The sequence below is a fragment of the Cupressus sempervirens genome, chromosome 1, assembly GCF_028749045.1.
Source record: "Cupressus sempervirens isolate cs-2001-9-10 chromosome 1, ASM2874904v1, whole genome shotgun sequence".
Classification (NCBI taxonomy): Eukaryota; Viridiplantae; Streptophyta; class Pinopsida; order Cupressales; family Cupressaceae; genus Cupressus; species Cupressus sempervirens.
In genome coordinates this window covers 486,426-558,514 of record NC_143118.1, presented here as the reverse complement: position 1 = coordinate 558,514, position 72,089 = coordinate 486,426, and the positions used below count along the sequence as shown (strand labels likewise).

The window sequence follows — 72,089 nt, the reverse complement described above, 5'->3', positions numbered from 1 at the left end:
TCACAACTATGCCTGACCAGCAAGATGTTTCATTTTACATCCTTTCATACAGATTCCTACATAGATTTAAGTTTGTTAAAAGTTGTGGGTTCCTACATCTTTAAGTTAATTATGTCTTTATTATTTATTTATTTTATTTTCTATTCTCATTAATAACTTTATTTTCCAATATTCAGATAGTCAAACCTTTGTGTTCTAAGCATTTCTCTATTTGTAACTGTAGTGTTGAGAAATTTGATCACCTTTGCCCTTGGATATTCAACTATGTTGCTAAGGTGAGATTCACCTAATTGTGACATTTGCAAATCACAATCACCTTTGGAAGTTAGTATAATGTTTCATGTATTGGAGATTTATCTTTAAACAAGAAGTGATATTTGAGTAGGTTATTGTACTTATGGTTGCAAAAGAATAAATAATATTTTTTTCTTGTTTCTATTTATGGAAACTTCTGCAATGTTGATTATTGGCATTGTTACTTTTCAGCGTATGTATTCTTCACTACCAAAAAAAATCAAGATCGATTTATTGATTTACTTTTATTGTTGATCATGTTTAAGGTTTAGAGGATTTGTAATTATAATATTTATTTGGAAACACATTACTAGTGACAGATCAAAGTTATCCTTCCTCCTTCAAGTCATTGGACCATTTAGTAGCTCAACATCCTAGTGCATTAGCATTTTTAATCATGGACTTTCTCCTTGTGTTTAGTGTTGCAATGTTGACTAGAATACATGCATCACAATTAAATAGTTATTAACAAAAGAAATAAATTAAATAAATCAAATTTGAAAAATTTAAATTGAGGTGATTTGATCATATTAACCTGCTAAAATTGAGCAACTATATCTCCTATACTAGAAAAATTAATCGACAATTTGAAGTCTCTTGAAAATTTTCCTTCTATAAATATTGAAAATTGATAAACAAAATATTTTATCTATTGTTTACCATTAGGTTGGAGTTAATTCCAAGGTCAACTGATTGAGATTAACATTTTAGTGTTCATCTATGAGAGGTGTTGGAATTCTTTAAAATAACAGGGGAGGGGGGGTTGAATCAGTTATCCAAGGTCAAGATGTACAATTAAAACTTTTCATAGCATAGTGAACCCATAAAACATTTTCATCATGCGTGCATCCATTAGATTATGCAATCACTTAAACTTGTACGTTACTATCAAATCAATTTGTAGAAATGTAAACATAAAACATAACAGATTCAATAACACATTTGACACAAATGACCATTAGGTCAACCTTAATCCAAAGGATTTACCCTAGACTGATACAATTATTAGAAGGTAAAACTAAGGCTTGATTTGATAACAACTTACAACTTCATTTGTAGATTATAGATCTCTATTTTATTTCTCAAATTTTCTTGGCTTTCACACTCTTAACCTCTGATAGTTTTTTCACCCTTCAAGAATCCATACCCTTCAATTTGTAGAAATGTAAACATAAAACATAACAGATTCAATAATTTCAATAATACATTTGACACAAATGACCATTAGGTCAACCTTAATCCAAAGGATTTACCCTAGACTGATACAATTATTATAAGGTAACACTAAGGCTTGATTTGATAACAACTTACAACTTCATTTGTAGATTATAGATCTCTATTTTATTTCTCCATTTTGCTTGGCTTTCACACTCTTCAACTCTGATAGTTTTTTCACCCTTCAAGAATCCATACCCTTAAGACTTATTTATTTGATTTCCAATGTAGCCTCTTCACTTAGGTCACCGAATGAAGAAAATACCCTATAATCCTTGTCTTCCTTAGGTTCTCACACACGACAACATTTGCTTTTGACCAGCCATCTCTACAAATAGAGAATTAAGATATTTCATCGTTCATCCTCCATTGTCCATTTTAGGTTAGGTTGGATTAGGTAGGATTCAATGAATCTAGCCCTCATTTCATTACATTCCCTTTTGGAAACTTCTCTTTTCAATAATTTTTGAATTTTCCTCAAAATAATTCGTCTTGAATTCTACACCACCAGCTCATCAAGCACACAATCCAAGAAATCAAACTTGTTAGCTTAGATTCATCAAATTCACGACCTTTCTCATAATATTGACACTCAACATTAACTAGCTTTTGATGCTCTTCAAAAACTGCATTTCTTAGCATCCATTATCAAAACACATGGCATGAACTAAAGTTTACTAGTTCTCAACATAAACTAAACTTTACTTGGCTTGCACTAACTTTTCTTAGTACTTACTATATAGATTCTCAAGCTTGGCAGAAAAACTTTGTTTAACTTGTTCTTCTAAACTCAATCAGTGTAACCAACCTTAAGTAGATTATCAATGCACTATAATATCATTGTCTTAACTGATCCTTGTACTCCTTTTCATATCATAACTCAACCTTTCTTCTAGGTGCTATTGTTACCTCATTTGATCAAATCCTCTTCATCAATCAAATAAATCATAGTACTCAAATCATATAAGCAATTGTCTTACCATCAAGTAGCAGGTTTGATGTCAATGACAAAACAATGATTGAAACACATTTATCATACTTGTATCAATCTATTTTCAACAAGAGGATCCCATTATGAAAAAGGGGCAATTGTTATCAACTAAAGGACAACTTGTATCATGACACATGGAAAATTTAAGCCATGAAAGTTCCATCTAGAAGATAGTCATAGGACTACAACATTAAGACAAAAATTATAGCTTTCTTGAGAAAAAGAAAACAAAAGAGTATGAGTGTATACAAAAGGCACATGAATACTATAGAGTTGAAAGTAAATAATAGTAGACATGGATATATATAGCATGCAAAGCTGACATGAATATATACAACAAAGATGACATGAATATATATAGCAGGTACATGAATATTATAGAACTGAAAGTAGAATAATAGTAGACATGAATATATATAGCATGCAAATGAATACTAGATAATTGAGACATGAAACACAAAACTGGGACAAACTTGAGTTGGAAATTACGAAGTGCAATTTGGTATGCAATTATTATTGTATTTTTTTATTTATTTTAACATAAACCTGATATTAAGATAATTGATGATGAGCATGTGCGATGCACACGTAAGCTCAACTTGCATATTCGTAGTCTCTCGCATTGCTAACCTTCTTGCTGCTGGACACTCTTTCATTTTTTACCAGCTCTATATCTCTGATATCACTTTGAATAAGTGTTGGTCTGGTATGTGAGATACCTTTTTCATTAGGTTTTTCTCTTTTTTTGACAGGCTTAGTGCCCTTAGAGCGAAGAGAAAATTGTTCTTTCTCCCCTCTAAGATTTATCTTGGTGAAGATCTCACAAAGGCATAGGTTATAGAGTTGAAAAATGTACGGAGTATTGTGGCAAATGCTAGGCGGGCTACAAAGTGGGCTGTTATTAGGAATGTTAGAGCAGTTGTTCATGATTCTCCTCCTACTAGATGTGTACTGAGGACGACCTCCAAAACCACATGATGATTTCGATAGTAGTCTGACAAGAGGAAATCCCCTTCTCTTCTTGTCAACTGCTAGAATGGTAATGGATCTTTATGGTCATTACTTGGTCTCTTTCATAATGTGGCGGGGTCCGCCAATACTTTGGCCATTACTGAGACTCATGAGAGTCCCATGTTCCCTCTTCCAGGATATCTTGGATACCAGTGGTTGTCAGCTTGCAGAGAAGAGGTTCATACTTCTAGTGGGGTTTATGGGTTTAGAGGTGTTGCTTGTTTGATTAGAGATGACATCTTCAGGTTCACATCAGTGGTTCACTTTGATGCCTTTGCTAGATTCATGTGGGTCTATATTGGTTGTTGGAATCATCGGCAGAGGGACATCTTTCTTACAGTTTGTTATTTTTCACTGACCTCTTCTCCATATGCCATTCATGATGTCAGTGATGGTGATCCTTTTGTTGACTTTTAGGAGAGCATCTCTCAGTTTGCTGCCCTAGGTGATATCATTACTCTTAGGGATTTCAATGCTCAGACCAAGAATCTTTAGACTCCTATAAATGACCGTGAATCTAACTCGATCTGCACTTCTAAGATTCACCTGAACAATATGAGACTTCAGCATACTTCAGATGATGACTCTGGACCACTCTCTTGTTATGGTCGCCACCTCCTCCAGTTCTATGAGTCCTTTAGTTTTTTTATTCTGAATGGTCTATCAATCTTTCCTGGGTCTGATCTCTTTACCTGTTGGCCTCATGGTGGTGGTGCGAGTGTTGTAGACTATGCCATCACCTCTTCTTCTTTCATTCCCTCCATTCATAGCTTCACCATTTCTCTCCTCCCCTTTACTAACCATGATCTTATTAGCATTGTTATCCATGCTTCATCCCATTTGTCACCTTCTCTTCAACCCTCCCCCATCTCGGTAGACTCTGCATGCACCCCTACCCACTTCTGCTATCTTAAGGGTGATGGTGAGTGTAAGAATTTGGCTTAGGCCAGAATTTACCCAAGAACTAAAGAACTCAACACAAGCACACAGTAGACCAAAATTGATAGAGTATAATTAGAATGACGATATTCATTCAATAATTGGTTGAGAGTACACTAGGAGTGCCTGAATATAAAGGCCTTAGGAGAGCTTCTAGAAAGCATAGAAGTCAGCATCATGATATGTCATACAACCAGGCACATGTCCATAGATTAAGTGTGATGATGTGAGGATAAGCCTACAATGGTGTAGCACACAGATCAGTGGTGTAGACAACATGTGTTAAATGTGCTAAATCAATTGGATAATTGTGTTGTCATCATGACAACTCAGTGAATGATGCATACTCTTGTGTTGTAGACACCATGTGCATAATTAGAGTTGCATAACTCAATGAGAGTACACAAACTCCTAAGTGTCTCACCTAAAATATTAATAAAATAATGCAAAATAATTAAATAATGCATTAACCTAAGTAAACTTAAGTAAGTGTAATAAGTAAATACTTATTTACACCAACACCCCCACTTAACTGCAACTTAGGGAAATTCCCTTAAGCTTACAAAATATAGGATGAAATACAATATGAGTCTCGACTACTAGGCCATGTTAGGTACCCATGTACATAATGATATGATATCTCCCATAAAGCAGGGAAAGAGGGAAAACCTCATGGGAAAAACCCTCCCCCAAAAAGAGAGATAAATAAGGATGCATGGATGGATGGAGTAATCAAGACCCCCCCATTACGACATACATCCAGTATATACATAAGAGAATGATGAGAAGAGGAAGAGAGATGGGATAGGCTCCCCCCCCCCCCAAAGAAGAATGCCAAATAGTGACTGCTCCAATAAAGAAGCTGATCCAAGATTGCAGAATGGTGTTCCTCCCCTTAGGAAGAAACAATGGCAAAGGTACAAATGAGATGCTTCCGTTGTGTGTGGAAAGAATCCCATGGATAAGTGATGTCTCTGAAACCTGCTTATCTAGATGTAGAACCTGTCCTAAAGAACTATTTGTCTCTGCAACTAATGAAGAACCCTGTTGCAACTGCTGATCATAAGTATCCACAATCACTTCAACCTGTAAGGATCGATCATGTAGAGAATGAGCAAGAGAGTTTGATGGAACCCTTGTGGCAACTAAAGAAGGTAATTCTGCATCAAGAAGAAGAGGCAGATCATGAATACTGTCCCCCAAATTTCTCACTGAACCTGTATCTGGAAGACTAGATGTACCCTGCTATTCTGAACCTATCACTATGGCGATGTATGCATGTGGACTAAACTAATGAAGTGACCTCTCACTGCAACTGTCGATAGAACCCCACATGTCTGAATCTATTGAAGGACTGTCGCTGAAATCACTATCAATTTCCACACTATATGATGTACGAAGATGAGTAGAGGACAAGCTGGGAGAAATTTCCTCAAAATGTACATCCTTCTCGACAAAAATCTCATGTGTCTTAGGATCTAGAAGTCTCTATGCCTTCACACCATCTTCATAACCAATGAAGGTACAAGGTTGAGGTGACTGTGCCTTGCATCCCCTAGAAGATCTCTTTGCCCATGTAGGACAATCAAAGACTGAAGTGTGTCAAAATAGGTTTTTTGCCACACTATGCCTCAAAAGGAGTTTTTCCATCTAAGGCTAGATGAGGAGAATGATTAAGAATGTGAGTGGCACAGGAGATTGCTTCGACTTCTAATGATAGATCGAGAGACTTGGCACGAATCATGCAACTTGCCATAGACTTAAGAGTTCAGATCCGCAAAGCTGCAACATCTATCTTATGTGGACTGAAAGTTGAAGGAGTCTGAAGATCAATGCCCTCATGTCTGCAAAAGTCCTTAAGTCTTCTGTTCACATCCATGTTTCCATTGTCCATGCAGATTACTTTGATGGCTTTCCTGGATTTTTGTTCTACATGAGTCTTGAAGGCTAGAAATGTGTCCAACACTTCATTCTTGTTATGAAGAAAGTAGACCCAAGTGAACCTTAAAAAGTCATCAACAAAAGTGAGTATGTAGCAACCCTAGCTGAATGCAAAAGGACCTGCTGATACCATGTGGACCATCTGTAGAACACTCATTGCTCTTGAAGACTTCCCTGTTTGTAACTTCCCCTCTGGATGCATATCCACAAAATCTATTGAGCATTCACCCTTAGAAAATTTGATTTGAGGTAGACCTTTCACCATGTGGTATGTGCAAAGTTGTTGAAGATAGCGGTAGTCAAGATGACCATACTGCTCATGCTATAATTGCATGTTTGAATTGGATTGAGATAACAAGGCCTTTGAAGGAGACTTGGTTACAAAATGAGAGAAAGAGTACAACCTCTTGTTATGATTCACTTTCCCCACTGCAATCAAGGAATCATCTTTAAGACTGTGCACTTTAACTAAGTCAGGAAGGAACTCAACTCTATTTCCATCTCCTAGGTGAGTGATTTGGTAGATTGAAAGGAGATTTGAACTTAGGTTTGGAACATAGAGAACCTCTTGAAACTCTCCATTTTCCATCTCCATATTTCCTTTTCCTTCAACTTCCATTTTGCTATCATTTCCCATGAAGATGTGCGGTAGCTTTGAGTGATTCGATGAAGAAAAATCCTCTTTTGAAGAACCCATGTGATATGAGGCACCTGAGTCAAATATCCATTCCTTTGAAGAGTTTGCATTTGCCATGAATGCTTGCCCTTTGCCTTTTGAATCTGAAGAAGACCCTTTCTCCTTGTAAGCATTAGGCAATGGAACATTATGTTTTTTCATGATGTGAGTCAACTCATCAATCTTTTTGAGATAACACTCATGCTATTCATGACCCGATTTTTTGCAATAAGCACACTTTTTCTTCTCCTTATTGTTGTTGTCCCCCTTCTTATTGGAATTTGAGGACTTGCCTTGTTGATTGGATTGTGGTGTTGTCTTTTCTGCATCCTCAGATTTATCTTTCTTCCATTTCTTGTTACCCTTTCCTTTATTTGAAGATTGTGCAGCTGAATTTTGAGAACCCTCATTGGTCACCAATGCTTTGGACAGAGGTGATTTGAGAATCCCCATTGATTTCAACTTCTTTTCTTCATCATCCAATAGTTTAGCATATTCATCAAAAGTGACTTTCTTGTAGGCAGACCCTAAGGTATTCTTTGAGGTGTTAAAAGAAGATACAAATGTGGAATACTCTGATGGCATCTTGTTATGAATAAGATAGATTAGTCTGTCATCTTTGATAGAACTCCCACAATCAGTAAGCTTTGTCCTTAATTCATTCACCTTGATGATTAAATCCTAGATGGAGTCATATGACTTAGGATCTAAGGATACAAGCTCATCTTCAATTTTGAACACATCCACTTCAGAAACTTTACCATAAAGGCTTTCAAGGGTATCCCAAGCTTCCTTGGATGTAGTATATTTCTTAATTTGATACATGATCTTATCATCTACCCACAAACATATATCACCTAGGGCTTTCCTATCCATTGCTACCCAATTTGAAATATCACTTGCAAACACATTATCACCTATTAGTTTAGGAAGAGTACCATCTACATATTGTGAAACTCCATTATGCATTAAGTGATACAACATTTTGATTGACCATGAAGCATAGTTATGATGAGTTAATTTAGCAAACTTAAAGTTGCCCATAATGTAGAAAATGAAATAAAATTGCAGAAAAGAGAGAACACAACACCAAGAACACCCCCCCTTTTCACTAAATCAAGAAACCCCCCCCAAAATAGATGCTTTGGGAACTTTATTAGTAGTGCAATTACAATGGGCCACTTGCCAATTTTTGCCTTTGTGGACTTTTGATTTTTCTTGTTAAAACCTCTTAATAGAGTACAAATTTGAAACTTTACAATGTGCTACAATTCTGAAGCATTACAAAGCAAAGAAAGCTCCTATTGCTGAAAGTGACAATTTTGTCCACACAATAGTATAATTTGATGCCAAATGTAGAAAGTAGACAAAAAAATATGCACTTTCAAAAAAAATAAAACCTTTTTTTCACTCCATATGTGCTCGTATGGAGCCTTTGAAGTTGCAAAATGCAAGATTATGCAAGTACAGTCACCAAAAAATGCAAATTCTAAACAATTCATGCACCAAAACCAAAAAATAGTCACGCCACTAAAAAATTTAAAAATTTTTACCCAATTTCAAAAAAAATTGCACCTGATTCGGAGTCCAGATGTGCAAGTTATGGCCTCCCAAAGTCGGATTGCAAAAACAAAAATCAATCTGGAGAGGGGTTGCATCAGCGAATGATTAGGTTAAATTTGACGGTCAAAAAGTCATCAAAATAGTTATAATTCAACCTAAAATGATGATCAGACGGGCATCAATTTTAGGATCCCAAATTGATGACATCAATGTCCCTTTTGCATCTGATGACGCCATCAAGACATTAGGATGATGTCATCATGTACAGACTGTACAAAATATCTATGTGGATGATGACTTAGCGTACAAATTTGCTGACTGGCTTCTTCGTAGGACTGCTGACTGTATTGTTGAGTTGGCACTGATCAAGATGCCATGTTTGTTGAGCTAGCATCTGACTAGGCTACGAACTGTGCTCCAAGTCTAACGTGGTAGCTGGCCACGTGTCGTGCTGCAGTTTGCCCACGTGGAATCCTGACTGGGTGTTGATTCACTAGAGCTTCACTAGATCTGATGTGGCGCGAGTGACTATGATGGATCGCTGCATCAGATCCTGACTGGTCTGAGAGCCACGTGGCAAAAGAATGGGGCAAGTTTGGGCGATTTAAATATTGCCATGTGTTCGATGTTAATATCTGTAGCGACACTGAATATCTAATCACATCGTTAGGTTTTGGATGTCGACGTCAGGATATCACATGGGCTACCAGATTGTATTCAGGGGTCGGGTCCAAACACGGCCAAAATTTAGGCATTTAGTCCCACATGCATGGGTTCGCCAAAAATAATGCTCTTTTTAAATGGAAGCCCACAGTCATAAAGCTAAAAGAGCTCTCTGGAGATTGGTGAGGCCGGTCTGTGGATAGAGAATTTAAGAGAAAAATTTGTGGTATGGCCCTCAGACTTGTTGAATAGCCCTATGAATTAATTAATAATTCCACCAAATAATAGAGCCGAGCCCGAGTGTCACTGCCTAGTTCAGCCAAAAATAATTTTTTCGTGCCTGGCTAATAAATCCAAAAATATTTTTGAAAATGCCAAATAATGCAGAGAATAAATAATTCAGATCTAAAAAAATTAATTAATTAGATTTGAAAATAATCATACCCAAAATGCAAATCGGGGCTTCTGGTTTTCGATTTGCAAAATTTTTTTGCCTCACGATCAACTTTCACCTAATATAGGCAAATTTATAGTCAATCTTCATTGAATCGACGCTTTCGACGCAACGGTGAGGTCAGATCTACCTCTAGATGCTCCCAATTTCTATGAATCCTTCGCATTCGTGTTGAGGTGCTAAAGCATGAACGGTCTCAAATGGCTATGTGATAAGAACCCCCCTCAGCTCTGATACCATGTAAGAATTTGGCTTAGGCCAGAATTCACCCAAGAACTAAAGAACTCAACACAAGCACACAGTAGACCAAAATAGATAGAGTATAATTAGAATGACGATATTCATTCAATAACTGGTTGAGAGTACACTAGGAGTGCCTGAATATAAAGGCCTCAGGAGAGCTTCTAGAAAGCATAGAAGTCAGCATCATGATATGTCATACAACCAGGCACATATCCACCAAATATGGGTTATCCTCCATTAAGCACGGGATTAAGTGCGATGATGTGAGGATAAGCCTACAATGGTGTAGCACACAAATCAGTGGTGTAGACAACATGTGCTAAATGAGGAGTGCGGATAATTGTGTTGTCATCATGACAACTCAGTGAATGATGCATACTCCTGTGTTGTAGACACCATGTGCATAATTAGAGTTGCGTAACTCGATGAGAGTACACAAACTCCTAAGTGTCTCACCTAAAATAATAATAAAATAATGCAAAATAATTAAATAATGCATTAACCTAAGTAAACTTAAGTAAGTGTAATTAGTAAATACTTATTTACACCAACAGTGAGCTCTTTTCCTTCCATTTTAGGAGACTTCTGACACCAACTAGTTTCAATGATTTGCATGCGGCCTCTACCATGTTTTGCTTCCGCCATTTGGATGTCTGCTCTTCTTTCTATTCCTCGCCACTCTCCTCCCTCTCTTAGGTCTAAGCGTTAGAATACTTGTCCTATGAATCAATAGTTTGATGTCAATTGTAAAGCTTTCCATCGCTCTATTCGCTCTGCTTTTGAGACTCACTCTCCTGTCTTCGACCATTCAAGTCTTTCTTAGCTTCATTTTATTTGCCATAAGAAACATTCTTTTACTTCTTAGTGCAAATCCCTTTGCTCCACATTTATTCAGAATCTTCAAATCTTCTGGTGTACCCTTTTTCCTAGATGTCCCCTCCCCCTTTCTCTCCACCCTTGACTTCTCTTTGACCACCCATACCATTTTGCTTTATGATATTCCAAGGCAGCCACCTCTTCATTCCACTCCACCTCCTTACTACCATCTGCTCACCTCCTCCAGTATTTATGAGGCCATTAGATCCATGAGATGCAGTAGAGCTATGGACGAGGATGGTTTCCAGGTAGAGCTTTTCAAACTTGGTGCTTCGGTCTTTAGATCCTACCTTCCTACACTCTTTAATAGAGTGATCTATACTGGGTTTCCTGAGTCTTGGTCGCATCATGTGATCTATCCTATCCATAAGTCTAGAACTACTTCAGACCTAGGGAACTATAGGACTATCATGATCGGGCATACTTTTGCCAAACTTTATGCCACTTCTTTGAACACCATGCTATCTGGAGAGCTTGACAGGAGAGGTTGTAAGGCTAAAGGGCAGGCTGGCATTCCAGCAAACCATTAGACTATGGATCATATCTTCACATTGTGAGCTATTATTGAGGAGGCTAGGCATCGCTCTGAGAAAGTCTATTGTTGTTTTGTGGATTTTAGCAAGGCTTTTGATTATGTTCCTAGGATGTCCTTATTTAAGAGACTTAGCGAGATTGGGATCTCAGACATGTTCTTGATTAGTATTATGATATTGTACAAGAAAGTGACTGGTAGACTCAGGACCCCATAGAGCTTTTCTATTCCAATTCACTCTTTCTCCTACTCTATTTGGCTTGTCTGTTGATGAGCTTGAGGATTTCGTTGTGAACTTCTTGCAACTTGGTGAAGAGTCCTATTTGCATCGGGTTTTGATCTCCATTCTCCTTTTTGCAGATGATGTTGTTCTCTTGGCCTCTTCTCCAGATAGTTTACAGAGACTTCTTGATGGTTTGGCTTCTTTTTGTGATCAGCGTCAGCTAGTGATTACTATTATGAGACTATACGAGAAGGTGACTGGTAGACTAAGGACCTCGGAGGGCTTTTCTATTCTAATTTTAGAGTACCACTAGGGTGAAACAAGGTTGCCCTCTTTCTCCTACTCTATTCAGCTTTTCTATTGATGAGCTCGAGGATTTCCTTGTGAACTCCTCACAACTTGGTGACAGGTGCTATTTGCATCAGGTCTTGATCTCTTTTCTCCTTTTTGCAAATGATGTTCTCTTGGCCTCTTCTCCAGACAGTTTACAGAGACTTCTTGATGGTTTGGCTTCTTTTTGTGATCAACATCAGCTAGTGGTTAATTTGGCTAAGACTCGGGTTATGATCTTTAACTGCTTAATGATCTCTAATCTTCATTTCTTTTTTCAAAGGCATGAGATTGAGATCACATCTTCTTACATGTATCTTAGGGTAAAATTTTTGGGAACCCATTTTAGTTTGAGACTGGCTATTCAGTCCAAAGTTAGTAAGGGCATGGGTTCTCTAGCCTTGCTTGAGAGATAATGCTTCAGACATCATTTTCAAGACACTTCATCCAAGTTGTCCCTCTTGGACTTCTTGGTTAGACCGATCGTTCTCTATGGATCGGTAGTTTGGGGACCTTCTCTTCTTGCTCCTGATTGGGCCTCTATTGAGTGTGTTCAGACATTTCTTTTACGATGGATTATCAAATTCCACTTGCTCACCCCCCACAACATTGACTTGGTCAAGTTTGGAGCTCAACCTTTCAAACTTGTGGCTATTTTTGACTTGATCTGGTTTCTCCATCAACTTCAAGGTTTTATGGACTCGAATATTGACCACCATAGATACTCTCATCTGGCATATTGTTCTTCGGTTCAGATTATGAGATCTGATACTTGTACTAGATCGTGTTGTTGGTACATCTGGGCCACTTCTCTGTTGGGTTCAATCAGGATTGAGATTGATCATCTTCCTCCATACCTATTCTTGTTGGATGCTCCTGCTCACCTCCTCCCCTCATGTCAGGTGTTGAACAAGTATGTTAGACAAGATATCTATAGATAGTACATTATCACTACTTGGAGTAATCCTCCTGGTGGATTATGTCCTAAGATGACCTTTTATGTAGAGCATTTTCTTGAGATCTAGAATGGTATTATTGTGTGTCTTGCTTATCTTTATTGGCATTGGTGTCATGCCCTATGATTCTCTTTGGGCTCCTTCAGAGTTGACTCTCACCGTCTTTGGTCCTTGACTGACCACCATATGGATAGGGATGATAGGATCTATAGACTGTGTGCTTTAGCAGAGGTTGAACTAAGACCCACTTCATATTTCATCGTCCTATCTACTATGAGATCAGAGGGAGATTTTACTGTTTATTTAGAGATTGTTCTTCTTTTTCAACATTCTTTAGCTATATTGACCAGCGTTGTTTGGCACTTTATCTACATGAGGCCTCCTAGCTTTGTGAGCATTCCCTTCACTTAGTCACACCTCAGGGGCATACTTTTGATCAGCTCATCACCACCTTTTTTCTCCCCCTTGTCTCTACCATGGGGTGTGAAAAGGTCATCTAGTATTACTCCCTCCAGATCAGTCAAACATTGTACCAATCTTTCCAGGTAGTGGCAATCCTCTGGCAGCTCTCGACTATAATCTAAGACTCTAAATCATCCATATATCCTTCTGTGATTGATTTCTTTGTACCAAGGAAGGATCCTTAGTCCTTACCTTGGTTTTCTTTGATTTGTTTCTTATTTTATTTCTTCTCAGTCACCATTCGGTGCTCCTGCTTTGGCCGGCTCTTTTGTTTGTATGCTTAGTCCCACAAACCCTTGTGGATTTTTGTTGGACATTAGTATTATTATCTTATCTTATACAATTAAATTTCCAATCCCTCAAGAAATATAGGATAAGTAATTAATTACCTAATTTCCATCAAGCAATCATGTTTGGATCAATATGAAATTCTTTAAAGGGTCTTATCTTCTCCACAATTTTGTAAGTTAGAAGTACCCCTAACCTTAAATGTGATTTCCTTTTGAGCCCTTTTTAATCATGTCAATGACTTCTCATCCTCGGGAATGCTGCTCTCCTCTATAGTGCTACCCTTGTTTGAATCAGAGTGCTAATCCTCCCTCTCTGACTGTGACTCCTCTGCTAAGAAATACTCCATTTGATTTTCCTTAGACACTTATGAGATAAGTCCCAAGGCTCTTTGCAATGAAAACATAGCTTCTTCCTCCTCAACTCATTCAAGGTGTCATCCTCCAACTTATTATCCCTTTTTGGCTGAGCATCCCGATGAAAATGTTTTTTGTCCTTCTTTTCCTTCTTCGTATGTGAATCCCTAGGCTGAAATTTGCTCCTAAAAGAAGAAGGTGCTAAGTCATGAGCCTTCTTAGTAGCCTCCTATAATGTAGTTGGGTCATGCTCTAACCCAACCCCTCAAGGGACCTGAGAGTCCATCCATAAACAACACTACTAACCTCCTCTCTAAAATATCTATGACCAACACAGCTAACCTCTGAAATTCACTGATATACGTCTCAACTGATCCCCACTGCTTGAGTTGTGCCAACTCCTTAAATTGTAACTCGGGATCCTTGGTATCAAATCTCTCTATGAGCCTCTCACTAAACTCCTCGTAAGATGTGATCTAATTACGCTCCAAGGTTACCATACCATGGTACCACCACTCACGTACTAGGCCATCCAAATGAATAGCCGCATACTTTATAGCCTCCTCCTCAGGCATAGGATTCAGCTTCAAGTATGTATCTACCTTCTGCACCCAAGCATGTGCAGTCATCTTCCCTGAAGCATCATAATAAGGTAAAGAAAGTTTTCCAACTTTCTTTCTCAACTCAAAGTTTTTATTCCTCCCTCCTAATCTAGGCATGTGTCTCATCCTCAAATCCATAAAATCTCTAAGGGAAATGTCTTCCTGAAACTCCGGTCCACTAGCCTCCCAATCCCTTCTAAATTGATCCTGTAACTCAATAATTTGCAGTTCATTTATTGGTTGAATCAGATCTCTGGGTGGGAAGGTGGGTAGAAGAGGTTTCAAGCTTGTTGTTCAAGTTGGGCGTGCAATGCATCTAAAGTTATCAACCTCGTTCCCATTATTGCCATGTCCATTATTACCATTAATGTTATTCTCAAGATTTTTGTTGTTGCCTCGGCCTTCATTATTATCATTACCCCTTGTTATCGTTTCCCCCATTGTTATTGTTTTCGTTGTTGGCATCACCTAGATTAATATTGATGCCCATCTGTCTAGCCATAAGTTGCAATATCATGTCCATTCGCCTATTCCACTCCTGTTGCATATGTTGCCCCTCCTCTAACGTACGCAGTAACTATCTAAACATTACCTCTTCCTGATCTAGACCAGCATTCCTACCTCTGCCTAGTCTTGTATTCCTGTCATCTCGATCACCTATATTGTTGTCTTGTTCAAAGAATATCTCCTTTGTGTCTATATGACTATATTCTATGTCCACCTACATAGATGAACTAGATTGTTCACTCTGCAAGTCTGAAGTCCTATTTTGTCTTGCTCTGGTATTGCAGAAATTATAAAGCCCCTGTCATATGCTCAAACATAAATGCTTAGCCTGTTTTTTAATTTCTAATTTTAGTGTTTTGACATTTTGTCGAACACTTTTCCATCTATCTGGCTATTCCAAGTTCCCTATAAGACCTCCACAGGATGGCAGGACAACTAGGCTCTAATACCACTATAATAACCACCCCCTTTTTTGTTTTTTTGAGGAGACTTGTAGATTACTAAGTATTATCAATTATAATGTTATTTTCAACATGGAATTTTGACAAACACTAAGTAAGCATACAGCGATAAATATTGTTACATCCCAAATTTTTCCCTAAGTTTTAAATTGATCATAGTTGTTGGCTTAATGAATTATTTCTTTTCCTAATTATGTGAAACAAGTTAGTTAATTATAGACGTATCAATTTATTTCTTTCCTCGCCATGTGAAGTGAGTTAGTTAATTATATACGTTGTACCAGTTGATAACAAATTACTTCTTTCATGATCATGTGAAATGATTTAGTTATTATAGATGTTGATGAATATAATCAAGTAACCTATAACTGTCATTAGATGACTCACAAGTGTTTGATTGGAATTAACGATCAATATATTTTTTGAATTAATGTCTTGGCGAGAATGTTTTGCTTGAGTGATTGCAGGTAGAAGACTGAATAAAAGGGGAAGCATTGCTAAATGAGATCATCGGAAGGGGATAGTCAATTGGTTTAGTCATCAAGATCGACAGGTATGACCTAAGAATGCCTTGGAAAGGATACGAAGATTTGACCACAGGTTACATTATGCGACCGCATGAGCTATTAGGAAAACAATATAATGAAAACTTAAAATAATCTAAATTAAAAATATAATTCATACCTTTAAAAGTTTATTATTGAAATTTCTTATTTAATTATTATTATAAATCCTTAAATACGAACACATATATAAAAATGAAGAGACACCGATAAATTATAATTTTAGAATCTAATGATGTGATTTCACCAATATATACACGTGAACGTATATAAGAGCATATAATAATAATAAAATAAAAAATTTAAAACTCTTCAACTCCTCATTCCTTTTCCTTCTTTATTTCTTTCTTTTATATTTTGAATTTGTGAAGCATTTGAATGGCCTTTTTGATAACTGAAGGTAGCCAAGAAGTCAAGGTTGGCCATTTAAAAGAACATCATGAATCGTGTTAGACACAACTCTTTTCCTTATTGCATTACCTCTACCATTACATCCACTTGTTACTCCATCTTAGCAAGCCGAGTGATTCTCAGAACAATATCGGTTCAGAACTTACCATTCTGATTTAATTCCTTCTTACCTTCTTCACCCATCAACGAGTACAGAGCAAAAGATACCATGGGTGATCATTATTTCCGACCATGGGAGGAAGAAAATATCTTGCTATAGGTCACATGAGTCTTGCTAAGTTCAATCCAATGCTTGTTTGATCTGTCTTTTCTTCTTTTCTCATTGTTACACCAAAGTTCTGTGCTCTATTTTGTTCGTCAACCTTTATTGATGTTAATACTACTATTGGATTTTAAAATGGTTCTTAATGGAATGTGCATTATATAAAAAAATAGCTTCCTTAGTCAGAACTTCATAGGGTCCAATATTGTGTCCCTTGTTTTACTACCAAATAATCATGAGATTGTCTCAGTTAAGGATATGGAAGATGGAAATTATAATGAAATCCATGAGTCAATAATCATGTTTGTATTATCACTATTTTTTTTCACACTTTATGCAAAGGTGTAAATAATGTCATGATGCTCAAACACCAAGGAATTCACCGGCAAAGACACCATTAATGATGAAGAGGTGTAAATAAAATAGAATGGATATAATCTCTCAAGCACCTAGGATTCACCAACAAAGAAGCCATGAATGGTGAAGAGGTGAAGATAACCTACAAGAATCAAGAATGAAGTCAGCTAACTATGTAATTAAAAATACATAATAGCTCATGCATGTCTAGATAACGAAATATGTTGTCAAGTCGAGTGGTGGAGATCGGGTTTATGAACCTAAATTGAAATCCTTGGCCAAGGTAGTTAAAGGCATATGTGTTAATCATGAGATCTTTTTTTTTTGTCCATAAGCTTCAGTTATTTATGAATAACTGATGGGACACTCAAACCACCGGGTAGCTCAGATGGTTGGACTTAAGAACATCCCAAGCCCTATCCCGAGGTAGGGAGGGTCATTCTATTTAGGATGTGTGAGAATAAGTATGGTCCGAGGTTGGGAGGTTAAGCCTATGTCAATGCTTCTCCTCTCACCAATGCCGAGGCTTAAACAACATGACAAAGGGATTTCTTCATCATTTCTATATGTCACTTTTGCACTTTTACCTCTTTAGATTCATGGAAGAATAAATAGAAAGTTTAGATTTCTAAAAGCATAAATTGAATGAATATATCAGTTGATATAGAAGATAGTTGTTACTTACTTTCAGTTGAACATGTTATCAGTTAGTAATGGTTAAGATGTTGCAAAGTATCTATTTATTTATTTCAGTTGAATATAAATTACAAATAGAATAGAAAATTGTTACTTCATTCTACTTAAATTAGTTAATAGAAGTCATTGTCATGTGAAATGGAATCAATTATTCGTTAATTAAGTGTTTTAAATTAGTTAGGAAAATTCGTTTGTTACAAATATGCAAAGTCTAGAACCTCCTTATTTGCTAATAAAATATTAATTTTGCAATAGAAATGTTTACATACAATTGCCTTATTGGCTGCAGCAAATACTCAAACTAATATTTAACAATTACAATGCCTAAAATGAACAATATGATGGAAGGAACCTGGAAGTAGTGATTTGCAGATGAAATGACAGCCTCCCAACGTTTTAACTGGCAAGAGAGGGCAAGAAAACTCAATACAACAATGTTCATGCATTGTAGTAGCACTATTCATGACACTGCAGCAATTTCACTATTCACATGCACTGTAGCAAAATATTGTTCATGCGCACTGCAGCAAAACACTATTCACGCGTGCTATAGAAAAATCACTATTCATGGCCACTATAGCAAAAACACCATTCATGTGCACTGTAGCAAAAACACTATTCATGCGCACTATAGTAAAATCACTATTCACAGGCATTGTAGCAAAAACACTATTCACACACACTGTAGCAAAATCACTTTTCATGGCTACATAACTTGAACTTCAGAGCTCTTAAATCATGTGTAAAATCACCAATAAATCCCACTATGTTTCCTGAATGAAAACGCCCAATAATCCTCCTAACTATGTCTTTCAGTAGCGAAGAGAATGCTAGCAAAGAGGGGTTTCGTCCTCCAAGCTCAACAATTAGGTTTCCTAGAAATCCAATAGCATAATAATAATATCATCCAAGCATGCCCCAACTCATTACAACCAAGAGAATATAAAACCCTCCAAGAAGTTGACTTTATTTGCATAAGCAATGTGGGATAAATGGGAAATACTTTTTTAAAACAACTTTATAATAAAGTGACTTAATTAATAAGTGTCTTATTGAATTATGACTTTATAATAAAGTAAATTAACTTTGGCAATAAAATCATATAAGAGTCGAACTCAGAATACCATGTATGACAGCTCGTCGGAAAAAGCTCAACCAAATCCACCAAGCCGAACACTGTAAATTTCCATATCACTTGACACCCACCGACTTACTAAAATAGTAACTCCTAAAAATACTACCAAATGAGCTCCCTAATCACTTCAATAGCCTACAAAAGCTCCTGTCATAGGCTAATCTATTGACCTTGATGGTCACATTAAGTACATGACATTACAGTCTGCCCCCCTTGAAATTGTTTGTCCTCAAGCAATCTCAACTGAGTCACATTAAGTAGGGGACATTACAAATAATATATATCAGTCTTTGAAGCTTGATAATGTTGAATAGCTCGTAACTCATTCTGGCATTGTGCATGAAAAATTAAGACATCATATATACAATGTTAGCTGAATTGTTTGCCAAATGTTTGACAAAATGTCAAACTATTAAATAATAAAGAAAATTGATGCTATATGAAGTTATAACCAGGCCGGGTTATTACACCACCTGCCTAGATCTTGCAAAGCCTGAAGAGTAGAAGGATTTGTCCTTGTTAGTTGGTCCAAGCCTTCCTAGATTTGAGCATTAGAGTTGGCTTGCTCCTTAGAAATTGTGTTGAAGAGTGTTGGTAATAAACCTGCCATTTTGGAAACCAACACATTGGAGGGTGATCTATCTTTAGTGGAAATGTGGAATGGAACAAATGTCATCGGTAAATATTGTGTAGCCAACGGGTTGATGTCGTTGGTAAATATTGTGTAGCCGATGGGTAGATTAGCATGAATTAATTGTTATGTAGCCGACGGGCCCCTTCGGGAACCTTCGGGAAGGCCCTTCGGAAGGTATATGTACACCTCCTGGGTGAATTTTGTAATCAGCATTGAATCATTGGAAGCACTATGTAATCTCTTCGGCATATATGCGAATAATAAAAGGAGTATTGTTGTGTGCATGTTCTTGTCTATTGTCTATATGCATTAATGAACCGTTTACCCCATACAGTAAACATTTGGTGTCGTTGCCCAATGGACCTGGAATGAGGGCAAAGGAATGAAGACTAATGTCATATCATCTTAACAAGGATAGAAATAAGATAAAGGGAAAAGATGGAATACACACCGCACAAGAAAATTTAATTTTGGCACAACAAGCTGAGCACAAACAAAGGTTTCAATAGATTGCCGACAGACACCGAAGCACTGAAGAATTGTTGGAAGAGACTCAATAGTGGTTGGATTTGGTGGAAGAAGCAAGGGAGGAATTTTTGAACCTATATACGTTGAGTGAAGAGAATCCAGATGGAAGAGAATTAACTCGCATGACTCAGAGTGCTGAGAAAGCACGAGCGTCGAGTGAACTCTTTGTCTGCGATACACTTCTGGAATGGACAACTTCATTTAACGACGATCCTTCTTCACCAAAGAACGCAATTGTTGATAAGACAACTGCCCAAAATAGCACTGGTGTCTGAGTATAGAGCACCGGTGTTAGAGTGCAAACCACTAGGATACGGAGCACCAGTGTCGGAGTGCAAATCGTCAGAATACAAAGCACCTGTGTTGGAGTGCAGAACAACGTCGATGTTGCAGTGCCAAACGCTACTGGTGGAGCAATACTAAACAATGCCCATACACAAAATCAAGTAACAATGGCAGGACCAAAGAAGAAGTTGCCAAAGTTTGATGGTGATGGAACGGCCAATCCAATCAGACATTGTAAGACATGCAAAACAATTTGGATGGTGAATGGCGTAACTGACACAAATGAATGGGTGCGACAATTTTCAACAACCCTAAGGGTGTAGCAGTTGATTAGTTTGCCGACATAGATGCCCAAAAATTAACTATATGGGCAGACGTTAAAAAGGAGTTTATCACAGAGTTTTAATTTTTTAGTGACGACAATGAAATTGTAGCAGAAATCTAAACCACAAAGCAAGAGAAAAATGAAATCGTCTATGTATATGCCAGAAAGCTCGAAGAATTAATAAATAAAATGAAAAGTAAGCTGACAGATGGGTTGAAAAAGCGATGGTTCATTGAGGGACTACACCTAGAATTAAGGAAGAAAATGAAGATTGTGTGGCCATCATCATACACCGAAGCATACAATCAAGCAATGGAATTAGAGAGTGAATAGAAAATGGAAAAGAAGAAAAGTAGCTCATATGACTTAGATGACGTGTCTGTGGAAGAAGATAACAGTGATGATGAAAAGGGCAGCAAAAGGGTCCAAGCTCTCCAGAAGGATATGATAAGAATGATGAAGGAATTTAAAAATATGCAAAAAGAGACAAAGGGAAATGAGCTATGGTGCATCGAATGTAAGAGAGAAGGTCACACGAAGGGATCATGTCCGAAGAACCAGTTCTGTGAGATCTGCCAAATTATGGGACATTCCACAAAAGAATGCCCATTCAATATGAAAACAAGAGGGCATCAACAAGTGCTCCTGACACAAGAGGCTTTCGCATCAGGAGGGATTGGGAACACCAACAATGACGGTGCCACTTCGGGTGGGTACAAAACTAATAGCAGAGGGAAAAGCAACAATACCAACAATAATAATGGGGGCCGCAACCGAATTCAGTACGATGTGAACAGCTGCTCAATGGTTTAGTGTCGAGCATGCAATTTGTGGGGCCACTTTGCATGGAACTGTACATCAACAAACACACCAAAGTTGTTATGCAGATGCTGTAGTCCTAGAGATCATGAAGATGCCAAGTGCCCAAAATTAGGAGTGAATTTGATCAGCATTGGTGCGGATGAAGAAGAAGTCTTAGCAATCACTCGTAAACAAGCAAAATTGTACCCTGACCTGATGGAAGAAAAGAAGAGATTCAAAGAAGCACGACGAAAATTGAGAAAGCAATGTAGGCAGAGAAATCACAATTGAAGAACGCTACTGGTATCTCAATGAGGAATTGCGTTGAGCAAAACATAATAAGGCAGGTGATGCAAATGGAAGTCCCGATCAAATTAAGTGACTTTCTCATAATGCCCCAATTACGGACAACCATTCTGAATGACACTATTTCCAAAATCGATGAAGGAAACAAGAAGGATACTTTTGACACAATGGGAAGGCATCTGACAGTATTCGAGATGGGCATTCTAGGAATGGTTCTGACAGACGCAATTGTAGACAGAGGGTCAGGCATGAATGTGTTACCAAAAGATGTATGGAAAAAATTAGGACAACCTATGCTATGGCCACCAACATTCTAGTTATTGACGAAGAACCAAGACAGCATTAAACCTCTTGGCGTCCTGATGGCACAACCAGTAACTATCGGAACACAGCCATTTCTACTCGATTTTGTCGTCATTTCGCTAAAGAGGAGAGGATATGACGCTATTCTTGGATTGAGTTGGGTGGTATAAGCAAAAGTAAAACATGACTGGAAACGAAATACCCTATCAATGGAGTGCAGAGACAAAAGATTCATAATTGACCTGCACACACAAACGGTAGGCGAGGAGGCAACGTCTTCAGATTCCAAAGGCGAAAGTGGAGGGGATGACAAGGAGAATAAGAGAATGGAACCTAATGAAGAGGGAGTATTGAGACTAGAAGGAGGGTCGAATGAGGATGACCTAGATTCGGTGAACAGACTATTTCACTGGCAAATGGAGGATTACGAACCCTTCCCGAGCTACAACATGTTGGGTGTTGAAGAAGAAAAAGGAAGAAATGAGTTCCCAGAGGAATATAGTGAACTAAAGGAAGGAGAAGCACAGGTGGATGAAACACCAGCCCATACGTTCATTGAAGATAAGCCGATAAAATATGAAGAGGCCACAGTATAAACCATGAACCTCAGAGATGATATTGAACCAAAAAACATACTGGTGGGAGAAGAGAGAGCTTTGACCCATGCCAAAAAAAGAAGAATACACTATACAGCTGAAAATTTATAGGAAGAGACCTGGAGGTGCACCATACGGAAAGCACAAGGCAAGAGAAAAATACTATTCAAACTAGAGGCTCCGTATGGACAAGGAGCTACCACTGTACGACATTCTAGAAACAGGCAAGGAAGTACTATACGGCCTAGACAAAGCGACCATACGGATTCAGGAAAGGATTGTACGAACCAGCTAGGATATCGTATGATACCGTATGGACAACAAGCCACCATTGTACGACCATGTAAATGCCTATCGTACGGACATGAGAAGTATCGTATGACAGTACGACAAACAAATGAAGGGGAAGCCATGTCTAAGCATTACACCATACGACAGCTATATGAGTACGACTTAAGGAAAGCAAAAAGGAGGGTATGCCATACAACCATTCAGTGCAGGGTATGTCATATGGACTTGGAGCATAGGAGAATAAATTAGGACACATTGTACGGCCATGGTTGGGAAAGTTGCAGAAAAGGTAAGAGCATCGTACGGCCGTACGACCAGATTGCTTGGAGGTTGGGTGACTGTACAGCCAAAGAGAAAGATTGTACGGCTTACTCATATGGACATCGGTAGTAGGAGAACCATACCGTACAACAATAACAATCGGAGTGGGGAGGTCATACGGTAGTAGAAAGACAATATGGCTATGGTAGAAGCAATCCATTGTGTAGTTGTACATTGGCAGTGAGGTTGTAACATAATAGAGAGAGACCACCGTACAGATATAGAAGAAGGGTGATAGGAGGTTTTCTAAAAATAAAAATAAAAAATGACGACAAATAAAAAATATTCAAAATAAATAACGCATGATGCCAAAGGGAAGGGAAAGACATTAATAGGTAGTAAAACTTAAGCAGTTGACAGAAAAAGTGTGGAATCGGATGAAAATCACAAAAATGGTGTGTTCCATGGAGCTTTGTGTGGCTTTGAGAGTGCTAATTTGGTTCACGGGGCGGGGAGGGAGCGTGCCTGGGACTCTACCCTAGGACCCCGCGGGGGCACTGCCCTTCGACCCCATTGGGGGTGATGCCCCCTAGACCCCCAATCGGTGCAGTTATCAGTCGTGGGAAGTGTGACTAGTTGATGAGACCTGGAGTTGCTGCAGGCATGGAGTGTCTGTGTACCAGAGATGGAAAGATCAACGGAGCAAACCTTTCAAGAGGGGTGATATGCTTTGAGGCACTTGGAGTAGGTGTTGGACATGAAGTTGTCTTGGTGGATGCATAGAGAGCTCGGGAGGAGCTGATCATCTAGTTGAAGGCAGTACAACAACACTTGGCTCAGTGTACCCAGAGTTGGAAGCAAAGAAAGCAGCACAGGTGGCTATCAAGGTCAGCTTGACTAAGGAGACAGTATTGTGTTAGTAGAGGCTATAGATGCAACGTGGGTTGGAGACCAGTTTGGTGCAAGCACGGGACAAATGTGAGACTTAGATGATAGAAACAGATCTATCTTCTTGTAGTTAGTCAGTTGATGTATTTCAATTGTTAATTTGTCTAGGATATTTTGTAATTATCGTCCTGAGATGACTTTTTTCTTTTGGGGGGGATGATGTCGGTAAATACTGTGTAGTTGACGAGTTGATGTCGTCAGTAAATATTTTGTAGCCGATGGGTAGATTAGCATGAATTAATTGCTATGTAGCTGACATGTAGCCAACAGGCCCCTTCGGGAACCTTTGGGAAGGCCCTTCGAAAGGTATATGTACACCTCTGGGATGGATTTTGTAATCAACATTGAATCATTGGAAGCACTATGTAATCTCTTCAGCATATATGCAAATAATAAAAGGAGTACTACTGTGTTGCATGTTCTTGTCTATTGTTTGTATGCATTAATGAACCGTTTACCCCATACAGTAAACAACAAACACCATTCTACTTTAGAGGTTAATCCACCTTTAGTGAGCATGTGACACTTTCACTTTTCCACCTTCAGTGTGTGATAGAGTATCACTTTTTGTCTCATGTCATAAGATCAAGACACCTGTCATAGTCTTATATACTTCTATGTTCTCACCTTGGCCTATTTAACCAAAGGTGTCTCCTACATGCCTATCCTCCATTTGATCCACTCTATTGCATTCTTGGTGAAAATACAATTTAATCTTGTCATGTTGATTCTCTCTAATTATTGTATTTACCATTAGGCCTCTGTTAACAACAATTTCACCAATACAAATAAATAATGTTGTGTTTGATAAATGGAAATGTAATGGATTTTAGTTCTCAAGCTGTTGTTAGTTTCCACTAGTTGCCACTCTTAACCAACCGTTGAGTGCTATATATTTCTGACTTCTATCGAGAATCGTGACTCTATTGATGTAGTCATTACATGTTGATAATAAAGTTACATCTTTCTATCATATTAATTTGTTGTTCCTTAATTACTGTATTGAATATGTTTACTGTTATATTTATGTTTAATCTGTAAGATAAAGCATTCACAGTAGGAAGTGAACAACCTCTAGATCTAGGGTGGCTACCTTCATAACCAAATCTTACAAGACTCCACATTCAATGTAACTAATAGCTGCATGGAAACTCATTGTACTCGATATCTTTCTAAGCTATACTCAAGTAAACATCCTTATCACTTATAAGGATAAGGTAGAAGATAATTCTAAATATTTATCTACACTTTCTTTAGACTGATTTGGCTGAATAAAAGACTTTCAATTTAATGCTCAAAAGTGAAATACAAAATAGAACTCAAACTAATTGAACTCTTCCCAACACATTCACACTGAGCTTGCACAAAAGTTCCTATCCAAGCTAAAAAGTCGACACTTCCTACAGAATAGAAGTCAAAAAAAGCTTTATATAATTTTAAACATCATCGATCATGAACTTTATGGTTCTTAAATCTTAATCTTTCAAAGGATCATTGGCACCTTCCCAAAGGTGAAATAAAGAAATAACATGTAATGTGCCCAATGTAGCAGGTTTCTTAAGTATGGTTTTGTCAGCTCATCATTGCAACCCTCATAAGCTGATGTTTGGATTTGAGGGTTTTTGTCGAGAAATTACTATTTTTGGACTTATTATTTTTAGTGAGTCACTTTTGGCTAGTTGCTATTCTTGGTTGAGTAATTCATGCTGGGTAATCGTCTGGCATTTGCGTATTTGATCTCACTACGAATTTTTGATGGAGTCATATTTATTTCGAATATAATAGAATTTAATGAATATTTAATGCACACTTAATTATTATTGTGCTTTATAATATAAAGTGTCTAAACTTTATATTATAAAAGTTGCTTATAAGTGAAAGATGTGTTGGTGAAGCTAATTGAATCAAATTGCATTCTAAATATGGCTTTTTGGGAGAATGTGAGACATCTTGAATATATATATTTTTTATTCAGGTTTATCTGGCTAAGGGTCTTGAGAATTTCTGAGTATTGTTTTGAGAGTTTGCTGCAAATCATTGCTGAGGTATAACGATCTGCTTATCTCCTACTGTTCATACTATGCCTTGGAGATTGGTTTAAAATTACTGCCTGGATTGTGAAGAGAATCGAATTTCTCCATCCATACTGGTGACTGCAATCTGGAAATTCAATTTGTGGTATCAGAGGACTGCCAATTGACATCTAGTGGCAGCGTGTCATATGGTAATAGCTCCTGGGCGAGTTCTGAGCCAAATTCACCTACCGAAGAGTTGGATGGCATCAATTACAAGACCTGCAATTTACTACCAATCGTGAGGGAACCCGACCTTCAGCCACGTGGGCAATTTGCAGATCTGCGGTTAATGTTTATGAACCTGCCGGAGCTATCAGGTGTATGCGATTTGTTTGGACGGGTCGGCTTTGCATTTAAACCACCTGCGTTTTTCTCTTGAGGGTCGCTTTGCACATTTGGCATCATTGCGGGCTCCTTACTGGATTACATTCAGCATAATTGAGGATATCAGTTTCAGCATTTGGGCTCAGGACGTGATCAAACAAAGAAATACTGCAATACACTTTCAAAATCAGGTTCATCTGAATTTGTTCCTTCCTTGGTTTGCGCAAGCAATAAATAAAATCATTTGATGTTTCGATTACCTTTGGTGTGAATTTCAGATTGATGTTGTTATTTCTTTTACAGCAATTTCTTTATTCAAAATCTTAAAATAATCAAAAGGGTCTTATAAAACCTTATAAATCAAAGAAATCAGTCTACACTTCAGTATCACAGCCATAGACTAGTTCAGGTCTTTACATAACAGCATGCATAGAGGAAAATATGCATGTACTGCAAAAAGCTAAGAATAGATCAAAGGCAATTCACTGAATAGAATGCAATACAAAATGTAAAAACAAAACTGCAGGCATGATTTTACTTTAAATTGCTCCTTATTAATCGAAAGGCTTCTTGAATGCACTTGTTCAGCATGAAAGATAAAACTGTTAGATATCTCTTTTAAGTATTTGTGGACTTAGTCCTTTTTAAGATAGTTTTAACCTTTGCCAAAAGAATAGCATTCAATTTAAGATAAATGCAGCTCTCTTTGTATGTCTTTTGTTTAGACAAATGCATATCAGAGTTTCTATGCCTTTAAATGCAGCTCTCTTTGCATGTAGTTTTGTTTAGCCCAATGAATGTCAGAGTTTTTGTGCTTTTGATTTATGGTGATTACCATGAAAAAAAATTTACAATCTGGCCATCACTCTTGTTAGCAAGAGTTTTCCATAGACCACCCTTCTGCTGTCTTTCTGCCTCCTCAACTCGAAGTTCTCGTCTTAATTGTTCTCTCCTTGTTTTCCACTCCCTTAGCCTTGTCTGGAATAAGATAACAAAAAATAAATAAGAATTAATAATATAAAAAAACTATAAACAAATTGACAATTATGTTCCACAAACGGGATAGATCCTACATACACAATAATTCTCCATATCTTTCTCATATTGGTGCAGCTGCCCAAGAAGATCCTGTAATCCTGCAGCTACTATTTCCTGCTGAGGATCATACTTTAGTGCTCCTTCCCTCACCTTAGACTTGTAAATCTCAAGTGGACCTGGCATTAAATAATTAAAGACTTAAAAGAGCTTGCATGACACACCTACCTCCCTTAAAAAACTGTCGAGATAAAAATAACAATGTTTCTGGAAAATAAAACATCATTTTAGCGGAATTAGCTTGCACTACTTGTTAAGGAACCAAAGCATGAAACTCAACATGTTTTTCATCTAAGCATAAACCAGTTTTTTGAATCTCCAACCAGCACCCAATTTAATTTGACTTGAAGAATTGTAGGTTGAAAATGTAGATAAAACACCACAATATCTACTTAGCATGAATAATTACTTGAACTTTTCCTTGAAACAAAGTTCACATACTCCTGCAATTAACATTGACGAAACTCTTTTTTCTATTTTCAACTACATTGTTCCTATCAAGCCCATTGAGAGGAGAGCTATAGAGTATCAATGTGCAATGAAATCTAATCATACAGATATGCCACTGCAGTAAATGACTTGTAAATAGAGGAGTTGGTACTGTAGAGAGAGAAGATGTTAAGAAAGGAACAGAGTGGCAAAGTTCAAGACCTGCTTCCATATGGGTGAAGACTTTGGTCCATTTAAGTCTAAATAAAATCTCGAGCCTTGTACACACAGATTATTTACAACACACACCCATAACACAAACAATTAAAATAAAAGTAATAATGAGAAACAAAAACTGACCTGGGGGCTTCAATAAATGTGTTTTCAATATCTTTTCCTCTTTGCCGGTAATAGATACACTTTAAAGTTTTTCCATGTACTAGGAGGATATGTTAGGCTTATAGCTAAGGAAACAAAGAACGTTCGAGTTAGGTCTATATTAAATATTAAAATTTCAACAGCATTCAATTATCCTCTTATTTTCTAGCCTTGGCCACTTTTGATTAGCACTTTAATATTAACTAAATCCTTAATATTATCACAGGCCTATAAAGCAGCTCGAGAAATATGAGATTCAATTTACTGGTATAGCACTCATTGTGACTAAAAGGTTTTGACTTAATTTACTGTAATTAGTACAAAATGTGTAAGTGTATTGAATACATTTTTCAATTTTCATTCAAATATGTTAAAAATATAAACTATATTTTATCAGACTATGCTACATTTATCATGTGTAGACATGTCTGGGAAAAAGACACATTTCTCCATACATGCACGTATTTAAGGATCTATGGGTCCATCTATTTGGAAAATAGAATATATAATTTTATGCTCTGCAATTTTCTACATGGTATCAAACCTAAAAGATGGTAAAATTGAAATCTAAAAAAAAGATATTCTACCCTATGATTTATCTGCTCCATTTATTGCATTAGTTTGTGATCACAACATTGGAAGGGGCCAATAATTTTGATCTTAGGAAGAAACAGAGCTTCATGAAGTCTCAGACTGCTTTTTGTATAAGTCACAACTAAAAGAAGGTAACCTCACACTCAACTGAAATAGAGGCCGCAAGACCTAGCGATCTGTAAGAGCCCTGCTGGCTCACTGTAGAATTATGCTGAAGAGTTTTGAATGCGTTTTGCAACTTTTTTGGTTTTTGGGGATATATGTTTTAACTATTTTTTGTACTTTCGGAATATATAAATGCTGAAACAATTGACACAAATTAAATTACCATGACTACCAAGGCATTAATGAACAATTGCAATTATAGAAGCTTGCAATTACAATGAGCAATTTTATTGAGCAAAGCAAATTTCTAAAGAACCTGGTATGCTATGCAGTATGTTTGGATGTCGCTGCCAAGGCAAGAAACATGAAATGCCACCTTCTGCTTGCAGAATATAAGTTAAACTCCCAGCATGTCTTTAAACTTGAAACGGTACCTTGAATTTATGATCGCAGCCTATGTATTGCTGCTGCTAGAATGCCCTGACTGCCTTTAACCTGTAATGTCCCTGTTACCTCCAGAAATTACACCCTATCTCAAGCACCAAAGCACTAGAGATTTCTGGAGAACATGGGATCAGTCAAAGGTTTGGGTGACCTATAAGAAGACTGAACCTCCAGGTTCTAGGCCGGTTCCTATAAGTTTTAAATAGTGAATCACTTTAAAAATGGAAAGATCAACAAAACTTGTGAAGAAAAGTGGTAAAAATGACTGATAATTTAGAAATGCATAGACAAAAATGGTGATACACCAAAAGGATTTTGAAGTGAAAATAGTATTTTCTCAAACACAAGTTGAACATTTAGCAATTTATGGACTGATACAATCTCTGACACATTGATCTGCACTTACGTATTTCAAAAGAAGGCCCAATATTTGAAGGTATTAAAAGGAACTTAATCACATTTAACACATGCAAAAACTAGTACAACTTCTGACCTGTATAGAACAATAAGAGTCATGGAACGATGCTTAATGAGACAAATCTTAAAGGTTTCAGAAAATACACTATAAGGGATATCTATCATCAATCTGCATACAAAGACATGACACCAAAGATAGATCCCAAATGCTCAATATATTTCTCCAAGGTTCTAAAAATACATCTCCAATCTGAAACAATGCTGAAAACACAATGATAGCAACCAAAGGTCTCTCCTCAATACTGGATGTCTTTTCAAGTACAAGTGATAGAATATATCAAAATCCCCCTTCACTACCCAATAAATGATGCCTAAAAATGAAGAACCACCTTGGGTCAAGCAGAAACAAACTTCCCCTAGAAAAGGTCTTCAAAAAGCTCCAAAACATGTGTCATTAGTGTCAAAATGACTCTTCATATTATACCCATGATGTCAAGTCAATAAATTCCATAAGACTCCCCTAACTTAACTCAAAAATCTCCTAAAGACTCCTAACTGTCTTTAATAACAACCGAAATTCTAGGGGAGAGTTACGACACATGGCATAAATAATGAACTATCACTCTTTTTACAAGACTTGATCAACACAAAAACCCTATTCTTGATCCAACATGATTACACCTCACCTCCTATTTGACTATGACTCCTTCAATTCCTTTATACCTTTTACCTTTTCAAAATTTTAAGCAACAATGCATTAATTATTTTAGTGTTAATCAATTGATTTATAATGCATCAATTGATTAATACTAATTAAATTGAATGGACACATTGCTTATAGTATAAATAAGAACTAAAAGGGATTAAATAATATACATTTCTTATTAAATCCCTAAAAGTCCTAACCAACCCAAAGAATGCAATATATTAACAAGAGACATGAAGCATCATAGTTCCTGCCATATGTGTGGTAGTTGTATTGTTGTGGAGCAGGGAAGGGAGGGTTGGCAAGAACTAATAATCAATTAACTTTGAAAAAGCAAGAAATGTACTTAAAGCTTTGTGTCCAAGCCAAACAGTAGTACAAAAATCGATAGAAAAATTATGTTAGGAAATTATAACGCGGGCAAAAAGAAAACTACCAACACATGCATCATGTTTAAAAATATCTCAATCTATTTTACGCATAGAATGTAAAAAGAAATAGTTAAAGACAAAATGCTTTGAGCCACTCTATTTAATATATCAAGTTCAACATTCTATCATCATTTCAGTAAATCAATATTATCATTTACCATGTTACTCCATTATGATAAAGACAATACTAACATTTGCATCCCACCATTGGCAAATTAAATACTTACTGCATATCATACACTTTAGATCTAGAGGGAGCAATCCAAACAACGAGGTCACACAAATAGTGCATGTGACATCTTTTTGTCAATTAAGCCCTTAACATTGATGCTCTAGCAATTTAAGTATCAATCTTTTCAGAGACAGAGAGAGACGATTAAGCTCTCTCAGCTTGTATGCCTGTAGCTAGCTTCTAAATATTAAATAATAAACACAAAAAAGGAACAAAAAGAAGCCCATGAACCTTCAACATTTGTAAAAACATTTATACCATAAATCCACCATGTGCTTGGCTTTGTATAAGCAACTACCCTCAGTTCTAGATCATTCAAGAAGCCTGTCCTCAAAAAGGAAAAGCTAGTTAAATATAATTGAGTTGCACGCCTCATTAAATAGTCTTAAAAAAAGACCTGTAAATAAGTAAAATGCCCTAGATTGAAATAAGAAAAAGCCATATTTTCAACAAAATCCATTTGGAAAGTCTATTATAAAATATGCAAATTTTGGATCCTTTGCAACTAGAATGAAAATAAAATAAGTAAACCCTTTCTCTCTTCATTCTTTACTCAATTCAAAAGACCATTGACATTCAATAATTTGGGACAATTTCTCACCAGAAACCCAAGTAGACACAAATATCTACAACTCAATATTAACATTTTCACAGAAAAATGCATTTTCATAGAGAACCAAAAATGAAACTAAGGCAAAATGCATACGAATGAAAAATTAAAAGCAAAGTAAAAAATTTAAAGTTAAAGCAACAATATATGTTTTCTCAGAACTTCATTTCAGAATCAAGTCCAAACTTATAACAGTCAAAAACAATTCTTATAAAGGCGACCATATAACCCCAGACACGTTGTTGAAAACATAACATCGAATGCAAAATGCAAATCCAAATTGCATAGTTGTAAAAGCATCATCGACAACTGTTCTTCCAAATTTTATCCGAGAGTCAAAATCTACACTACCTAGAACTTTGTGATTTGAAAAAAAATACATCCAAATCCAAATCAAACGTTTAAGTTGGATCAAAAGCGATATTGCTTGTCGAACCTGTGGCCTATTAAAATAAATTCCAAAAGTACCAAAATTAAAACCCTAGCAAATCAACATGGGCAGAAGAAATGCAACTCACCCATATCCAGCGAGAGGGTCTGCTTCGAGATTCCTAGCAAAATACTTGGGGCTATCAACCTTCATTTTTACTTCGGCAACCTTCTCCCCAAGGTTGATGGCATAAACCTGGTGCCCCTTACAGCCCTCCATCAATCTCAGTCTTCGCATCGCCTCTAATATAAAATTCCTCGTCATCTTTCCCAAAAATCCAAGGACCCTACCAACATCCTACAGAAAAATAAAGCCCTCTCAATTTGCTCAAATTTTACATTCTATTTTAATTTCCTTCCGATCTGACGATCCAAATCTCCCTAAAAATTCGCAAAGCTCATTACACTAATACGAATCACTGTCATTGCAAAAAACACAGTTCAAAAATGTTTTTAAAACCCTTGTAAGAGACATCTGCCAGTCTCATCCAAACACTCAGAAAACAACACATTACATAGAATTTTTAAAAACAAACACACAATCCTCTCTGTGAACAAAAGTCACCATTACGCAAACAACGAAAAAGAGTAAACAAAAAATTCCATTGAAGATCATGCGTAAACTGGTATGCTTCCTTGCACATGCGAAATCATGAGATTTCAGAGTGTAGTAACTAACTAAAACACATATAGGAGCAATAGCTTGGAATTGTTAAACTACCTACAAATTTTGAAGGCATGGTCGTAATGAAGACATGGCGGTGGATATGGCAGTGAACCAACAATAATTTTTATGGCGGCAATATGGCAGTGAACTAACAATAAATTCTACAGCGGTGAAGGGAAAGGACAATACCAATGCCATATTTAATGCAAAACTACACGATGCAGTAGATTTTTTTGTATTTCTTTCTAATTTTTGTTCCGGAATTCGATTTTTCTCCTTGCCTTTATTGGTAGGAGCCAATAGAAGTTAAGATAAAAAGCTTTTTTCAAAATTAAAAAATATAACAAAATCATAAACTATGAAAAAAAACTATAGATATATGTAAATTGTTCAATTCTATTGGTTAAAATTAATTAGTTTTTGAACCTGCACGAATGTGTAAGTATTCCTGCTGGAGGCAAGAACTAAAAATGACTTATTATAATTACAAAAAGGGGAGAAGTCAATGAAGACTTGTATGATGATAAGCTATGCGGCCTTCTATCCTCCAAGCATTTTGGAAATGAAACCTAAAGTAAAACAAAAACTTTCTTTTTCTCTCATTCTACAGTTGCATGAGGTGAAGAGGGATATAAGGGTTTGAGAAAAACCCTAGCCACCATATTTGAATTTTCTGCAATTTCTGAAGCACTTTGGGCCTGGTTTCTCATTTTGCTTCAGCCTGAGGTATCTGGTTGAAGTCTAGAGTGCTTTTTTGATTATGTCGTGCCTGTTGTTTCGGCGAATCTGAGGAAACTCATGGCCTTCTGACGTAGTGCAAGGCAGGAGAATCCCCAAAGGAGATGTCTTAGCCCCCAACAAATAACCACACAACGGAAGAATAAATAATAACACAGATATTTAGATCCAAAATAATGTCAATTCTCATAATATAATCATAACCTTTACATCAAACATGCCTGGCTATAAGGCCTTCCAGGTTACGGCCAAATACATAAGCAATTACAATAGTAATTTTGCAAGATCCCTCAAGATCCAATCCCAACTCTAGCTAGTCCAAATCCACACTCTGGTAAAAACCTCCAAGGAAGATCTGAACTTGTGCTCGCAAGCCCACCAAGCAATCTCCTTGTTTTCCAAGTCGCAGCTACTAGCTCTTCAAAGTTCGCTCCTCCTCCACATCCTCTTCTCCAAGATGGATGATGAATAACAAGATGGATGATGAATAATAACAAGACAAGGTAGAGGACTTATACCAAACCAAGCCACAAGTTAGCCACTAGCAAGTTACATTAAATAAACTCTCAAGCCACAAGTTGGCTAAGCAAGTTACATTAAATAAACCCTCTAGCCACAAGTTATATTTAATAATGCCACCTATTAAATGCCTTTTCCCTCTTTTCTCCATTTTTTTAATTTATTTTTTTAAATCTTCTAATTTTTGTCACTTTCTCTCTCCTCCAATTTTTTTTCCTCTTGTTTTTTTTTTTGAAAAAAAATTTAAAAAACAAAAACAAAATTATTTCCCCCTTTATTTTCTGATACAAGATGCTCCTACATCAAGTGCCCTTGGTAGATAGAAAAGTGTGTCCCACACTTTGAGGCCAAAAGAAATATTTGCAACAATCTTCATCTTTGCCAAAGGCTTCCACTCCATCAAGAACAATAAAACCAACATGCAAATCATCCACATCAGCATCCATTTGTCAAACACCAGAATCTCAATCATCCAATCAGCATGCTCAATCTTAGGAATAAACTGAACACAATGCTTCATCAACAAAACCTCATTCACATCAACAACTAACAAATCCACACTAGCAGCAACAAAGTCCACATCAGCAGCAATATGTAACCCCTCAGCAACATATGTCAAACTCCCAACACCAGCAGTCTCATTGCTCACAACAAGATGCTCTGCAACATACAAGTCACCACCAACAGCAACCAGATCATCCATGACCGAGTGCTCTGCAATCTCCATGTCAAACTCAACCAACTGATCATGAAAACCAATCTCCATCCTAGCATCAACAAGGTTAGGAATATCCTCAGCAATACCCTCTAGTTTCTCTACAAGTTCTGTATCAGACTCCACAAACTGATCAAAAAAACCAACCTCTTCCACCTCGACCTTGCAATGTCATCTTCTCTCTCAAACAAGTCTTCTAACTTGCCTAACAACTCTCTTTCCGATTAGTAGACTCCAACTCCAGCAACACAACTTTCTTTTTCGATTCCTCAACTTGTTTAGAAAAAGCAGCATCCACAACAGCGTCCACCCGAGCTATTGTCTCATTAACTCTCCTCTCCACTATATCACGGAGATATGCAATCATCCCAGGATCCAATCTTCTCGGAGCCATCTTTCAAGATTTGTGTAAACCTTCTACAACAAATCACCAACAAATCAATCTTCCCAAACAAGATCAACCTTCCATCTTCACAACCATAGATCCATCTACATGTCCTCCCAAGGCCCTGGTGCAAACTACCTTAACTTTGGTGATCTGTCTACATGCTCTAATACCATCTGACGCAATGCAAGGTAGAAGAATCCCCAAAGGAGATGTCCTAGCTCCCAGCAAATAACCACACAGTGGAAGAATAAATAATAACACAAATATTTAGATCCAAAATAATGCCAATTCTCATAATATAATCATAACATTTACCTCCAACATGCCCGGCTGTAAGGCCTTCTAGGTTACGGCCAAATACATAAGCAATTACAATAGTAATTTTGCAAGATCCAATCCCAACTCTAGCTAGTCCAGATCGTAGAAACCTCCAAGGAAGATCTAAACTTGTGCTCGCAAGCCCACCAAGCAATTTCCTTGTTTTCCAAGTCGCAGCTACTAGCTCTTCAAAGTTCACTCCTCATCCACATCCTCTTCCCCAAGATGGATGATGAATAATAACAAGACAAGGCCCTCTACTTATACCAAACCAAGCCACAAGTCAGCCACTAGCAAGTTACATTAAATAAACCCTCAAGCCACATGTCGGCTTAGCAAGTTGCATTAAATAAACCCTCTAGCCACAAGTTATATTTAATAATGCCACCTATTAAATTCCTTTTCCCTTTTTTCTCCATTTTTTAAAATTTATTTTAAAAAAAAATTCTTCTAATTTTCATCACTTTCTCCAATATTTTTTTTTTCCCTCTTTCTTATGGTTTTTTTAAATTTGAAAAAAAAAACAAAATTATTTCCCCCTTTATTTTCTGATGCAAGATGCTCTACATCACCTTCAGTCCTCTGCTAGCCATGACTGATCTTTTTGAATCCACCATTCTTGATGATATCTGGAGTATTTGCTGCGTTATTTTGCTTTTGTGGAGTCCTCTCTCTGTCGCTTTGCTTGGTAACCACCACATTTGAAAGCATAGATAATTATTTACCATTCAGCTGCCATGATTTTTCATGCTTCATCATTGTTCATTGCCATGACAGGAGAGTTTCGAACAATTCTATTGGATAAAGGTAAAAACTCTATAACTGCGGCTCTACCTGCAGATTTTGATCTTCATTCCTCCATTTGATTCAAATTTTTGGGCTGCTCTTGTTTTACTCTTTTCTCAGCATTTACTCATACTGTAGCTTGGATTTCCAGTTTCCTTATGTCATTATTTGCTACAGCTGTAGCCACAAGTGAGTTTTTGCTTATTAAAAACAAGGCTTTATTTCTGCTATTCTGGCTTTCTAAGTCAGTCATTTTGGACATTCTGATCTGGAGTTTTGCTGAAGCGATTTGAGGTGATACAATAGTTTTATTTGTGTTATTTGATCATATTTTTGAAAGAAAATTTGGGTCTCTTTCTATTGCTGATGCAGCTCTTGCCTCTACTTCCTAGACACAAGAATTGAGGTTTCTTCTACTGCCCAACAATGCTTCAGCCCGCATTGCTGCTTTATCCTTCTTAATACTTTCCACATTTGCTTCTTCTACCTGTAACTTGGAATTCAGCCGTTGGTTCTTTTCTTCTAATTCCCGGATCTGAGCTGTCAATTTTCTCATCTGAGCTTCTTATCATCTTGTTTCTTTGAAAAACCCTTCACCTTTGACCATAACTTGCTTGATAATTTCATCCTTTTCTCTCTCCTTTGTTAGAGCATAAAACTTCGGTTTAAGAGCCCCAATACATCATTGGTATTTATCATGCAACGGTATCAGATTCTGCCTCAGGAGGTTTCTTCTTAAGATACTCGGTTGTATTTTTCAGCTACTCATTTTCATTACTTTTGTTGATACAAATTGTCCGAGCACATTGATTTTGGATCACTGATATTATAAACAACAAATCTGGAGATTTTTCTCTTGCTGTCAATGAATCTTTCTTGGAGATTTATGAATTGTTATCCACAGTATTTTATCTGAATGAAGGCAAAAATTAGTCTGGGTATTCACTCTTGCAAGGGTTTCATTATTTTCTGGACCTTCTCTTTTTGCAGATCTTAATTGGAAGCTTTTTTCTCCTTACTGCAATATGATTTTGTTGAGTTTGCATGCAAACATTCCACTGTTTGGCACTGATAGTGAAAATGACCTTGAGGAAACCCATTCAGCATATAATCTTATTGGTTATAATGCTACTACAGCAGCTTCCGTAACAAAATTTGCTATTTGTCTGTCATTCATGAAGCTTATCATTTCTTGTAGAGTTAAAATGAATCTTGAATTGCATTAAAATAATGTTTTATTAAGTATCTATAACTGTAGCCTTCATTTCTTCAGTGATTTATTCCCTTTGCTTCAAGATAACATTACATTGTTATAGGTATTTGTATATCTTTCTGTAGAATTGATTGGCCATCTTTGTTTACAGCTTTGCACTAATCTGTCCATCCCGTATGTACAAGATGAAAATAGTCTTCAATTCATGTTTTAAGGACATAATACAATATCTGACATGTAGCTTGCAACATCCTTTATGTAGCATATTGCTTGTCCTGTAGCTTCTTGATGATTCTGTAACTGTAGCTTGACACTCATCCTTTCTTCATATCATTGATTATACATCTTCCCATTTATGTTGTAGTTGTGTGTTGGCAATTTTCATACTTTCATGCTAAAGCTTTTGAATGTTGCTGCACCTATTTCTATTCATAATGTTTATGCTCTGCATATTAACATTTCATCATTGCTACTACTTCCTTCCGATCAGATTCTATAATCCTAACTCTAATAAGTACGTCGGGCTCAATAACCCTTGTGGGAGCCTACAGTTATATCTGCGTACTTATTAGATATAGGATTTTGCACAATAAGTAAACATGTTAATAATAAAAAGTTTTGGTATGATTGCTTGCCTCTTTTACTATTGGTATGCGTTCCTATTTTTTGAAAATGCATAGCATCTTAGGAATATGAAAGTGATGGAGAGGTGAGATACTAGCATTGCTTAGATCTATTAGATCTAATATTTTTCCTCTTATCATGCAGAATTTGGAGGCTTGGAGGGAACGTGATGTCGAACAATAATCAAGCAGGAACGAGAAGAGACAACTCAACCAGTCATTACAGGCAATGATTGGTGCCCATGGCCCTTTCCTTCTCTTTTAATTCTATCATGCTATTCATTTTTAAATAATAGGAACATGTAGCAATAGTCTAGGGGCTACTCTCACGGTCAATTGTGTGAGAGACATTTTACTTTCATCTTTTGATTCATTTTATTGTTCAATGATTGTAAATATCAATTGTATTGTTACGATGAATAATATAAGGACATTATCTATTCTTTTGGCACATCATGAACATGATCTTAATATGCATGAACTGAATGAAGATGTAAAATGCTTATGCAATTGTATGAAACCTTTACATTTGATTAGGACTAAATTTGAACATGAGTAAATTTTAGTAACAGTCCCCAATTATTCAGATTGAAATATTGATGACAACCATTTTAATTTTTCTCACTCTCTTGGTCAAATTTTCAATTCTTGAATAATGTGATAGAAATTGTGCTAAATCCCAATGGTTCTTTTTTATTGGAATATGTAATAAGGTAAGGACCTTAATATACTTGCAACCTTATGTAATTAATGTAGTAGATGTTTCTCCTATATCTGATATAGCTATACAACTATTACTTGTGTGATTTGTTACTGTTTATGATTATGTGCTTAACCTATGAAAATTCTTCCTTTAGCAGCTATAACTACAAATAAATATATATTCCCCTTAATTGATATACCTGTGCAATCGTATGATATCAGTTCTACTTAGATTTCCTTTTAATACATGATTCAATCAATCTTTGGCTTTATCTTCTATACTCCCTCCATTTCCAGAGAAATCTGTAAGTGTTCAGTTTCTTCTTCTGATTGCTGTTGTTCCTGACAATTAACTTTAAAAATGTACATTTGATGCTAATAGAGGTTCTTCCTCCCAAACTAAAAGAAATCCAAATGTTCAATGCTCTTATGAAATATTTCAACAGCCTTAAATAGCTTGCATTGATATTAGTTGTCATGTTTTAAAAGGGTGTGTTTTGTGTCTTTGTGAAACAAGTCCTAATTGCTGTGGTCTTTGTGAAACAAGTCCTAATTGTTGTGGTTCTTATTAGTTTTACCTTAACATTACATTAGTTATGCCCCTTTATTTCTGATCATTGTTTGAGGGTTAATAATTCCCCATCTTGTGTGGTATGCTGCCAAACTTGATTCATTCCTAATCGCTATCTCTATAATCTTAATTACTAATATCCATTTGTTATGATTATCCATTCCTCCTAGCATACCTCCCTATTGTGGTTTTGAGCATACCATCGAATTGGAAACCGGTGTAAAACCAGTTATCACCATGTCGTACCACCATTCCAGAAGATTCAAAGATGGGATTGAGATGACAATTCAGGGACTACTCGAGAAGGGATGGATCAGTCCTAGCTCCAGCTCTTTCACATCAATAGTGGTGTCAGTGAAAAGGATGGGATGTTATGCACGTGTGCAAACTATCGTGTGTTAAACAAGAAGACAATGAAAAATAGATAACCTATTCCCAGGATTGATGAATTGTTGGATTAGTTGCATGGTGCGGTTTACTTTTTTAAGATAGATTTTTGCTCCAAATACCATAAGATCCACATGCAGGAGGAAGATGTGGAAAAGATGGTCTTTTGTTGTCACTACAGGCATTATGAGTTCTTGTTCATGCCATTTGGATTGACCAACACACCAGCCACATTTCAGTCTTGCATGAATCACATTTCCAACAAACAATTACATAAGTCCTCCGAATCATGGGAAGAACATTTAAAGGATTTAGATGAAGTTCTGAAAAATATGGAAGCACAATCATTATTCGTCAAACAATCAAAGTGTGAATTTGGAATGACGGAGATACTATGCCTAGGACGTGTTGTCTGTAATATCCCAAAGGTGAACTTGGCTTGAAGGCGATCTCAACCTGAAGGGGATCTCTATCTGGAGGCAATCTCGACCTGAAGGGGATCTTTTTCTAGAGGCAATCTCGATCCGAAGGCAATATTGGCCTGAAGCGAATCTCAACGATCTCGGCCCAAAGGCAATCTCGGCCTGAAGGCAATCTTTCTCTGGAGGCAAACTCGACCTAAAGGGGATCTCTGTCCGGAGGCAATCTTGATCCGAAAGCAATTGCTCTGATACAACTGTAATGTCCCGAAGGTGAACTCGAACTGAAGGTGACCTTAGCCTGAAGGCAATCTCAACCCGAAGGGGATCTCCTCCAGAAGGGGATTTTTCTCTGGAGGCAATCTCGACCCAAAGGGGATCTTTGTCTAGAGGCAATCTCGATCCGAAGACAATCTCAACCCAAAGGGTAACTCGAGCCAAAGGGGATCTCAACAATCTCAGCCCGAAGGCAATCTCAGCCAAAAGGGGATCTCTGTCCTGAGGCAATCTCAATCTTAAGGAAATTGCTCTGATACCACTGTAGTGTTCTTGATGGCTCCTAGGTGGTGAGACTACCTTCCTTATAGTATCCACACAAACTGTTATGCGTACAATTAAAGGGGTGTCCATACAGTGGCAAGAAATGCCCGTACAATGCCACAAATTTCTGTACAATATTGGCAAGATGTTGTTGTACAGTGTTAGTAGGTTGTACGGTGGGACAAGAATATCACCATATGGTGACAGTGGTTGCAATACAATGGATATGTAGGGGTCATAGAAGGTGTGTTGGAGGGGAAATGGATTGTACGGTATACAAGGTAGGGAGGGACGGTGATGACCGACTGGGTTGGTCTTATAGGGCAAGATGTATGGTGGTGCTAGAGGGTGTATAGAGGGATGAAGGGAGTGGGAGGTATAGAGGATGGCGGACGATTGTGCGATCTAACAAACTTCCTTCAATAAATGGAGTTTTGATCAATCAATAGATCTCAATATAAGCATAGAACATACACTAGTGCACCTGAACTATACAAATTTAAAGATATATTCCAGAAGACAATGATATTAGCAAACAAGATTGTAACCCCAACCACACCAAATTCTTTTATAATTCAATTGTTTGACATTTCGTCAAACACTTTGCAAGTAAGCTTTGATACCACTATAATGACCCGGCCTAGTTATAGCTTCAAATGACATCAATTTTCAATTTTCTTCACTATTTAATAGTTTGACATTTCGTCAAACACTTGGAAGAAACCCAATTACCGCTCAATACATGATGTCTTACATTTTCAAATACAATATCAAAATGTACAGCAAACTCATCACAAATTTATTTAATTTTGGCCTTATAAGTTTTGCGTAAATAAATACCGAACACCAATAAACAATTCTGAAATGATTTACACCAGCTTTTGAATTCATTCATTGACAAATCATACAGCAATATAATGAAAAGGGAATTCAATTGTTGATTGATTGCTATAAATCAAAATTTGAAGCCAACCTATTCTACTTTCAAACTATGTAACATAAACTGAATTTTACAAACTACGAACCCAGTCTTTGTTGTAGAATGTAATTGCAAAAGCCAACTGAAAATTGCAATTTGGCATTCACAGTCTACCCTTACAAATGCTGCCCAAAACTGATATAGAAATCATGCCAAATACAAGAATCCTTGGCATTCAAACTGTAAATCCAACACACTAATTCTAATGCAAATCGAACAAACTGTGATATCCAGAATTACCAAACTCCAGTTTGAAGACTAAACCCTCACCCAGCAATAGAGATAATTGAAAACGAATTAAAACTAAATTCTTCAGCAAGCCAGTCACTTCTCAACCACAGTAGACACAATATGAGAAGTCTCTTCAATTTAGATTGAAAATTAAATCAATACCACTTTAGCTCAGTAGTGGATTGATGCACAAACTCAATCTCAAGCCCTTATACTTCAGCAAGGGCACATAAAATCAGAACTTCAGGAAACATTACAAAGACGACAAAGCAAAATAAGATAATCAAATGATCGGATGATTTTCTCATCAAATGTCCTCATATTTATAATCTCCAAATGGCACCAGTTTCCCAAAAGAACTCCACTTAAGAAGCTTCGTCTACACAACATTAAAATATAATAAAGTGCCATTAACTTAATATTCTAACACACAAAGCCACTATTTCTTGTTCCCACTATTTATAACTTTTTGTCCTAGTTCCAAGGAGCTATGATATTGAGGTGACCAACAAAAATAGCAACCTTGGCGACTTTAGATGAATAATAATAATTCACCCATCTTGGGAAAACAACTGAAGAAGCATAAGAATCCAAATTTGACAACACCAAAGTGATCCTAATGATGAAAGACAATGAATCAACTTGACAGGGTGACTTACTATAAATAGACACTCCCTCCAAGATTCTTGAAGCCCAAACCGAAAACCCGAAATAAAAACTGAGAGCATCACCCAACTCCTCTAACTCAACTGAGCTCATTGAAACCAACAGTTTGACTTACTATTCATAGTAAGTCATTCAAATCCTATTGTCATCTCACAAGGCTCGCGATGGTGAACTGAACAAGCCAACTACAGGAACCTGCTAAAAACGAGGACATTACAGTCCTCCCTCCCTCAAATTGCTTATCCCCAAGCAATCTTGGAGCAAAATGAACATCATAGTCCACCTAGATCCCAAGAGTAGTACTCCCAAGGGTAGAACTATGTACTATCCCTGTTGTGTACAAGCAAATCCTGTAGCACCAGCATCCAAATAACATACATCAACATCAGAATTGTCTAAATACTGACTCTAGGCGTTGATGAAAGCAACAACTCATGGGAACTCAACCCAACTGAAATACTAACTTTGTCCACACTTGAGTCCCCATCAAACTAACACTCACACCTAACCTGACTCCACTGATACTCTTACCTCATATGTAGCTATTGCACCCATATCTTGAATGGATGTGTTTGCCACATCATCACATCCCTCATCCCCGACTGTGGAAGCAAACTCACCACCAACCATAACATGTAACTGAATAGGGTTTGGGGCTGGTGTTGACTGTACCCTTGCTAACTCCACAATGACCTCATCCAACTGTGTCTGTGACCCCTGAAGCGCCAATTGAGTACACTGAATATAGTCCATAGTCACCTCAAGCTCCTGGATGAACTCAGCCACCTCCTCCTCTTTCCCTAACAAGGTCTCATAATAGGTGCTACCCTCAAAAGGTAATCCCTGTTAGCAACTAAGAGTAACTATGCTTCAAGATCTTGACCGCCTCTCGAAGCGCATGAACCTCTACTAGGGAGAGACTACTATCACCATGCTCATCTGACTCAGGAGCATATCGAGGAATATGAGATTCCTCCCAACAGACTGAATCTGAATGTTGCCTTTGCCAACAACCGTGTATTCTTCTCCGCCACCAAAAATAACAAAGTCTAAATAAGGCTGGTAGTTAGTAAACGAGTCTCTGCAGTGAGTCAAATGACAAGAGGCACCTGAATCAATGTACTAGGCAAACAACTTCACATGATCTATAGGTCTTTTAGCCATGAAGGCATAAAAGGTAGACTCTGCCTGCTCAATGTGCTCTGCACTATTCTCTTTGGGCTGCGACCCTGATTGCTTAGATTGTGCAGCTAAGCGTTTCAACATTCAAACTCCATGTATCCAAACTTGTGGCAGTAGTTGCATTGAATGTTCTTCTTTCGAAAACCATCTGATGCTGGAGCAAAAGACTTCTGCTTTTATCCTTCTGAAAGGATTTAGCAGCAAAGGCTTGCTCTGTGGCGCTAGAGTTGGAGCTCCTACCGAACTGTTGTTTCCATCGATCTTGTTGAAGCAGAAGCGTACGAAGATTAGTGAACTTCAAATCAACGCCAGTAGACATGATGTTGAGAGTATCAATAAAATGCTCATAGGACTTTGGTAAACTCCGAAGAGTGATAACCACAATATCCTTTTCCTCCATCTTGCAACTGCACGGATTTTCTGAATCCTATTCAGGTGTGCCTGGAGCGAGGTTTGCTCATCCATGACAGTAGAAAACAAAGTGTTCTTCAGAAAGAAAGCTCTGCTTTTCTCAGAAGTCTCATGAAGACCTTTAAGATGTGTCCAGATCTCGGTAGTTGTCTTGTCAGATGGAATCTGAGAAAGCTAATCATCAGCCATGGAAAATTTGAGAAGCATCAGTACCTCCCAATTATTCAAATCCCATGTATCCTAATTAGGACTCGGAGAAGTCAGATGCTTTGTAACACCTAGTACAAGTTGATCGGTGTTCCGATATTCAAAAATTGCAATGATCCACTGCTTCCAAGTGCCATAATTTCAACCGTTGAATTTGGGGTTGTGCTCGAGCAGAATGTTTGTCAGAGATGCCACGGCACGTTTTTCAATGAAAAATGTGAAAATCTATAAAGGCACATTCTTCAAGGCAAAAATGGAAGACCCAAAAAAATTGGAGTGACCCAAAAGAGAGCTTGAAAAACCTAGAAGGAATATGGTGTCATTTTCTAGATCTGTAGGCACAAAAATCGAGGCACCTAAAAAAATCTGACAACCCAGTTGAGCTCTCAAAAAAATACCAAGAATTTGTAATCAAAATATTTTTTCAAGGTCAAAAATTAGGGTTTTGAAAAAGAACATAGGTGGTAGCCATGAAAGGTTGGATTTGCAGAAAAACGGCGGATTTGAGATAGAACTTGCTGATTTTTGTTTCAAGGTTTGACTGGAGGCTGAGACGAAACTAAAGAGGGCTGAAGACATGGAGATTTAACTCCACAAATAGCAGAAAATGCAGATCTGAAGCCGCAAAAGCTGTCTACAGAAAAAATGCCTCAAAAAAAGACCATTTTTGTTGGTAAAAGCCGCAGTTTTTTAACGCTAGCAGAGGAGAAATCGCCCTTTACTAACATGTGTGGTTAATCACGATTTCACTATGCGATCTCCTCTTCAAATCACAATTTTTTTGATCCTCAAACCCTAGCTCACGATGGGCAAACTTTGTTCTTCAAAAAAAACTTTAGCCAAAAATTAAACGGATTTGTGAAGCAAGGTCTATGAGGAAAAAATTATTTCGAAAATAATGATCTTTGAATTTCAATTAAGAAATTATTATTTTTGAACAAATTTAACCATGCTCTAATACCATATTACGGAAGTAACTGGTAAAATACTTGCTTGTTATTAACAGAGAAGGTCAATATATATAAAAGAATAAAACGAAGTTTCCTTAGGAAAAAATCGTAAAGAATAGAAACATTCTATTCTAACAGAGAAAGCTAAAAAAGTGAAAGCTAACTTAGAGCTAACTAGATATTTACAATAGATTACCATTAACTAATAATAGACATTTATTATCGTAATATTGCATCTTCTATGACTTTTTGTAGAACTTGCTTCCAGTTTGCCATCACATGTATGTAATCATGTATGTGATGACATCATACCCACACAAGAAATCTAAAACAACCTCCATCATGCTGGTCCAAGCACCAAGGGCCCCTTCCAACAACTCAAGTTGATGATTGAGTGACTTCAACATATCATCTAATCCAGCAGTGGTCTCTCTTCCTTTCCTCGGTTTCTAGTACACATCTTGAATTACTTGGATTCCCTCTACTTTGATACTGCTGCCCCAATCATCAATGGTATGTGCCTTATGTTTTGATCTTTCCGTAGATGTGTTTGAAACAAGCTCACTACCTTGAGGAGTTCTTCATTTCTCCAATGATTCCTCACGTGTATCCTATTAATTACTCAACCTGGTTTGTGTACCAAGTTCAATTCTTGTAATTCTGAAATCAGCAGGCTGCATGTCCTCAGTAGATTTCTCTACAAGTGATTCAGCCCCTTCAGCATATTTGATGTGATTTTTGTCAACCACTACTCAAGAAACTGTCTTGGCTTTTTTATTCTTTGAAACCCTTAGCTTGGTTACTTGCCTATCAAACTCCTCAGGCGGGATTTCTTCTTTCTTTCTCTTTTGCGTGATGATGCTTAACCACAGAGGAAGGCTGAAAGATCTATCGGCTGAAGGAGTAATCACCATAGTTAACTCTGGATTACCCCACAGGACAGTAGCGACTATAGCAAGCGCCTAAGTCTGAATGGTTGTAGGAGTAGGACAACTATGTGTAACTTCAGTCATGAATTGCTCAAACAGAGCTGAAGTCACATCAAACAATGTCGTAGACTGTATAGTAGCAGGAGGGATTGACAAGGAATATGGGTTAAAAACACTCTCATAGTCATACTGATCTCCTCCTGTTTCCAATAAAAGTGCAGCAGAGGACATGGGCAATGTTGGAGTTATTGTTACAGAATTTTCAAGAGATGGATGCTCGGTGGAGAATGCATCCATAGCCATGCTCAGGGGTGAATCATGGGATCCATCAGATACTGGTCTTGAATCTAGAAGAGAGGTTGTTGCAAGAACCTCAAGAGGACATAGAACCAGCAATGAGGGCTTCTTTGATTTCCTAGCATCATCACTTGAGTCAATTTGGATTGATTGAGTTTCAATCCCCTTTACCTCAAGTACTCTCAAATCCTTCCCCCATTTGATAGATAGCTTAGGCAAACTTTGAACAAGAGGCTCAAATTTCAATGATGGTGTTCCATCTTTACCTTTTCCCTTTGTCTCAGATCTCAACCCAATTGGACCAGAAAGAGTAAAGTCTTTCCCGGGCTTTATTTTGAATCACTTACTTAAGACCCCTTTTTTTTAACCAAGGGTTCGTGTTTGCAAGAATGGATTGTAACCAATCCCAAATCGATGTGCTTTCCTTGCATGACCATGTAGGAGGAAGAATGGGTAATTTCTCCACCTAAGCTTTGATCATCATCCACAAATCCAGGAGGGATTGCTGTTAAGTTGAAATCCACAATCTGTTTTATAGTCAATCGTGTGTAGTCATGCCTCGTATATCCACTTCAGTGCGTACATCAATCCAGAGATCTTCTAGACGATATATGTGTTAGAAGCTTGAAAGTCCTCGTATTTGTGATTGCGCTAAAAGATCAACCTGTTAATGCACGATACAACCACACAACTTATAGAACACAAGAGGAGGTTAATCCACGTCATGAATCTCAAAGGAAAACATTGGTTGTTAGTCCAACAATCCCCCTTAACGTTACCCGAGGAGATTTGAACTTGTGACCAAGCTCTAATACCAATTGCTAGAAACTTGAAAGTCATCGCATTTGTCGTTGCGCTAAAAGATCAACCTATTAACACGCGATACAACCACGCGACCTATAGAACACAGGAGGAGGTTAATCTACTTCACGAATCTCGAAGGGAAACATCGGTTGTTAGTCCAACAATCCCCCCTTCAACGTTACCCGAGGAGATTCGAACCTGTGACCAAGCTCTAATACCAATTGTTAGAAACACAAAAGTCTTTGTGTTTGTCATTACGCTAAAAGATTGACTTGTTAACACACGATACATCCACACGACTTATAGAACACAGGCGGAGGTTAATCCACATCACCAATTTCGAAAGGAAACATCAGTTGTTAGTCCAACAATATGTGTAGGAATTGCTTCCTCATCTTGTTATGTAGTCCTCTCTAGTCAAAGCAACTTCTGGCTGTGAACTTCTTCAATGTGATTCTTTGAAATTCAAACTTCATGTTCTATGCTTTAGGCACGGTATCCAAAGAGTACACACCAATCTTCAGGGGGTTGCATGATGAAATCCCCACTCTTGGCCGGTGCAATTGGATTGATAAGCTTGTACCTCCATAAGTGGTCTTGCCAATTCCATGAGTATAATCTTATCTGCAGGGTACCTTGGCAAAGTATATGGCTCTCCCTTGAAACATCCAACTCTTAGATATGTTAAATTGGGAAACTATAGAAACATACAACCATACTCATGAAGAGATGGAAGGAACCAAACATTAGGTGACCAGGGGGATAACATCTCTTTGATGGGGTAAAATGACTTGGAGCTTTCATAGAGAGCCATGTGCGCAAACACAACAGTGTATGACAAAGAATCCAAATCAGCTGAAATAGGGTAAGCATTAAGAGAATTATAATTAAACATTCAAAATCATTTAACCATATAGTATTTTTTTTCGGGTTTCAATGAATCTCTCTCAATGGAAAAGAATGTGATAAATTGCCTCAGAGCTTACGTAGAGAGCCATGCACTCAACAAGATACAACGAAGAGGGAGATACTAAATAAAAGGATGCCTAGAAAAATTAGGAAATAATAAATGTATATTTAAGACTGTGAAATTATTTAAGCATATAAAATGTTTCTTCTGATATGGTGTTTTTGTTGATCCAAGCCTAAATAAGTCGGCAACGTCTATACAGCCACGAAAATGCACTTTCTTACGAAAGAGAGGACTTAGAATTTTTTTTGAAAAGTTACAAAAAGCAATGTAAAGGAAAGGAAGTGCATTTTCGTGGCTGTATAGCCACGGGCAAATAAGTCAGAGGATTGATCATTTACCTGGAAGATGTTGTTCTGTAACTAAGGGAGACGACATTGTACTAAACGCCATAAATCTCAACGGATTTACCACAGAATTTAACGGGATTGAGTATTTCAGAATCCTGGATCGTGAATAAACCATCGCAGTCACAGCCGTACTCGCCATCTTTCTCGTAAACGCTAATTTATTAAAAGGGTGCCTCCGGTTTTAAAATTTCTAGAGCACATAAACAATAGTTTTCTCTCGACATTCAGAGAACTAAAGTGGACGTATACGAGGAACGATGCTTGCAGAATTTAGGGGGAAAAGGTCGTATTTTTTTTTATTTCCTTTAAGAAAAATATCATGGGCGCGTCATTTTGGGAGCCGCCAAACTATGCTCCGAAAAGTGAGACACGCCCCTTTTAAAATTGCGTTTCACAAAACTGAGATGTCCACGTGACATCGGATCTGTGGATATGCAAGCAGCTTAAACTACATTTTGAAGGCAAATCAGTTCGGTAGAATTGCAATATGATGATCAAAATCCACTTACAAATAGCAGATTTAAAGAAGTGTTGGCTAGTACTTCTGTTTAAATTTAATAATTAAGTATAATTGTGCATTAGTCAACAACAGTGGCATTTGCAGTCTTCGTTTTCTCAATGGAGAAAATGGTTCGACACCATTTGGAGTGTCATTACAGAACCTAAGATTGCTCACTTTGTTTGGTGCCTTGCTTTCCAAGGTCTTCCCCTAGGGCCTCGGCTCAAGCACATTGGGGTTCCTGATCCCAGATGCCCCTTCTGTGGCCAACCTGAGTCTTTTTGGCATATTTTTTGGTTTTGCAAACGTGCTCAGAATTATTGGCACTGGATCCATGATTTTTTCAAGCCTTTCAGGCCCGAACCTTTTTCATGGCACATGATCCTTCTAGGTGATTCCCCCAGATTTCCTCGGAAGTTTTCCCAAATTTGGCAAACCTTCAAGATGGAAATTTTGTTTTCTCTATGGAAAGATAGGAATGTAGTTTTATTCACTCATAGTTTTTTGGATGTTAACATTACAATGTATAGTAAGACATGCATTTGTAACAATGTCATTATGCAGATACAGGTGCAAGCTAATAAAGTTGCACTGGCGATTGCCCACTTACAAGAATTGTTAAACCATTGGGACAATGCTCCTTGTACCGTTGCCAGAGTGCCTCCGGAGACTTCAGCTGATGCTTCCTCATCCCACGGTCGCTATTCCAGACGCCAGTCCTCTAGTCGCCATTCTTACACACCGCGCTCCCAGGGTCCCCGCCATCACTCTCCCAACGGTGGTCATGGCGGTTGGAGGCGCCGCTCCGCTTCCCCACCACGTGGTGGTGCTGGCTGGTCCTCGGCTCCCCCCCCTGGGCGGGCTTCTGGCTGGTCTCCGGCTCCTCCCCTTGGACGGGTGCACTCTGGCAAGTTTCTCTGGCTGGCCTTGGCAATTTCTCCTCCACGACCAGACAAGAAGGATGCGGAGACTGCAACTACCCCAGATCCTGCAAATGCTACTGACGGCTGGACTGTTCCTAGTCCGCTTTACAATCCCACTGATGCGTGAGAATTTCCAGATAAAGATGATCCTCCTCCCTCTGTTGATACTGCATTGGCAGCATGAGGTTGTTATTTTTTTTTTAATGAATAGTTTCTAATTGCTGGCTGTGGCCATGTTGTTTGCTCAGGCTTTGGCCGATTGAACTCATTCGCAGGGTGATCCTGTATCCCCCGAACCTTTTTTGTGAATTGTAATCTTAGTAAATTTTATTAATTGAAAAGGACTATTCATCAAAAAATAATATATTAGTAGATTCATAAATAATATAATATTCTAAAATATAATAATAATAAACATATTTTAAATAGGATAAAATAAAATAAAAGTCTTTTTAGAATCTTTATATGTAAATATAGTAAATATATATAATTCAAGACTAAGAAAGATAACAAATTTTGGATGATCAATAGTAATAATTAGAGTATGAATCAAAATTTTCAAAATTTATATATATATATATATTTAACAATCATTAAAAAATTTATAATAATAAGAATTTTATTTTGATAAATATATAAAGTAAGATGAAAATAATGATCACTGTTACCACAAATGAATGAATATAACATAAGGCCATTTTTTTTTTTTACTTTTTAAATTTTGTTTTTTATATAGTTATAATTAAAACAAGAATTATATTACAATGTTCTATAAATTTAATTATTTTGTGATTAAAGTATTTACTTTTTTAAACAATGTAGATTTAGACACAATGTTTTTTATTGAAAAGTAAAATTTAAAAATATTTCAATAATCTTTATGGTGAAAAAGGCGCACAAATTAGAATATAGATGAAGTGAAAAAAGAGCTCCTATAATACAAATTATTTTCAACCAATTAAATTTGAAATAATTAATATTTTTATTGAATTTTTTTTTTTTTAAAGAAATTTGAACTTTACAAAAACATTATTTTCAAAAGTAAATAAATAAAGTTATGTGATTGGTGGCAATTAATTGATGAATTCATACAAAATAAGAAGTTTTATTTGGTTTAAGATTGTTGACATTCTCTACCTTAAAGGTTGTTTTGGTCTTACAGACGTTATTAAAATATTTCACTCATTCAACCAAGATAATTTGGAGAGAGGAGTCAATTCTCATTTTCAACTAAGATAAGGCTATGTGAAAAAGAAAAGAAATTATTCGAGTGATAATTAAAAAAAAAAAATCCACAAAATATTTGATCACAAAAAAAAATTGTGGGACTAGAAAGTGTCAAGCCAGCTTAAGAATGTTGTTTGTCATTCATCAAATATTTAGTTCATAGTTCATTTTTAAAAAAATAAAGAAGGGAAGACAAGAGTTGTGATAGAACTTGAGTCCCTACCTATTGTCTAGAAAGGAGTATAAAGGGTCATTTAATAAAATAAAATATTTAGATAAAAAATCTGATATTTGAATTATAGATGAAGAAAATGTGAACCCTATAGCAATTATTGACCATTTTGAGTAAAAATTCAAGTTTCCAATATAGCCAAGGACAAGTAGAGTTGTAAATTAATAATTATTAAAATAATAGTAATGTTGTATCTATCTTTCACTTTACAAATTTATTATTTATGTTTTTCTTTCCATATTTAAGTGTTTTTTCAAAACTTGTACAACCTCACTTGTTAGTTTGATGCAAGAGCATCTTTGGGTAGTCAACAACCCTATATTCAGGAGCATTGAGCTCGGATTAGTGGACTTATGGTTTGTGCAGTTGGGGATGTGTTGGAGACATATGGGGAAACCTTGTCCTACATGTGCATAAAGATTGGAGTAGTCATTTTGGAGTTAGAACCATTTTGGTGGTTGTTGGTAATGTGTCTGTGATTTTACTAGCAGACTTTGGAGATTGTTTATGCGAGCTTTGATTTGAGGGAGTTGGCATGTGTGCTCTTGGATTTCAATACTTGGATGGCATGTGGACCTATGTCTAAGAGTGCGTGCTATTATTTGTTCCTATGAGTTAGTTATGCATTATAAAGGCTTGTCCTAACTATTTAGTTATTTCATATATTTAATATTCGTTGTCAAGTCAACTTGTGGCTTGAGGGTTTATTTAATGTAAGTGTTTATTTAACATAACTTGTTAGGCTGACTTTTGGCTTGGTTTAAAGTAGAGGGTCATGTGGAGTCTTGAGTAACATTCATTTTAGCATGGAGAAGAGGGAGTAGCTGAGAAGAGCGAAGTTGAGCAGAGCTAGTAGCTAAATGTGGGCTTGGGAACCAAAGAGGTTGCTTGGTGGCTTGCGAGCACAAGTTTAGAATTTTCTTGGGATTTTCTACCAAAATGTGGATCTAGGCTAGCTGGGGTGTGGATCTTGTGAGCACTTGCATAACTATCTTTGTAATTACTAATGTAATTGGTTGTAACCCGAAAGGCCTTACAATTAGGTATTTGGATGTAAATATTATGATTCTATTATGAGAATTGGCATTGTTTTGGATCTAAATCTCTATGTTATTATTTATATGTCATTGTGTGGTTATTGCTAGGGGCTAGGAGATCTCCTTTGGGGATTTTCCTACCTTGTATTGCATCAAGTGGTATTAGAGTGAAGGTTGGAGCTAGTTGATCTTGTGGAGTTGGTTGATCTTGTGGAATTGTTGCTTTAGGTTTACGAAGATCTTGGAAGATGTCGAAGATTGGATCCTAAGGTGATTAATGATCTCTTTGATGTTGTGGAGACTAGGATTTCAGAGAAAGTTAGATCAAATTTTTCAGATGTGAGATGGAGCTAATGAAGAATAATATGGTCGTTGAGATCATAAGAGTTATTGCTAGTGCACTGAGGAATGTGGGTATTGAAGATGGTTATGAGAAAGTTGTTGAAGAGTTTGAAGTTATTGGATCTAGTGGTGAAGACAGAGTTGATCACATGGAGAGACCTGTGGAAGACAAAACTGGTCAGTTGGATAGATCTGAAGCTCACTTGAAGCTGAAGCGTAAGATAAATGTTTATAATTTCTCAAGTACATTGAATCCTGAAGACCTAATTGATTAGAATGGTAAATTGGAAGACTACTTTGAGTTAGAGGATATTGGAAATTCGCTTAGCCTAAGGTTGGCACAAACTAAGTTGAAGGGACATGATTCTTTATGGTGGAAAGAATTACAAAGAAATAGAGAAGAGGAAGGTGAAATGAAGATCACTAGATGGAGATTGATGGTCACTAAATTGAAGGCTAAGTTCATTCATGTTGATTATGAACTTGAATTGTTTAAGAGGTTGTAGAATCTAAAGCATAAGGATAAGTCTTTGAAGGATTATAAAGAGGAGTTACACAAGTTAACATTTCGGTCTGGACATAGAGAACTTTCTAAAGAAAAGGTGACTAGATATATCAATGGTTTGAGATTCAATATTCAAGATGAGATTGGTATGTTGAATATTGCTTCAGTTGAGGATGCTTATCAGTATGCTTTGAAGGCAGAAGAGAAATTGAAGAGAAGACATCAAGGTAGTTCTTGTGGGAAGGAAAAGAAGGAACACTCTAAGAAGGATTTACGAATTGCTAAAGTTGAACCAAAACCTGTTGAACAAAGGAAGATAATAGACATAGTGCATTTAAAGGTAGTGCATTTAAAGGTACTTGCTACAAATGTGGTGAAGAAGGACATAGATCTTTTGAATGTCACAATACTCGCAAGAAGGTTGGTAATAAACGAGTTACTTTGGTGAATGAGAATGTGGATTTAGTGAATGAGCTTGAGGTGGAGGGAGATAATTTGTTGATTTCAAAAGTGTTTCTTGGTAAGAAGACATTGGAACCCTGTCAAAGTAGGAATTTGTTCAAAACTTATTTTAAGTCTAGAGGTAAATGTTGGAATGTGGTTATGGATGGTGGTATTATTGATAACCTAGTTTCTTAAGAAATAGTTCATAAACTTGGTTTGAAGATAGTGAGACATCCTTTTCCTTATAGGATCAATTGGTTACAAGGCAAGCATGCTTTGAAAGTGAGAGAGCAATGTTGGGTTACTTTTTAGATTGGATAGTATGTTGATCTAGTGTTGTGTGATATTGTAGACATGAGTAGTTGCCACATATTACTTGGTAGACCTTGGTAGTATGCTTATAGGGTAATGGATGATTGTGTCAAGAATGTGTTTACTATTGAGAAGGTTGGCAGGAAGCATTCCCTGATTCCTTTGTAGAATACAGAGCTTGGTAGGAGGAACCTAAGTTTTGATAGCTGAGTTGAATTGAAGAATTCTAAAAGGGGTAGAGATCGTCCTAGAAAGTAGACTTGTTGCACATCAAGGACATATGTGAAGATGACAATTGCAGGAAAGGATTTGCAGAAGAGGGAACTTGGATGACATGTATGTGAAGAACCAATTTGGGGTTTATGTACTGAACCTTGAAAGATGTTCTTCCAACTGTTAAGAACATATTTTCTTCACACCTAGGGTGTCTAATGTAGGAGCATCCTGGGGTAGTCAACAACACTATATGTAGGAGCATCAACAAGCTTGATTTGGTGGACTTATGGTTTACATAATTGGGGATGTGTTGGAGACATATTGGGAAACCTTGACCTAAGTGTGCATAAATATTGGATTAGTCATCTTGGAGTTAGAGCTATTTTTGGTGATCAGTAATGTGTTCATTATTTTACTTGCAGACTTTGCAGATTGTTTTGGCGAGCTTCGATCCAAGGGATTTATTGTATGTGCTCTTGAATTTGGATATTTGGATGGAATGTGGACCTATGTGTAAGAGCACATGATCTTATTTGGTCTTATGAGTTATTTAAATGTTGTAAACTTGGGGCTTATCCTAACTATTTAGTTATTTCATGTATTTAATGTTTGTTTGCAAGCCAATTTGTGGTTTGAGGGCTTATTTAATATAAGGTTTTATTTAACGTAACTTGCTAGGCCGAATTGTGGCTTGCTTTAGTATAAGTAGAGGGTCTTGTAGAGTCATGAGTAATACTTATTTCACAATGGAGAAGAGGGAGTAGTTGAGTAGAACAAAGTTGAATAGAGCTAGTAGGTTATAAGTGTGAGATTGGGAAACAAGGAGGTTGCTTGGTTTCAGCTTGCAAGCACAAGTTTAGATTCTTCTTGGGGTTTTCTAATAGATTGTGGATCTTAGCTAGCTATCGTTTGGATCTTGCAAGGTCTTGTAGAACTATCTTTGTAATTACTAATGTAATTGGTCGTAACCTCGAAGGCCTTATAGCTAGGCATATTGGATGTAAATCTTATGATTCTATTATGAAAATTGGCATTGTTTTGGGTCTAAATCTCTGTGTTATTGTTTATATTCTCTTGTGTGGTTAATTTCTTGGGGCTATGACATCTCCTTTGGGGATTCTATTGCCTTGTTCTGCATTATAGTTGTAAATGTTTCCTAGTCTATTTAATGACTTTATACTCAAACAAAAAGAGAAAATAAATTCATTTAACTAGGTCTAGAATTTGATAGTAATATTGGTTGTTTTAACTCTTGAGTTGTGTATGAAAGGCTATAAATTTGCTGGATTCTATTGATTGACATGTTAATTTCTTATAAAACCATCAATGTGATACTTAAGTTTATCAATAAAGCGTCAAAATTCATTATCAAAAAATATTTGTAAAATATATTATAAACTTGTTTCATCGATTTAAAATATTAGTGTGCAAAATATAAACTTGGAATTTTTTTTAAGTTGACATATATTACTAATTTATAATTACTTTTTAGAATTTTATATTATTTTATAAAATGGATGAATTTCAAGATATAAGACTTTTGTAAATAATATACTTATATTATATTAATTATTGACAATCAATATTTATCTTAAAATGTAAAATGAAAGACATTGTCATGACCAAATTGTCATAAAAAAATACACATGACATGCAGGGGTGACCCTCAAATTCCAAGTCTGCATTCAATTGAAAAAGCAAATCAGTAAATATTACTAAATCATTATAGTTATCAATGAATGCCAAATTATCTCTTTTTTTAATTGACATAAGTGCTTAAAGATAAGATTCTAGTTCTTGCTAATAACATTTTAAATAACTTTAATAAAAAATAAAGATTTGTTATCAAATTTAATATATTGCCATATAAAATAAATAAAACTTTAAAAAAAATCACAATATTTTTTTTACATTCAAACCATACTAATTCATCCCAAAGATAAATATATTCTATAAATTTTATAAGAGAAATTGGCTCTTTCAAATAACAAATAAAATAATGATATTTTGTTTCTAATTTTCTCTATTTTTGTCCATACAATTGAGGCTACCTCATTTGATAAAAAGTTGTAATGCCCACTCGTAGTTTGCTTTATATTATATATGTAGAACTCTTTTAGGCTTATTTCGTACATGTGTTAGTTTCATAAATATATCATATGATATTATTTCATTACTTGAAAATATCATTTATGCTTAAATAGTTGATTATATTTCACATGTTGTATAATGATCATGATTACTTACATGTTGATGTTGGTTTAATGATTCTTAGTTAGTAAATATGATCGCTTTCTATAATGATGTCAGATGATATGTCTTTAATGATGATTGTTTTGTATTCATAGTAATGCATTGTTATAGCTGAGGATTTGATGAGTTGACTTGTGATTCATTATGGTACTTATCTCATACTTGCACGTGTATGGTGTGCGTGTCTATTTTACTTTTTTGTCTAATGTGTATGATGTGTGTAAGGGACAGAGTTATAGTCACCTGCTAGTCAAGATCTACACAATGTATCACTCCCTACCATTGCCTATCTATATTAGTTGTGTGTGTGTGTACATGCTTCTCTTTTATATAGGTTGCAAGTACCGAGCATCAACTTTCTTGAATTGCTAGGATGAGTGTGCCCTATCACAATAACTCAATGGTAAGAGTGGGAAGATAATGATCAAGTCCAATCCTAGTCATAACCTAAACACTTGTCAAACAAGGACTTGTATTTGACTCTCTACCCCTTTTTAAACCCGCAAGTTTGTCTTTGCATTTGCATGTGTTGTTTGAGTTTGGGCTTTGAATGGTTTTGCTTATGTGGATTTGACTATGTTATTTATTTAATAAAAGGTTTAATTTTGATATTTAGATCAATCACATAATATTGAAATTATTAAATATTATTTAAATAGAAGGAATAATTATTATATCAAGATATTTAATTAATTAGGAAATTAAATTAATTAAAGTTTTGTTTATTTATTTATTTAAAAAACTTCATTTAAAAAGTCTAAATGTGAAAGTTGGAAAAACAATAAATTAAAATATTAAAGACTAAATATTAATTTATCATGAATATTTAATCAATGATAATAAATTTAGAGTTGCACATAATTAGTAGGCTTTAATTATTAATAATGATTAAACTATTTATATACAATTTAATTGCACATTAATAAAATTAAAATAAGATTTTTGAGTGGGGAATAAATTATTTAATTTAAAAGAAAGTATATTTATTTTATTATAAAAAGATAAATCTATTTTGTGAAAAGAAAGTAAATAAATAAAGAATATTTATTTATTTAATATTAAAAGAAAGGGAAAAATGTATAAATTATGTATTTCTTTTCTTAAAAAATAAATAAAGTGATTTTATTTATTTTTAAAAATATAAGAAAACAAAGAAAAACTATTATTTTATTATAGTTCAGTTACCTTCTTTTGTTAGTTTACTTATTTTAGAAAATTATGTTTTATTAGTTTTATGTCTTTTATTTTTCTTTATTAAGAGGTTATTCTGGTTATTTTGAAAGGGAAGATTTTTGGAGAACAATAAGATAATTTAGAACATAGATTTTAGGAGACAAGTTTGTCATGCCCAAATTTTCACGGCAAAACACATTTTTTCTTTTAAAGAACACTTGGGATACTTACAATTCAATATTAACAAGTTTCAACTTGGTTGTCAATTAGTTATGCGATCAAGACACATCTACTCAAGGTACTTGGGTAAACATTATGATCATATGGTATGGTATACATCGATACTTAATACTTTCTCTACTTGGAAGTACTCTCTTCAATAGGTTAAATTAGTATAGGGTAATATACTTAACACTTTCATGATACAGTAACATTTCCCAACTAGGCCTTAGACATCTCAGAGACCATATACTTATGATTTCATGTACCTATAGGATGTAATTAGATTATGTGTATAGTTACAATTGGGTGATAGGGTTAGAGGACTCAATCCATTTGATACCCTAGTATCCCAACATAAATTATTATGATGGGGAATACTTTTTCATTTATTTCGGGTTCAAGTGATTACATATGGATGGATAATGCTAGCTCCCAAGACAATAGGTTTGTCCATGGAGTCTTGTTGTGTAAGCGATGGTATATGATATCACTTTTAATTCCAAATAGGTGTTTTAATGAATGCTTCCATTTCTAGATATGTGATTCATATGTCTTTGTTAAAATCTGATAAGATTAATAACCCAGAAAACTAGTGCAAAGAGTAAATATCTAAACTATGAATGCAAATGATACAAAATCAAAATAGCATCATAGAGTTAGTCTCCAAGAGAGTAATGCAAATGCTGCTATTTTGATTTTGTATCATTTGCATTCATAGTTTAGATATTTACTCTTTGCAATAGTTTTCTGGGTTTAACTAACTCTATGATGCTATTTTGATTTTGTATCATTTGCATTCATAGTTTAGATATTTACTCTTTGCACTAGTTTTCTGGGTTATTAATCTTATCAGATTCTAACATGGTATCAGAGCTTTTCTATGTGCAAGAGTAGATTTTAGTTTCCTTATTTGAGATATTCGGGGGGGGGGGCGGCTAATAAACTTTATTGTATTTTTTTGAAAAACGAAGTATGCTCTTCTCTTGCATCTTTGGATGATCCTAAGAATCAGAAAAGTTTTGACAAAAATGGTTTTTCTCTAGGGTTTCAATCTCAAATCTGATTACCAACTTGCATATTTGGAGTTTTCAATCAGTATTGCAGGTTCCAGCATGCCATTGATGGACTTAGGAAGCTGATCCAGCATTTTCATTTTCTATTGTTAAAGGTGTCTGATTTACACTACAACAACATCTTCTGTACATCAGCAAGAAAAACGCTTTTTGGGTTTTGTTTGCAGCCCCGAAAAACCATCTGGGTATCTTTTAGATTTTTCATGCAAGTTGTATATTTTGCAGAATCGAGCATGCAAAGCTACAGCCATACCCCTCTCCATTGGCAGTCGCAGATTTGAACGCAATTTTCAAATGTCTCGTTCTTGCTCATACGGACTCCGATTTTGATGATTCTTGTTATGAACTTGGCTATTTTTTTGTGCTCTATCCACTACTGGAGTTGTTTTTTAATTTCATGCATGAATTCTTCTGAAATTGCAGATTCTCAGTCGTGACTGTGCACAATTTTCGTTTTGAAAACTTCGGAGGATCATAACTTTCTCATACGACCTCGTATCGAGGTGATTCTTGTTTTGAAAGTGCATGATTTTTTGAGTAGATCATAGTGGTGCTATTTGTTTTCTTGATTATTGTGCCCAAGTTTCACTTCTAGCATATGCTCTTCATGAGGGTTTGTAATGCATTAAAATCAAGACCACTAAGTATTTGTTTCTAATGGTAGTTGTAAACGCACTAGAATAAAGTGCCAAATCATATTTCTTTGGAGGGGGGTTCTTTGATTGAGTAAAAAGGGGGGGGCATTGTCATGGCTGGGTTCTCTTCTTTCTAGCATTTCTTCTCTGCATTTCTTCATCATGGATCAAGCAAATATGCCCATCCTAACTCCATACAATTATTTTGAGTGGAAATCACGCATGACAATTCACTTAAGGAAAGTTGGATTAAATAGGATAACTATGGGACTTGAAACTGAACCTGCTAAAGATGAAGATAAGCCTAAGTGGTTTAACAAATGTGATGAGGCATTTGAAACATTGTGTTTTTCTGTTTCTCCTGACTTGCTATTTCACATTGAGTCTTTGGATACACCAAATGAAGTATGGACAAAGCTAGAAACACTATTTGGCACACAAGATTCAATGAGGGGTCATATGTTGGAAAATGAATTAATAAGTTTGAGTCCAGGCAATTTCAACACAATCCAAGATTTCTTCACCAAATTGAAATCACTAAGGCTGCAGTTAAAACAATGTGGAATTGAAAAGAAAGATGAACAACTGATTCTTAGTATTCTCTCTAAGCTAAGTTTAGAATATTCTGTGTTTGTCTCTACCTTCTATGCTACTAAGGGTGCACTTGGTACTCAATTCACCATGCCATCTTTAGATGATTTTGCTATCAATCTCACTCGAGAATAGGACAAGCTAATCCAGATGGGAATTCTTAAGTCCTCTAAGTCACATGCCTTGGCTGCCAACCAAGGCACAAAAGAACAACAAAGACAAAGTAGTAACAACAATAGTAAGGACAAGAAACAAAAGAATAGCGAGGAGAAGAAGGATCAGATGCCGATTTCTTCAAAAGCAACTATTGATACACCATCTTCCAAGGGCGATAAGCCTAAGAAAGAAAAGGTCAAATGTGCTTATTGTAAAAGACCTGGTCATGATGAACATAAATGTTTGCAGAAACAACTTGATCACTTGACATACATTCTTGAGAAGAATAATATCAGTGTTCTTGAGTCTATCAAACAAAGTTCTAATGAAGGGTCTAACAAGGAAAAAGAAAACAACAAGGGGAAAGGAAAGGGCAAGGCCCTTTTTGCAGTTGCTTCCTCACCATCCACTTGGGTTCTTGATTCGGGTGCTTCACACCAAATGGCTTCATCTAAGGAAGAACTTGCATCCTTGGAGCCATGTACTATGCCTTCTATTTTGATGGGTGATAACACTCTTGTTGAGATGTGTGGGAGAGGGTCTGTTGATGTGGGGGATGGTACATTCCATGATGTTTCTTATGTACCCTCATTGTCAACTAATCTCCAATCGGTACACCAGATCACTCACACAGGTTTAGGCAAGTGGGTTGAGTTCACTCCTAGTTCAGTGGAGATATGTGAGTTGCACAATGATTCTACAGTTGCAGTTGGGAGAGCAGATCATCAGTCACGACTCTATATGTTTTCTCACTTTGTTTTTGATCCCCCTTTGACTATTTTGCTCACTCACTTTAATGATGTGAGCAGATTATGGCATGAGCAGTTTGGCCATCTTAACTTCCACTACTTGCATCAACTTAACCATCAGAGCATGGTCACAGGGTTGCCTTCTACTTTGACATTGGAGTCACTTGGAATACATGATAGATCTTCTAATGGGTCAGATTCACTTGAGCAGTCTTCTACCTCCACTTTTGATGCAAAGAGTGATTCAGAGGACTCACCTCCTTCCTCTCCTAGTCATCATTCACAGGTTGATGATTCTCCTCTAGATTCTCCATCTTCTGGTCCACTTTGGGCTAGACAGACCTTGCAGTTTGCAAGTGATTGGGTTGGGGATCCATCAGACACCAAGCAGACTCGTTCACAATTCCAGGATGCTCTACATATCTTCATTGCTACTGCCTCAAATCCACAGTCTTTTGATGAGGCTTCTGGTATTTCTGAGTGGGATATAGCTATGCAGGAAGAGTATAGTTCCTTGATGAGGAACCACACTTGGGATCTTGTCCCTTTTTCTAAGGGAAGAAAAATTGTTCGATGTAAGTGGATCTACCAGACAAAATTTGCAAGCTTTGCTGGGGGTATGGGATGCTTCATCTTTTGGGGGGGTTGCTTCCTCTCACTTGGAGTCCTAATTTTCTTTGGGGAGTCTCTTTTCTCTCTCTTTTGGGGGAGTTTTATGTACATGGGTACCTCATCAGGCTTGACTTGCCGAGACCCATTTCTACATCCACCTAAGCTTCGCTTATGGGGGGGTGTTAGTGTAGTTTTTTATTTTTCCTATTTTGCTAGGTTTTTCCTACACTTTTAATAATCTTGCTCAGGTTAATAAAGCATGTCTTATTAGGTGAATGATTGTGAGGTGTCACTTTCCTACATGTGAGCATCCATTAGCTATCTTGGGAAGATACTTTGCTATCTTTAGTCCGATAGATGGTTGCTCCTCATTGGTTGGTGTTGCCACCTCCTCCCTCTTCCTAGCCTATATAAGCATGCTATCTGGGTTGTATTTGCATCTCTTGTTTTTGCATCCTCTTAATGCTATTTTGCTTCCAGCATTTGCATTACTCTCTTGGAGACTAACTCTATGATGCTATTTTGATTTTGTATCATTTTCATTCATAGTTTAGATATTTACTCTTTGCACTAGTTTTCTGGGTTATTAATCTTATCAGATTCTAATAGTCTTGACTTGTATAGTGTTTGTATATAGTATCATTATCATGACATAGGTGCAAAGCTTAATTACTTTTTTATAAACATGAGATATAGAACCCTAGGTCACTACAAGAATATTGAATCCTAATTATTTACTACAAGGTCTATTTTATTAAATCCATCTTATCTTTTAACTAATCTCTACCCATTTAAATAACTTACTAAAATATTAAACCTCCTATACTTATCAACATTATCACTAACTAATCTACTTACTAATAATACTAATTACCGAAGATCTCTCTTTATTACTAACTAACTTAATACAAAGAAAAAAAAATTAACTAATAAATAAATACTAGTAATCATCCACTAATATCTATTAAAAATAATTTTTCTATTAAATATAAAATTTTCATATTCTTCATCTAACTTAATTTTAATCACTAAGCACTTTACTAACATTAGTCACTAACTACTTAACCCATACTAATTATTTACTATAAGCTTACTTTATCATAATACTATCTACTGACCCTTTTCTAATGTATATTTCCTAACATATAATTCCTAACACTAAATTCTACAATATTTAACACCCCAACCCATACTAACTAACTCCCCAACCTCTCTAATAATGTACACTAACACTAGCCACACCTATACTCACTTAATTTCCTCATAACCCATGTTACCTACTACTCATCTAATTTCCAAGCACCCATGTGGCCCCCTCCTAAATTCTCTTTCCTAGGTGTTATCTCATCTCCCTTAAACCCCCTAAACTCTACCCTCCTTCATTACCACTTGGCTACGTGTCCCACGGCCTCCCCAAGCACTTCTCCCTGGCACTATGACCCCACTCCACTCTCGTGGACATCATTACCTCATGTATATCTTTGTACTGCTTCCCAATGCTCATGCATGATCAATAAGGAGGGGAGAGAGGGTGGTTTGGTGGGGACCACTCTGCCTCAAGTAGAGTGTGATCTATATCTTCTTGGGTGCCCAATGAGATGTGGATTTGTACCATGTCATGGACGATTATATATAGATATAGATTGTTGGAATTTACAATAGGAAAGGTAAACTTTTGAGAGGAGGTGAATCAGTGCTTCAAACTTGACCCATAAAACATTCACCACACATCCATCTCATACATTCAATAAGTAAATTGAAATACCATGTGAAACATGTACATCTAAAGCATGTAAACAAGTAAGCATTCACACATATATGACACTAGATATGATTACCCATAAATCCTCCAATGAGAAGGTAAAACTGAGGTGGGGATGACACACAAATCTTCACTACTATATTAACAAAGTGTATCCAATGAAGGTTACAATGTTTGATCATGAGACATGATCTACCCTATGAAAGGTTTGCCCTGTTAAAGGTTTACAAAGATTGTTAGGTCTTACCCTATTAGAATGTCTTAGCATTGATCCTACAGTTAGCACTTTGTTGCTTGATGACAGATCACCTCTAAACTGATGTATTATTGATCCTTTCTAATCATATGTCTCTCTGTTGTTCACTATTTCCTTCCTTTGTTCTCTTTTAATTGATTCTGTAATGCAATTTTAGATCATAATACCTTGGTCACCATGAATTTCCTGGTTTGCACATGCAAAACTCTCCTTGATCATTCATTCATTTCCTTTCACACTCATAAGAAGTTTAGGGTTTGTCCTCCTTAATAAGACCTACGTGACTTAGGGTTAGGTATGAATCAATGGTTGTGATTCATCAATTTTGTTGCTCAAACCTTCCCTTTACTTGATTGGATGCATGTACTTTATAGGGGTTCCAACTTAAGATTCATCCTTATCACCAAAATATCGTAATTTAATCTGTAAGTCAGCTCAAAAATGGTTTACATAGTAGTTTGTGCCAATAAAAATAACTATGAAAAAACTATGTTACTTAGCATTTGAAGTCTGTGATGCTCAACATATACTAATTTCTATACTGTGACTCGGCATCTGAATAACTTGGCATGCACTTCGGCTCTTGAATCACTCAAAATATACTATCTACTTGACACTTGAGTGACTTGGCACATGAGTGACTCGACACACACTATTGTCTCAGCATGCTCTATCTTATACATGTTGTGCTTGACATTTACTACTTGTTCAACATGAACTATGTAAATGAATTGAGTGTATAGACTATCACTTGTCAAAACCAATCTGAGATCAACAATCTCCCCCTTTGACATGAGTGTCAAAAATAGTTGGTCATGCATTAATACTTTTATTCTTATGAGCATAACATATCTCTTATTCGACTTCTGTACAAAAATTCAAAATATCAAAATTTTGCAACAACTTATACCTCAAAATCTTATAACTCCCCTTGAGTTGTTAGATTTGGTTCTGTACTCAAAATGTTACTCCTATTGAGTAGATGTGCCTCAACTAATACTCTTTTACTTGCTTGTTGTGCTTGTTGTTCTTTGCTTGCTCCCCCATGCTCTTCCTCTTCCTTAGCTTAGCTCTCTTTCTCCCCCTTTGCTTAAGCTAATTTTCTCCCCCTTTTTGACACTGATTTCAATGGGTTATACACTAATAGTGTTTTTTTTTGAGAAAGATTTATGGACCTCAAGGATAAACTTAAGAGTTGCATCCCAATTGTCACAAGCTACCTCCAAAGACTTGATTTAGATGGTTGGCTCAGCAACAAGGTGAACTAGGCCATCTAATGTAGAAAGATTGGGGTCTTTCTTCATAAGAGTTTCTACATAGCCTAACTCCTTGTGCAAAATATCCATGTGAGAAGTCAATGTAGTTTGGATGCTTATCAGTTTGGCACTTATGTTGACTTCATCTATAGATAATGTTGCCGACTCTGGGTTTGCAACAAAGTCCTGAAATGCTTCTCACTTTGAGTTGGAGTCATGGACAATTTTGCACTTGATGAATTAATGTGAATTTCCAAGCTCAAAATGTGACTCCTCATCTCTTGTGTGAAGAGTGTAGGATTACACAGTTTGGTGTACAAATTTATTTTTTTCTCAAGTACCTTCTTCACACTTTCTGCCTTAGTTGCCAATGCAACTTGTATAAGTGATATATCACTAGATATTTTCTCATTAACTTTACTTTGAATTTATTTTCAGACCATTCTAACAATTTCGCATTAGTATCAAGGTCTACATCACTTACCTTTTCCACTATATTTGTCAATTGTTCAATAAATGGCCTTGTTTCATTTGGAGTAGGCAAACTAAATGCATCTAGGAAGATGTCTTTAATATCAAGCAAAGCTTGCTTCTGCATATGCTCCCTTCTGAGTAGTTCTTGATGTTTATTTCTAGCTAGGGCTTCTTGAAGTATACCCATCTTCTCTATTGTCATTGTGGCATAATCATATTTTGGCAAAATAGTTTCTTCATCGAGGCTTACATCTCCATATGTTATTACCTCTTCTTCCTTTCATGAACTTGGACTCAGCACAATGAATTACAAAGGTGTTGAATCTGTGCTTGGCCTCTGAAGAGTGTGACTGGAAGGAGTGCTAGATTCTGATAAAGTTTCCAGTGCTTCAATTGTTGCTAGCTCCTTTAGCTTGGGTGTCAACTCAGTCTCTCCAGGCTTGTCCTTTTCTATTACATTACTTTGGATTGCACCTTGAACTTGTGTTGGAGGTGCAAATGAATCTATTTGACCTATTTGACTCTATGTTTTAGTAGTGGCTTGAGTTTCCACTTTATCCTTTCCAATTGTATCAACCTTTTCTGGTGTAACTTTTGGTACTTTCTTTTAAGATTGTACATTAGCAACTTAAGGGGTAATTGTAGGTGGTTCTTGTGTTTACACCTCCTCCCTTTTATTGTTAGTCACTAATTTCTAAATTTCATCTACACTCACCAATACAGGGTTGTCACACAATTTAGCATGTAGTGTAGATTGATCAAGTATCTTTTTCAAGTTCTCCTCTATTAGGAGATTGATTTTCTGAGTAGTGAGATCAAAAACATCCTTTATTGTGATAGTTTCCTTTTTAACACTTGTTATTTGTTGAGGGTTTACATGTGGTAATTGTGTATCTTTTACACTATATTCTTATTGTTGCTCTTTCTTAGCTATTGCATGATCATCTACACTCCTTTAAGTACCTTCCTCAACCGTGTCTTCATTATTGTCATCTTCTTCATCATCTTTAACTTCAATAGGCTCTTGTTCTCTTTCTTTGATTGTAGCTAACCCATATGTAACTTTCCACATCTGTGTAGTCTTCTTTACAATGTTGTCTATGTCATTCTATAATATGTTGAACGCTCTATATTTAGGAACAAATCTAACATCATATTTATTTATGGCTTTAGCAATCTGTGCCTTACTAAATTTAGGCATAACTTGAGCAAGGAACATCTCTCTAATTTTCCTTTCAGTCTCTAAACAATAGTGTCATTTTTGCTCAACTCTTTCATATATGCGTTTAGGTATGGAGTTGGCAATCTCTAGAGGGGCTTTTTGAAAGTAGCCATCATGGCATATATTGCCTCCTCCACTTGATTCTTTTCAACTTTTCCAAGATTTTCAAAATCAATGTGAGAAAATCTTGACAAATCTGCATTATTTCTAACATTCTCATAGAGGCTATCTAGATCTAAGGATGGATTATGACTCACCACTTGGAATTGGTTGTTGTCATTAGATTCAGCCTAAGCAATGTATTTTCTCCTTGGTCTTTTCTATGCTCCTCCTTCTTGCTCTATAGGTTTGGCTTTCTCTTTAGCCTTTTGTGTAGTGACACGTGCACTAGCCCTTATGGTAGGTGTTGTAGGTTTTGGCTGAATTGGTTTAACAACCTTCTTGGGTCTTATCACAATCTATGCTTTAGCCTTTCTCTTCTTCTGATCAGTAGGAGTAGATGCTTCCTCGACTTCTTTTTCCTTGACACCTTCTGCAGTTTCTATTTATTCCTCTTGCTGATCTTCACCCTTTCCTTGTGTCAATGCAAGTGGTGTATGAATTTGAGTGTCTTATTTCTCTTCATCATCTTCCTCTTCATCATCTTCCTACTCGACACCTTCACCAAATTTTTCTTTCAATTTCTTTACCAGTTTCTCCTTCTTTTTGATGATAGATGTAGTCTTTAATTCCATAGTAATCTTGGATTTGGCTATCTCATAATAACCAAATTCTTTGGCATCTTTGTCTATTTCTTCTATAAGTAATTTCATTATTGTTGTGGAGGCCTCATCTACATTAATTTCATAGCCTAATGGCCTTAGCCATCTTACTCTTGGAGTTATTGCTTGAACAAATGTATAGTCGACATCAACTAGGAAGCAAACATCATCATAATGTTTTTCCACTAATGATATTGGAATCCTCAATCTCTTCTTCATGGATTGCTTGAAGTCTTCAAAGTAACTACTCATTACTAACTCAAAATTTTCACCTAACTGTTCAATGAACTCTCCTATTTGAATTGCAATAGACCTATTTGTCTTCCATGCCACAGTGCCAAATGTAGGAAATGTGTTCTGAACATAAAAGAAGATACATATCAAAATAGATCCAAATTTACACTGAGCACTCTTTGTTTTCCTTATTGCTCCTAGGTTTTCAATTAATTGTTGTAGCTGCAGCTCAACAAGATCATATGTGTGATCCTTCTTCACAATCTTGTAACCCACATCCACTGTAATATAGGGTACACCGTTCAATCTGCTTGATTGGTAAAACCTATGTGCAATTACCCGTACTAAAAAATCTATTAGAGGATTTGTAATGGTGTCTATGGTCATTCCTCTCTTGTTCCACATGGCTCTTGTATTCTTTTCAATAACTTCTTTGGATTCATTGTTCATAGTCTTTGGACGATCTAGGGTTGGATACCCTATTACCCTATGGATTATTCTCTTTGATATTTTGATTGGCCCTTTATCTAACCACAATGAACTATCATGAATCCTACTCAAATCAATCCTTATCCATTCAGTTTTGAAAATATTAGGGAAATCTAGGGCACGAGTTAACCCTTTCTTTTCTACAATCTTGAATTCTTCCCTTAACACACCATTTTCACATAGTTTATCATATGCTTCTCTGATTTCCATGTCACCAATACTCCCAATTTTACAATTATAGCATTTTCTAACATCCTGAATCATTAGAACTTTTAGTGGTATCATAGATAACACACCAAAGGGATCTTGTTTATATGTAATATCTAGTATGGCTTTGAAAATAGGTTGTTTTACTTTGTTTCTAACCAACTGAACATTCAAACCCTCTTTTCCCTCTACACCTTTTTCCTTCAAAGAACTAGACACCATTTTACAAAACTAGGGTTTACAAAATTAGAAATAGCATAGCTCGACACATGAGAAATACCTTGCAAAATTTGATAAAATGATGTCAAATAATTGTTCAAATCTCTTTCAATCACTTTAGATGAATTTCCAGATTGCCTCTAGCTCTTCTTGCTCTCTCTCAATTTTGAATGATGTTAACTAATCAGAAATTGATCAAATACCCCTTTGAAATACTACATTACATGTTGAGTTCTTACACAACTATAAGCTTGGCATCAACTAATTTCTGGCTCATTCGACATCCACTAGTCTTTTCATTTGTTTGACAACCATTACGAGCTCAGCAACAACTAGCCAATTTGTTAGCTCAGCATCCTCTAGCATTTCACTCGGCAATCATAGGAAACTTTTCATGTTCAACAGTAACATAAAAAACTTAAAGATTTTTCTTTGACTCCTAATAACACCTTGCATCTTTATTCATGCTTATGTAAAATTTTCAAAACTAAATCCTTTTTGGAACTGATGTATGATATAAGTTTTAAATATCAATCCCACATACCTCTTGATTTCTTAGTTTGATGAGGTGTGATCACTTGACCCATTGGGTGAAGTGATCCCTTTGCCACTTGATGTGTTGCATCCTTCTTTTTCTTCCATGTCTTGTTCATTTCATTTTTGACCTTTTCAATATCTACCTTGCCTTTTTCTTTATTGAACTCACAACTTGGTACCTTTGACCTTATTGAACAATATCAACTGATGTGACCAGTCTTCAAACAAATAAAACATGTGGTTTGAATCAACCACCTTTTTTAGTCACTTCTAAAGTGCATTCTAATACAATTCTTAGGAACATGTCCATTCTCTTGATAATAATGACAACTATACCTTGTATTATAATCCTAGTTATAAGAGTTGTCATTGTTCTTTACCTTTGTTTTCCTATTTGATGACCACATGGGTTTGGATCTGCACTCAAAAGCTCTATGTCCATTCTTCTGACAGTTATAACAATATCCTTCAAATCTTTGAGTGTGCATGGTCTTAGTTTTGCATGCATGTGCTTGATGACCTTGTTTGTTGCACTTATGACAATGACCCATGCTCTTTTTCTTAACATCTTGATTTACAGTCTTGCTCTTGCATACATTTGTAGTGTGTCCTTTCTTACCACAATTATGACAAGTAGGTTTGGAATTCTTACCTTTTTTACCCCTTTCTTCAGCACTTTTGGATGAATCTCCTTCTTTAGCACTTGTGTATCCCAGTCTAGATGTATCACTATTGGATCTAGGGGATCTCAAAAATTGCTCAAAGTATTTGATGGCTTCACTAGGTTTATTAAAACTTTCAGCAAATTCCTTTTCCCTTTTTAGGTTATTATTCAATTGCTCATTTTGTAACTTAAACGTTGTTATCTCAATATCCTTGACATTCAATTCATAGTTGGCATTAATCATTTCACCCAAAGAATCCAATTGCATGTTAGCAATCCTAGTTAGCTCTGATGATTTCTCTTCCAATCTGCTGGTAAAAACTCTTTTGTCACCTTCAATCATGGCTTTTTCTTCCATAGCTTTCTTTTTCTATTCAGTCACCTCACATAGTAGTATGGCTTGCAAGTCTTGCTCTAACATGAGATTTATGATTTCTTCAGCTTGGGCTCTATTATTTTCCATTAGATTTGCAACTATTGCATCAAATTCATTGGAGTCTCCATTAGAAAATAACTTAGTAATGTCTATCTCTTTGTATTGTGTGTCATTCTTCTCAATAGAAATTTCATTCCTTCTCTTTAAATATTTCTTTAAGTCTTCTCTTGCTTCATTCAATTGATGTAGAATGAGTTGTATTTCAATTCCCTAATTCTCAGTGATCTTTTCCAACTTGTAGACTTCCATTTCCAAGATCTTTCCTTAAAGCTGCAAAGCTTCTCTTCCAGAGAACTAGGCTCTAATTGTTAGAATTTATAATAGGAAAGGTAAACTTCTAGTGGGGGGGGGGGGGGTGGGTGTGAATCAGTGCTTCATATTTTGACCCATTAAACATTCACCACAAATCCATCTCACACATTCAATAAGTAAACTAAAATACCATGTGAAACATGTACATCTAAAGCATTTAAACAAGTAAGCATTCACACATATATGACACCAGATATGATTACTTAGAAACCCTCCAATGAGAAGGTAAAACTCGGGTAGGGATGATACCCACAAATCTTCACTACTGCAGTAATAAAGTGTATCCAATGAAGGTTACAATATTTGATCACGAGACATGAACTACCTTGTGAAAGGTCTACCCTGTTCAAGACTTAGAAAGACTATGAGCTCTTACCCTATTAGAATGTCTCAGCATTGATCTTATGGTTAACACTTTGTTGCTTGATGATAGATCACCTCTAAACTGATGCATTCTTGATCCTTTCTGATCAAATGTCTCTCTATTGTTCACTATTTCCTTCCGCAATTCTCCTTTAACTGGTTCTACAATGCAATTTCAGATCATAATACCTTGGTCACCATGAATGTCTTGGTTTGCACATGCAAAACTCTCCTTGATCATTCATTTATTTCCTTTCATGCTCATAAGAAGTTTAGGGTTTCTCCTCCTTAAGAAGACCTAGTGACTTAGGGTTAGGTATGAATCAACAGTTGTGATTCATCCATTTTATCACTTAAACATTCCTTTTACTTGATTGGATACATGTACTTCATAGGGACTCCAACTTAAGATTCGTCCTTATCATTAAAATATCATAATTCAATTTGTAAGTCGGCTCAAAAATGGTTTACATATTAGTTTGTGCCAATACAAACAACTATGAAAAAATTGTGCTACTTAGCATCTGCAATCTTTGATTCTTGACATATATTGATTTCTATACTATAACTTGGCATCTGA

General features: G+C 36.3%; 1 protein-coding gene and 1 long non-coding RNA gene across 3 annotated transcripts; one reads left to right on the top strand and one right to left on the bottom strand.

Moving 5' to 3' along the window:
- Positions 1-26,187: 26,187 nt before the first annotated feature.
- LOC149575835 (uncharacterized) lies at positions 26,188-38,972 on the top strand. Its single transcript, XR_016360252.1, has 2 exons — positions 26,188-26,875; positions 38,667-38,972. It is a non-coding gene; the product is annotated as an uncharacterized LOC149575835 (long non-coding RNA).
- LOC149575834 (uncharacterized) lies at positions 27,217-49,468 on the bottom strand. Of its 2 annotated transcripts, XM_089815707.1 has the most exons (4): positions 49,108-49,397; positions 31,774-31,839; positions 27,762-27,898; positions 27,217-27,662 (listed from the first exon to the last, which is right to left on the bottom strand). In XM_089815707.1, exons 1-4 carry the CDS (start codon positions 49,253-49,255, stop codon positions 27,516-27,518), a joined length of 498 nt encoding a protein of 165 aa, XP_089671833.1. In that variant the 5' UTR covers positions 49,256-49,397; the 3' UTR covers positions 27,217-27,515. The 2 variants fall into 2 exon arrangements, with proteins under 2 accessions (XP_089671833.1, XP_089671834.1); XM_089815708.1 differs by lacking the exon at positions 31,774-31,839 and having other exon boundaries at positions 49,108-49,468.
- Between the last annotated feature and the right edge of the window lie 22,621 nt (positions 49,469-72,089).

Coding starts and splice junctions, on each gene's coding strand:
- LOC149575834 (XM_089815707.1), bottom strand. CDS start 49,255: ATGGCGAGTACGGCTGTGACTGCGATGGTTTATTCACGATCCAGGATT. Junction 31,840..49,107: donor TACAGAACAACATCTTCCAG/GTAAATGATCAA, acceptor TTTTGAGGACAG/GCTTCTTGAATGATCTAGAA. Junction 27,663..27,761: donor AAGATATGGAGAATTATTGT/GTATGTAGGATC, acceptor ATCTTATTCCAG/ACAAGGCTAAGGGAGTGGAA.